Source organism: Sturnira hondurensis, unplaced genomic scaffold (genome assembly GCF_014824575.4).
Source record: "Sturnira hondurensis isolate 20B ecotype Veracruz unplaced genomic scaffold, ASM1482457v3 Scaffold0022215, whole genome shotgun sequence".
NCBI lineage: Eukaryota > Metazoa > Chordata > Mammalia > Chiroptera > Phyllostomidae > Sturnira > Sturnira hondurensis.
Window position 1 is genome coordinate 4,226,539 of NW_028094846.1, and position 72,089 is coordinate 4,298,627.

Consider the following 72,089-nt stretch of genomic DNA (forward strand, 5'->3'; position numbering starts at 1 on the left):
ATATAAAAAGCAGTAGAAATGTATTTGTGTTTTGATTTACCTGTCAGATTTAAAAGACAACTGTAGCCCTGGCTCAGCTGGTCAGAGCATCGTCCCATACACCAGAAGGTTGTGGGTTTGATCCCTGGTCAGAGCACACACCTAGAATGAAGGTTCAATCCCTAGTAGGAGCATGTATGAAAGGAAACTGATTGATACCTCTCCCTCTCTCTCTCCCCCTTCCTCTCTCCAGAATCAATAAACACATCCTTGGGTGAAGATTTTTTTAAATGGATGCATTTTATGGAATTGAATTATATCTTATAAAAACAACGCTCCAATGAACATCCTTACAATTTGTCTCCTAGAGCACAAGTTGTACAAATGTTTGTAAGTCTGTGGACCTACAATTGGAAATTCAAGGGGCTAGGTTTTCAATTTTGCTACAATTTGACAAATTGCTCTAAAAGTAGCTTTATCCACTTATACTTCTTCAGCGGTATAAGGAAGTTCCAGTTTCTTTCTAACTTTATTATATGAACTTTATAGATTTTTAAATTTTGTTATTATTTTACTTCTACTTATCTGTTGTGAAACTGTACATCGTTAGTTTGCATTCCCATACTCCAAGGGGCATTTGGTATTTATGTGACCATTCAGTTTTCTCCCTGTGTGAATTTCCTACTCACATCCCTTGCCCACCTTCTACTGGGCTATTGGTTTGCCGAGAATTACCTTTCAGTGCTGGTACCTTGTAAACCAGGAGCTTCCCTCCTCGGTGGTAACAGGTAAGCACAGCAGCCACCTCTGCATGTCAGTGCTTTCTAGGCAGGGACCACACCCATTCCACAATGGAATCTTTGAGGTATGTGGTTGCCATGACAAGGGACAACATCTCAAAGGAGTCCTTTGCTTGATTATTTTACTTTTGGACAAGAGGGAAGGATTCTCTTCACTACCCTGCCTTGCCAACAATTACAGAAAAATTACACACAAGTAAGTGATTTTTCTCCCATCAAAAGCCATCTCCTTTCTAGCCTTGACTATTTCATTTTTGTTCTGTTAAAAGGAAGTATGGATGTATTATAGTATCTCATCATGGGCTCTTTACTAAAGTTCTTACCAGATTTACTGCTTGGAAGAATTTATCTTTGTCAATTCATTTCCTAACTCCGCGTCTACTTTCCACCATCTGACTACACCCCTCCCACCTGGCAGCCACTCTGAGCACATATGTTAACTCACGAAAGTCTGAATGACCCATCAGCTGACATCCACCAGTGTTGGTCTTACCCCCAGCATGCAAGCTCTAAAAGCAAACTCCCCTCCAGAAAGCATTTCATTTTCCTCAGTGAAGCTGGATTTCAGGGAGTCAAGAAATAGAAAATTTCATTGGGTAGTGAAAAGCTCATGAGATAAATAGTTTAAATATCAATAAAAGTGTTGGTCACAATTTATTTATTAAAATAAACCATACATGTGTAGAAATATAGACTAGGAAAAATTATATCATAGGGAAAATTCTAGATCTGTCCTAAATTTTCTTCATGTATGTATTTAATCGTGTGAGGTTTTTAACTGAATTCTACCAACAACCTAAATGACCTTGGGAGAGGACCTGGAGTGTCTAATGAGAAGGCAATCCATGACATTCCAGCAGGTGAATTAATACTACATCCTAGACATTTAAAACCCTAAACAGAGCCTGACCTTCTGACCTACAGAAACTGTCAGATAATATATGGGTAGTGTTTAAGCTGTTAAGTTTGTGGTAATGTTTACTCAGCAGAAAANCGAGAAATAGAAAATTTCATTGGGTGGTGAAAAGCTCATGAGATAAATAGTTTAAATATCAATAAAAGTGTTGGTCACAATTTATTTATTAAACCATACATGTGTAGAAATATAGACTAGGAAAAATTATATCATAGGGAAAATTCTAGATCTGTCCTAAATTTTCTTCATATATGTATTTAATCGTGTGAGGTTTTTAACTGAATTCTACCAACAACCTAAATGACCTTGGGAGAGGACCTGGAGTGTCTAATGAGAAGGCAATCCATGACATTCCAGCAGGTGAATTAATACTACATCCTAGACATTTAAAACCCTAAACAGAGCCTGACCTTCTGACCTACAGAAACTGTCAGATAATATATGGGTAGTGTTTAAGCTGTTAAGTTTGTGGTAATGTTTACTCAGCAGAAAAAAAATTCAATTAATATGATCAACATAGTGGCATTAAAATTCATACATCAAAACAAAACTATAGGAAACTTACTTGTTTAATACAAAATACTCTTTTGCAGCATTAATATTAGAAGATTAATTCACCTATGTCAACATGACAACAAGGAATCAGAAAACAAGTAAGAATTCAAGAGGTAGTAAACACATAGGTAAGTGTGTCTATGTATGTGTTTGTGTGAGAGAGAGAGAGAAGCCCAAATATCAATCTCTGTCCATGAAAACAAAGAACATATCTTTTTTTCCTAATGCCCACAGAAAGATATATTCATAAAGGATAACCATATATGTTTGAATAAGAATTTCTGTATAACTCTCAAAATGTAGGAATAGCAGAAATATTCTCTGATTACAATGCAAGAAAATTTAGAAAGTAATAAGGGACTATGAAACAAACTCAAAAAGCCTGCCACTTGCCATCTAAACCATTCTATTTTAAAGAATTGTTCAGTCAAAGAGGAAAATTGAGGCAGAAATTACAGATTAGAATTGAAATCAATAAAATAGATTTAAACTTTACCAGAAAATTTTGCCTCAATAAAAATGATCATGTGAATTTTCTTTTTTTTTTTGAGCAATTAATGTTGAGAATTTTATTATAGGGTTTTTTTAATTGAACCATCCTTGCATGCTTGAAATAAATACCACTTAGTTATAGTTCAGTATTCTTTTATTGGGTTTCTGTATCTTATTTGCTAATCTGTGTGTTAAGTGTTGCTCAGAATCATTCATAATGAAGTTGAAATTTTAGTGTACGTGTGGGTGTGTGTTGGGCTTTGCCATCAAGGTCATACCAGCTTCAAATTTCAGAATACACCCCACTCAGTGGTAAGACCTTAAGTATAATAATCCATATTAGAACCTATAGCATACAGCCAAAATGGGATAAAGAAAAAAGCAATAATAAACCAGAAAGAAGGATGGAATACATGAATCAAATATCCAAAACAGGAAGGGAGAAAAAGAACAACAAAATCAATGTGAGAAAGGAAAAAGGAAAGAAAGCCTACACTAAAGATGAAGTTCAAGTTCAAATTCCTGAACTTGATAAGCAGAAAAGAGTAGGACTAATGAATTTATTCAGAATCTGTACTATCTCATGAGGAGGGCATTTTACTCCTGTGATATTTTTCCAAAATCCTGTATTTCCCATCTAACAATGAGAAAAACACCAGAAAAATGCAAACTGAGAAATATTCCACAGAATACATGACCAAGCCCTCCTCAAACTGTCAAGGTCACGAACAAGGGAAGTCTGTAGGACAGCGACAGACAGAAGGAAAGGAAATTAAGGAGACAAGATGACTACATGCAATAAGGGATTCCAAATCAGACTCTGGAACAGAGAAAGAATATAAGTGGAAAAACTAATGAAATCTGAATAAAGCCTATAGTTTTGTTAATAATACCAATTTCTTAGTTTTGACTAATGAGCCTCCACTAAGTAAGATGGTAATATTATAGGAAACTGTCAGTGAGAGATATATGAGAACTCTGTTCTATGTCTGCAACTGTTCTGTAAACATATAATTATTGTAAAACTTAAAAAAATATTTAAGCCCTGGCTGGTGTGGTTCAGTGGATTGAGCACAGGCCTGTGAAGCAAAGTGTCACTGGTTCGATTCCCAGTCAGGGCACATGCCTGGGTTGTAGGCCAGGTTCCCCAGTAGGGGATACATGGGAGGCAACCACACATTGATGTTTCTCTCCCACTTTCTCCTTCCCTTCCCCTCTCTCTAAAAATAAATAAATAAAATAGTAAAAAATAAATAAAATTTAAAAAAATATTTAAAAAATTGAAACACAGACCTAAAAAATCTAAGCAGAGTAATTAAAACAGAAGACATAAAAATAATCTTTAAAGGGCTCCCCCCTCAACCAAACAGAAACATAGCAGGTCCTAAAGGTTCTATATGGGATTTTGCCAAACACGTCAGTAATTGATGAATGCAATTGTAATTAAATAATTTTGATAACATAAAAAATTTAAAAGGCACTCATGAAGTACCTTTCCCATGAAGTATAAATTCCAAAATAATAAAGCCTTTTTCCTTTTCAATTTTAATACACTTTATTTTTTCTGCCTTCTAACAATGGTTGATGGAATGTCCAGAAATGGAAAATGATAGTGATAATGGTCATATTTGCCTTGTTCTTTAATGAGAGTATTTCTAGTTATTTCCTTATTACATCTGGTTATGGCTTTTGTGTCCATATACCACATTAAGAAATTAATTGCATACCTATTTTATTAAGAATTGAAATCAATAAAATAGATTTAAGCTTTACCAGAAATTTTTGCCTTAATAAAAATGATCATGTGAATTTTCTTTTTTTTTGAGCAATTAATGTTGAGAGTTGTACTATAGGGTTTTTTTTGAACCATCCTTGCATGCTTGAAATAAATACCACTTAGTTATAGTTCAGTATTCTTTTATTGGGTTTCTGTATCCTATTTGCTAATCTGTGTGTTAAGTGTTGCTCAGCATCATTCATAATGAATTTGAAGTTTTAGTGTACGTGTGGGTGTGTATTGGGCTTTGCCATCAAGGTCATACCAGCTTCAAATTTCAGAATACACCCCACTCAGTGGTAAGACCTTAAGTATATATCGAGAAATTGAGTGTATTTCCTTTTAACTGGTCTTCTTCTCCCTGATTAGTCACTGGCCTCCAGAGTCTGCAGTCCAGTGTGAAATGGCAACACCTGGTATGTTATATTCCACAAGGACATTAATGTAACCAGCATCTCTTGGGGGAAAACATAGTTCTGTCCATCATGCGGCTATCATAATCAATGCCTAAAATACGTGTGTGGGGGTGAAAGAAAAGAATGGCAATTTGTTTGGACACTGTTTTTAGCTTTTTCCCCTTACAAAGTCATGCTCTTGTACACCTTTGCATGACCTTGGAAATGACCTGCAACCCTAATTCAAAAGGGAGAAAGTCTGGCCCACCACACTGTCTGCCCTCTCCTTCCATCATCCCACTGGAAACCCTTCCCACCCAACTATGTCGCAAGTGATGGCCAACAATTCGCTCTCCCTCCCAGGAGGATGCCTGCACTTTCCCCTCCCCCCCTTCTTCCCCACAGAAACTCTTGTGCATCTCCGAAACTCTAAGGGACCCTATGAGATCTGCAACCAGGGGAGCAGTGGGCAGCAGCAGCTCGTCCCAGGCTCACCCCTTGAACCTGTCCCCAAGGCCCCCTTTTCTCTGACTCTCCAGTGAGCTACAGCAGCCCTGCCTAGTCTCCTGCTGCTTCTGTCCTAGGCCTGTCCTTGTTTCACTGTCCCCAACTTTAATAAATAAACTCTCAGACTAAAATTAATGAAATAAAGTCATGACCAACAGGAGGAGGACAAGAAGCCACAGTGTGAGCAAACAAAATACGAGTGTAGACATTTCCCGGTTCACAGCCACGACCCCAAAGATAAAGATGAGCTGTGAGAGAGGAAACCCCCTTTCCACTCCCACAGTGGCACAAATGGCTAACCCTTCCATAACATTTACACAGTGTGTGAGGCTCGCTCCGAGTGCTTTCAATGAGTGGCTCGTTTGATCCTCACAACTGCCCGACAGGGTAAGGACTACCATTATCCCGACGTGGCAAATGAGGAAACCGAGGCGGCAGTCACATAACTGCCAAGTGTCACAGACAGGAAACAAACTTGTGAAATCTGATTCTAGAGTCACTGAAATAAGCACCAGGGTATCTCAACCTGAAACCAAGAATCTTGCCTGCCTTGGGAATGGAGGGAAACTGTAAATAAATGATGAGGTTGGAGATTTTAAACACATGGGATTCAGTATTAATAATAATGGTGAAGCTGTTTTAATAACTAAAAGAACATTCATGGAATGAGTCAATAAGGGTGACAGTTACTTGGGAGGGACTCAAGGGCAGGAGGTCAGTAAGGAAGGGAGGACAGAGCATCAGAGCAGCACTTACAGAAAAAATCGAACCATTTTTCTAGTCTTCTCCACCAAAGAATGTAATTAACATCCCCATGAGTGCACATCCCGTCTCTGGAAGGATGCCCAGGAAACCAGCCACAACTGTACACACACTCTAGGGTGGAAGGACTTGAACACTCTGCCCACTGTTTACCCATTTATACATGCGTGTGCACTGCTTTTTAAATTGTTTACATAAACCGAGAGCACTGCTTTAAAAGCTTACTGAAAGAGACGCTTCTGCAGACAATCTCAGTTCCATCGCTGGGTCACACTGCGCATTTGTCATCTACATTTGCAATAGAAGAACAAGAAAAATCGAGGAGAACCACAACACAGAGCATGCACAGTGTAGTCACGCTGGCTCTGGCGGCTTCTGCAGGAGTGGACATAATTTCACTAGCTGTGGGAGTGGTGGGTGAGTTTATTCGGCTCCCTTAAAACCTGGCCTTGGCAAGGGCGCTGGAGACATGAGACCGTCAGCACCAGCTTCACTGTGTTCAGTAAAACCCCAGCGCAGACAGCAAGCCCAGCAGGTGAGGGCATGGGACGGGCACACCCCCAACTCAGGTACCCCATCTCCCCGCACTTTCCAGTTTTTTGCTGTTGTCTACACCCTAGTGATGTAGAAACGAAGGGAAAATGTGCAGACTCACATCATGTTCCAGGGACCAAGTCCATGGCTCCCTTGGAGCATCCTGGGAGTCACTAGAAAGGAATCTAGGTTTCCTCAGAGTCATGACCATTATGACAACCCCATTCTCCTGCAGGCTAAGGTAGCATCAGAAACACACCTCATATGCACGCGCTTGGAAACATCTGAGATTGAAAGAACTAGTTAAATTGGCATGACTCCAATTTTTCTGGCTAAGAGTGGCAACAGGTATAAGACAAAAATGTCAGTGATATGAGATATATATAAAAGCAGGTGGCCAGCTTAGAGAAGAAAGCCAAAATAATATATGTAGAAGCTCAGGGCCCACCAGACTGGTCCTAGCACCTAGTTCTGAAATACCTTACAAAGTACAGATTTCCAGGATTGTGCTGCTCATAGTTCACTGTGGTGTCCAGTGGAGGACCATGGTGATTACGGAGTAGCTGCAATGAGACCAGAGAGAACAGCAGCCACAGGATAGGAGTGAAAAGCAGGAATGTAACCACCCTCCCCCAGGGCAGGCACTGAGGAATCTCCGGGAGCACCGGTGAGCATGTCACACATTCCAAACAACATTCCTGGCTCTTTCCTGTACCTTCACAGAATGACACCCCTGGAGAAGCAGTTTCTCTAAGCTCACCCACTCTTATTATTTACCACTGTGTGCCTTGGCTTGGCGTTAAATAAACATTAGCAGTAATATGGCACCAGTGAATGCTTGCCAACAGGGAAAGTAAGCCAACAGTAAGGTAAATCACTGGTGCAACAGATGTGATATTCAACAAACGGGGCAGAGCAATAACGTGAGGGGTGGTAACACGGTGACAAATTTGGCTCCACGAAGAGAAGAGAAGAGAAGCTGGCTCACAGACTGGAAGCAGAGGGCCACGTTATTACAGAACACCTGAACGACAACTGTGACAGAGGTGTGTGGGAGAGCACCTGGGAGTGGGCAATCCTCACAAAACTGTGTCCGAAAATGCTAACTATGTGAGCGCATGCAGTAAGCCAAAAAAGGCCAGCCCTTGGTGTTGTGGGTTTAAACCGCAGTTCGCCTCGTCTCCACACATCTATGAACCTGTGGGCTTATCCCCCTGCCCCAAACAGTCCCATTAGTGCAGTCCAATTTGGTCCCATGACGCCATGAAGTCCCATGAGGCCATGGGTCACTCTCTTTTTCCTGATACAGGAACACAAGGTGGACAGCCTATGGAATGCATATACAACAATCATAAATGACCAAGCCCTAATCTTGTCCATAAACTCCAGGTATGATAAACTGCAATTCTCTCTTACTTCACTGAATGACTGTCTACAAAATATAACAGAGAAAAATCACAACTGTAAAAAAATTTTTTCCAAATTCCACCATCCTAACTCAGCAACTATTTCTTTCTTTCTATCCCAATCTTTCTGTATTGCATGGATAGACAGATAATTTAATTATTCCAGAATCATAAGTGGATTGCACACTCAATTTTTCTGTAGTACTTTTGATTTTGGCACTGTATCTTAAGTTTTCATTTTTCTTAATAATTGTGTTCGTTTTAATGGCAGGAGAGCATTCTGAAAATTTGAAATTTTCTAAGCCATGTTTTACTAAAATGATTTATGATAATAAACAATCCTCCTTGTACACACAAGACTGTATCTTCTCTGAAACACATCTTGGAAACACGCTTCCGTGAGTGGGGCTGTAGATGCAGACGATAGGCAACCGCAGAAACGCCTTGCTGCTGGGTCCCATTGGTCGGCAGCCCCACTAACCCAGCAGTGCAGACCCACCAGGACCACTGCTGAGACCTCCCTCCTGATGACGCCATGCAGTGGGACAAAGAGCTCCAGGGATGACCTGGCTGAAGGAGTCCCCCCCAGCCTGACCAGACCTCCCCTGGATCTTTGCAGTCCGTGATGCTTCCTGCCCAACCCTCCCACCTTTCCTTCTCCTCTGGGAAACCTCGTGCACCTCTCAATCTTGTTCTGGACGCTGCTTCCCCTGAACCCTACCTAACGCATGCGGATGGGATGAACCTCCTTAGAGCTTCCAATAAACGCTGTCAACTTGTGGTCCAGAAATCTCCACTAAGCATTTATTCAAAGGCTAGTTGCCTAAATTTAATACATACCTACTTTTTTCCTATTTAATGACATAACACGTTCAACATTTTGCCTTATTGTTATTTAATTTATATTACTTTCAATATAAGCAAGATACTATTTTCTATATGTTTTTGTATTTTTGAATTTTCTCATGTTCTTTGCCAGTTGATTAGAATTTTAGTGGTAGTATATATTTAGTAAGCATCTCCTGATGTTTTTATGGTCTTAAATATGTTCATTTTCATCTTGTTAGAATTGATTCCATAGCCATAGCATCCATATTTTTCTCCTACTTTTTTGTATATCTGATAAAAAATTAATTCTACATTGTACTTTAGTGTTATGTTCAGCATCTCTTAGTTTTTTGTTACTTGATTTTCATTACTCTTTAGTCTCTAAGTTACTTTTATTTATGAGCTAATTTAAACTATGCTTCCCAATGCCATTACACGGACTGCAAGTCAGCACACTACGGCCGTGTGCTAAGCCCTGCTGTTTTTACAGCCTCCTATTTTTGTACATTCTGAGAGATAAGAAGGGTTATTTTTACATTTTTAAATGATTGGAAGGAAAATAAAAGAAGATTATTTCATGATCTGTAGACCTTCTATGAAAGTCAAATTTCAGGGTCCAGGAATGCTGTGTTGCTGGGGAACGGCTGTGCCCACTCACTCACATACTCCCTCTGGGCTCTGGTGGCCGAGCCGGCGTAGCCAGAGGCATCTGGGCCTTACATGTCATCTGGATGCCACAGAAGGCGTTTGCTGACCCCTGATACAGATGACACTGAGTTCAGATACTTCTTTTCCAAAGGCATATTTAACTGTTTCAATGATTTTTTTGTATTTGTCTGTATGATGGAATAGTTATGGGTTTAAAGGGTTCTGAGCTGTTCGGTATCTTCACGGAAGTGATGAATATATGAGCCTCTGTGTGCAATAAAATCATATAGAACTAAACACACACACACAGGAGCATGTGCACAAGTAAAACTGGGGACATCCGACCAAGATCGGTGGACGGAATCAATACCAATACTATGATGGTGGCATTACACTAGTTTCTAGAGAATGTCACCACTAGGAGAAACTGGGTGAAGGGTACAGAGGTCTTTCTGTACCGTTTCTTACAACAGCATGTGAATCTACAACTGTCTCAATAGGGCTGTTCAAGTAGAAAAAAGCGGGGTGGTAACAGATTGCAATTTGACGGAGCATGAAATACTGTTACAATAAATTAATGCTGCATTTGGCCTGGAAAGGGAGATAGAGAATTTATCTATGTGTTTGCTAGTTCTATATTAGGGCATTTTCTATTCTGTCACATTATTTAGAGTTTATTTTATAAACACCACTACACTGTTTGGACTTAATGCTGTTTCGTAATAGATTCTCTTAGCTGATTGAGCTAGAGCTTCCTTATTTTCTTGATCTTTTTCACCAAAGTAGTCTATGATAGTCCTCCCAATTTATTTTTCCAAATGAAATGTAAGTGTACCTTATTAGCTTCTGATGAAAATGTTCTAAAATTTTAATTGCAGTTTCAGAGTTTGTAAAATAACTTGAGAATAACTGGCATTTATAAATAACCTATTTATGAATATATTTTTATTTATTCAAACTTTTTTTATGTCTTCCTTAAAAGTTTGAAGTGTTTTTAATGTAGATTTTGCACACTCCTAATTTATTAGCTACATTGTATTTTGGTTTCTGCTTCATTTTACCATGTGGGAAGCAATCGCTAATGTACTGAGATGTAGTCGGATTTGGGCAATGTCATGTTTATCCTGTATTTGATTGAGCTTACCAGACTTTTTTTTATTAGATTGTGTCTTATTTGAAATACAAGAAACTCTAACACAATATTTCAAAATAAGAAATTAAACACTTATGCTGTTCCTGTTTTTAATGAAAACACATTACTTTTCAATTAGCAATATATCATTCTTGATTTAAACAAAACCTTTAAAGAAATTTTTTTTCTCTTAGAAAATGGTGTTGAGATGTATTAAATACACTTTCAGGCTTGATTAAAGGACTATTATTTAATCTATTAAAAGATATGTATTGATTAATAGTTTTTAGAATATTGGGCCATTCTTACATTCCAATGATAAATCATGATTGGTAGTATTGTATTCTTTTATGATTTTTACAAATCATTGTTCTAAAATTTTAAACTTTATACTCTTAAATATTTATTTATATATTTTAGATGGTCTTTTATTATAACTCCATTTGAATAATCAGTTATAACCAGATCCCTGATTTCCATTAATTAGTGATTTGTCTAGGCTTACAAACTCATTTGTTTTGAGAGGGGGGGGTGGGGTGGGTGGGTGGGTGTGTGTGTGTGTGTGTGTTAGTTACCTGGTTGAATTACTGTATTTTTTGAACTATAAGACGCACTCCCCCCTCCACCCCCCTTGCCAAATTTGGGAGGAATAATGATTGTTAATGCTGCTGTTGAGTTCTGTTTACATTTACATTGGTGAAATATTATGTTATTGATGTTATTAAATATTTTATCACATTTTTGCTTCAAATTTTTTTCCTATTTTCCTCCTCTAAAACCTAGGTGTGTCTCCAGTCTGAAAAATACGGTAACTATAATTTACAAAATAGTACTACACAAAAAGAAATAGTGGATAAGTGTGAAGACTTTGAGGTCAGACAGACCAAGTTCTGACATCAACTCCACCACTGACAGATTTTGTGATTTTGAAGAAGATATTTAACTTCTTTAGGTCTCAGATTCCGTATCTGTGAGTTGGGGTAACAATGGTACTTACCTCCTGGGGTTGCTGTGAAGATGTGTTGAGATAATAATGCACTCAGAGCGATAAAATGTATAACACCTGGTGTTCAAGTCCCCAGTATCGATGTGTTTAACCTATTCTTTTGGAAATCTGATAAAACTTTTGGACTCTTTCCCCTCAAAATACACAGACACATAAAAACAAAATTTGCATCTTATTTTATAGGTTTCATGGATTGCAGACTCTGGATTAGAATCCCCATTCCATATTTTAACTTAACAATTTTTGTCTACCCACATAATAGTTTTCCTTGAATTTTTTATTTATTATAGACTGTGCTTTTCATATATCATCCAAGTATTATTTGGTCCATAAAGATTAACACATTATATTGTCATGTATGTCTGTATAGTTTACAAATATAAATCAATTTTGTTTCAAATAAACCCATATAACAGCTTATTTATTAATTAATGTAGTCCTTCTCAATTATTATTTAGTTGTGAGTCCTCTGATTTCTTTTTTACATCTTTATTTAAATTTGCCACTGAGGATCATTATACTTATGAGCTTCCCTTTTTCTCTTTTTTCCCACTTTTTCTCATTTTGTAAAGTACTCCTTTTGCTTATGTCCTTCATTTTTTTATAAAAAGACTAAACATTATGATGATAAGTAAGAATACTTTTCCTTTTGTATTTTTCATCCTTATTGTATTTTCTGTAGTACCATGTAATGCCCTTACACCCCTCCCCCCATAATCACCAGGCCCTTCACTTCTTTGATTATATTTTTAGTCCTTTTAAAATTTTAAGATATGTGCTTGGTTTCTTACTTTTTTCATTTTAAATGAGAAAAACTATTGATAGTATTTAAGTATGTTAATTGTTTTTGAATCCTCTAATTTTAAAAATAGATTTCTAACACCGATTTCTCATTGTAATTATAGAATGAAACATATATCCTTTCATATTGTAAAACTTTCTATGGCTAAGCATATGATAAATATTTGTCAGCATTTCATCACTGTCTCAAAAGATAATCCTTATCTCATTTAATACAATTTATTATATGTACATATAATAAGTATACTCCTTATTAATTATATTCATTATCTATTTTGAAGAATTATTTTTAATGTTTTATTTATTTATCTTTAGAGGGGAAGGGAAAGAGAGAAGGAGAGAAACATCAATGTATGGTTGCCTCCCATGATTACCCTGCTGGGAACTGGCCTATTTTGCAGAATTTTTAAAAAGATTTTTACTCATTTATTTTTAAAAAGAGGGGAGGGGAGAGAGAAAGAGAGTAAGAGAAACATCAATGTGCAGTTGCCTTTCACAAGCCCCCCACTGGGGATCTGGCCAGCAACCCAGGCATGTGCCATGACTGGGAATTGAAACAGCGACCTTTTGGTTCGCAGGCCAGCACTCAATTCACTGAGCCACACTAGCCAGGGCAGAATTTTATTTTTACCTACCATATACTAATATGTGAATGCTTCATCTTTCCTATAACAGTGTTCCTATTTCTTTTTATATCTTTAATGATTTTCTGTAATAATTTCCATTTCTCCTTATATCTTTAATAATGTAATGTATATTTTAATAATTATACTTAATAATTTATACATTCCATTTCTATGTGATTTTGGATATTTCACATTATTAACTGTGCCTTTTATTTTTTATAACAAGTATATCTAGCTCCTGCAATACTCTTGGNTGGAATGCTTCATCTTTCCTATAACAGTGTTCCTATTTCTTTTTGTATCTTTAATGATTTTCTGTAATAATTTCCATTTCTCCTTATATCTTTAATAATGTAATGTATATTTTAATAATTATACTTAATAATTTATACATTCCATTTCTATGTGATTTTGGATATTTCACATTATTAACTGTGCCTTTTATTTTTTATAACAAGTATATCTAGCTCCTGCAATACTCTTGGATTTGAATTAAACATTGTGTCATATTAATATGGCCCTCCTGATTTCTTTCTGATCCCATCTAATATAATTTCCCCATGCTTTTATTAGGAGGTACCTACTTTTTAAAATTCAATTCTGATTCTGGAAATTATGCTTGCAAATATGTACACTGCCCTTTGTGTATTGATGTTCCTATTGCTTCATTTAACAATTCTTAAATTCAAAAATCAATATTTGGTCTACTGGTCATTTCACTTTAATCTGTCAAACAAATATTTAGCTCAAAAATTTAACAGAAGCAAACTCATACAGCAATTTAGTAAGGGACACTTAGTCTTTCTCCCTACGTGCCTTTCCATACCACCTAGTCCTGCACCCTGGGACGTACATAAGAACACATTTATACTAAGATGTCACTTGTTATAGCACACATTAGTAATTTAATGACGGCTCTTTTGGAAAAGAGTGACATGCAGACCCCCCACCCACAAAAAGCCATACTTGCAGACAACTGCCCAAGCCATACAGTTGCATGTACTTTTCTTCTTCCCACAGTGTGGCCAGTGTCTGACTCTCAGCCTTCTTCCCACCTAACATTTGAAGATCATGGTGTCAGAGTATCGGGCTGCTTTCATTACCCTTGTCTGCAACCTGACCCATCTTAGCACTGTTTTAGGACTGATGTTATGATTTCAAAGTAAACTGAAAGACATTGTTTTCTACTTCATCAGTCTTACTTTTGCATTTTCTTAAAACAGTTCATATTTTCCTAGACATTCAATACCTTCCACTGAAAATTCAATTAGAAACTTTTGATAGACAGATGTTCAGAGCCTAATAATCCATTAGAGCTGAGGAATGACAAAGCAATCTTCCAGGATTTGAAAATTGGCTAATATATTCTAAGACACTCCATTCCAAACAAGGAACCTCAGAGAGAGAATCTTGACCAGTAGAGATTCTAAGTTCCCCACAAGATTTCACATTTTACCACTTGATATCACCGTCTTTTTATAAAGTAATCACTTTCACCTCAAAAAAAATCAGGAAGGACTGTTGGCCAGATCACACACACAAAAGCAATAACAACTGTATGACAACTTATCTTTCCAGCTGCCCTTCAGCAGCCAGAAAGATACCTAGAAGACATACCTTTTGTTTGCCATCAATTAGAAGATGCATTCCAATATCAGAAACACTAAAATATGAGAAACACGGTGTCATGGATCGAGAAAATGTGGCAGTGATTTATTTCAAGTGCCCAACGCTGGGCATGGCTGAGAATGTAAGCACTTTACCTGATTATGTCTATTGAGAAAAATAGTCTGATTTCCAAATAACTGATTACAGATGTCATCCCTTTATATTTAAAGCACCATCTTCAGTTTTGTGAGACAATTTAAAACCCACATGTCATATGAAGCCAAAAGACAGGCCTCCTTTTCTAGTCCATGCTCTCTTCTTATTTTTAAAAAAGTCACCAAAATTAGGTTATATGTGTTTTCTCCTCAACTTAATCACTACACCTTTCCTTGCCAGCTTTGTGGATCCCTTGCTGCAGTTTGAGACTCAGTTGAAGATAATAGAGTCATCCTTTAAAATAGTATTTGCCATCCCAAGTCTTGAGGAAGTGAAAGAAATGGGGAACGGTAACGATGACGAGGACCTGCAGGTGAGAGTCTGCCCCCTCTAACGGTGAAGACACATCGTCAAGCACGCAGCTGTCCTGCGCAGCCTCTCCTCCCAGGCTGCAACCTTCGTGGTTTTTCTCCTTCACTCTTTTTAGATACATCAGATCCACAACACTTCCCAGCTCTACCCCTGCGTTCATGAATTCTGCAACCCATGGGATTTAACAGATTGCGTGGGTTTTACAGGAACAAATGGGTGACTGGATTTTTGGTTAATTGGCTGAGTAAGGACAGGGAGTTTATTGGCAAGTTCTGCAAAGAAGGAAATGTCCGCAGGGAAAGGTGGAGCCAGGACGAGCCCCATAGTAAGATCAGTCGCGTGTATGGTCTCTATTTGCTCAGCACAGCTGCACAGTGCACTGGCCATACGGGTTCTAGAAGAAACACATGGCACGTGGCATTGGGTGAGCTCTCATCACCATAGCTACCGCTGTCCTATCTCACCTGCGGTGTATGGGAAGAACTCAGGACACCAGGATGCAAAACCTATAGACAATGGGGTAAAATTTTAGGTGAGTCAGGCTGGCTGTTTATAATGCATTTTTGTTTTTCAGGAATTATACCAAAGTATTTTAAACATATATGAGGACACTCTTCTAATCTTAGTGTCTAAAGACTTCTACAAACTGCAAATCTTAAAGGTAAAGGGAAAAGGAACAATTTTGTTCTTGTGTCATAAATCCAAGGACACTGCACTTCTTATTTCCCATTTTCCCTCAAATATCTGGCACCTAAAAAATTTTTTTTTCCTCCAAACATATGCAACTGACACCTAAATGAAAGCCTTTCCCTATATTTGAACTACAGAGATGCCCTTATAAGAATTTAATTTGGGGAGGATGGCACGAACAGACCTTTGAGAAGCCAAGCACTATGTGGCAGTGACATGGGGCATCGGGGACAGGATGGTCAACCCGGACTATGTCCAGATCCAGGGACCAGCGAAGCAGCTCTGGCAGGGTCCACATGTGTGTTCTTCGCAGCAGCTCTGCAGCTAGGGACTTCATGGTCATCCTATCATCATGGATACCATGCGATCCCCAGAAACCCTAACAACCATCCCAAACCCACGTGCACATCCAAGACCTCACTCTGTCCCTCATGTCCCAGCCAGAGACAGAAGACGTCTCTGGACACCTTATGGCCTTTAATTTTGCATTCTGTACCTGATGGCATCAGGACGTGGCTGTCTAGAAATACTGGAAAACCAGATGCGCCTACCCTACCCGGAGCATCCGTGGGTTGTCCAAATCATAAGCTGCACTCAGGTACAGAAGCCGAATCTGTATGCCTGAGACAAAGAAGACGGTGAAGGAAAGTGAACTACATTGAGCTAACTGGTGCTTATTTTGAGGCAAATGTTTTCTGCACGTTTTTAAAATGTTAATTGCGCAGCTTTTTACAGTGTCGTCCTCGCTCCATCATCACAACCCTCTCCCACGTGCGCCCTTTCACCCCCCCCCCCCCCCCGNCCCCGCCACGCTGCTCAGTGAGTAGTCACTGTGTGCCAGGCACTAAACTGAACACTTACTACACGGGTTGAATCTCAGCCGGCACTTAACCCCGTGAGGAAGTTGCCATTATTTCTCCCACGTTGCAGACAGGGAAATAAAAGCAGAGAAAAGAGCAATAGTATATGCAATGCTAATGAGCGAAGGAGCTGTTCTAACTTGGGAGCCCATTACTTAACCGCCTTAGTCTTACACCTTCCACGTCTAGAAACACTCTGATTCTCAAAACATGCTGAACCTCACTACTGGAAAAGGCACAGGCTGATGCCCACCCCCTGGAAATTTGGAGATGCTTTTGCCCTAAGAAATGGATTTCAGAACGGTTTATACAACGGGAGCACCTGTGACCAACCATTGGAATAAATACTATGGACTCAACAGACTGCCTTAATTAAACAGTCTGTTCATGGTGACCAGCCTGCTGGTCATAGGCAGGTGTTCGTCCCTCCCCAAGGTTGTTAACGTGCCACTGTACCTGGGGATTTAGGACAAACAGAACTCACAGTAAGATAGACTGGGATCAAAGAACTTTTTAACCGAGCCACCTCCAGAAATGTATTCTGTAACCATGAGTCAGGAAACACCTGGGTGGTGAATTTAGAAAGAACATTCTGGGATAAGAAGACATTTCAGGATCAGATAGCATTTCAATTTTTGACACTGAAAATCAGACCCTGTGATAAAAAATAATAAAAGAGAATGTGTATTTTGAAAGAAAAGAGGAAGAAGGGCCAATGATCCCCTGGTCGCCTTGAGTTAAAGGGGGCAATAGTAAGTACTCGTTTGGCAGAACTGAACAAAATAAAGCCCAGGGGTAGTTCCCACAGCAGACAAAGGAGTATACAAGTACAGCAGTCTACCGGCTAGTGGTCGTGTATTTTTTGAGTAAATGTAGGTGAGGTGTGAAATCGTCAGGGGCATGGGGACCCGGGATGTGGTGGGGTCTCCTCCGTTTAGGAAATGCAAACACTGTGGCTCGAGGGTGACGGCCGTGTTTTCAACAGGAGATGGCCGTGTGGATGGGCGGAGACAAGTCGTGCCTGCAGGAGAGAGTGCTGGTGATCATCAGCCGGGTGCTCATCTTCGCAGCCAAGAAGGTCAAGGAAAGCGTAAGTCACTGGGCGCTTCTGAAGACTGCGTTTCCGCAGCGCCCTTTTCTGAGACTCGGGTCTGGAGGGCATCAGCAGCCCGCGGGCACGACTGTGCTGGCAGGTTGAGATACTGGGAAAGGCATCCATGTCCCTGCCGACTCTCAATGAGCAGAACTCCTCCGACAACAGACTGAGATGTCTCATGCTTCACACCAGGGGACAGGTGTGTCAAACCAGCTTTCTGCTCACTGTGTCGATTCTCCTCTGCAGACCACAACCAACGTTATTGGTGACCTTATACAGTCTTCCTTCCTTACTTTCCTTCTTATTTCTCCTTTTCTATCATATTTTTAATAATTTTTTATCATTGTTCAAATACAGTTGTCTCCATTTTCCCGCCACCGCTTTCCCCCACCCAACCCACTCCCACCTCCCACCCTCCATCCTGCCCCACTTTGGCTTTGACCAGGGGTCTTTTATACATGCTCCTTGATGACCCTTCCCCTTCTTTCCCCCATTATCTCCCCCCATTTCCCCTCTGGTCAATGTCAGTTTGTTCTTCGTTTCAAAGTCTCTGTTTATATTTTGCTTGTTTGTTTGTTTTGCTGATTAGGTTCCACTTAAAGGTGAGATCACATGGTATTTGTCTTTCATTGCCTGGCATATTTTGCTTAGCATAATGATCTCCAGTTCCATCCATACTGTCTCCAAGGGTAGGAGTTCCTTCTTTCTTCTGTGTAGTATTCCATTGTGTAAATGTACCCCAGTGTTTCTTGTGTAAATATACCACAAGTGATTCTTGAAGACTTTCATTGAAACATACTAGAGATATAGCCGAAGTCTCCTTTACCCTCCTCTCCACCCCAGTTCCTTCGTCCCCTGCCAGATGCTGTGTGTGTTGCCCACAAGTAGCTTTCGGACGGATCCACACATGCACAGGTGGAGAGAACACAGCTTTGCTTCTCAGCATTCCTACACTAAAGTTACGGCATATTTACCCATGGTTCTGCAATTTGCTCTTTTCACACACAATATGTCCTACGGATACTTTCATAGCTATATCTCATTCTTTTAATCACAGCATACACTCCATAACTTAAATATATTAAAATCTACTGAACCATTCTTCAGCCGGTAAACTTTTCAACTGACTAGTCTGGTATAGTTTGTGTTTTCCCCTTCAGACAACACAACAATGGCATCTTTGTGCAAGTGTGTGCGTGGGCTGAGAAAGACAGTAGAGCAAACGTATGAGGAAAGCACAGCTGTCTCTCGGTTTGAGTCCCTGAGAGGCGAGAATGGCCTTCCCCACATGCCACCGCCGACCTGGGGCTGCCCTCAGACCTGTTCACCAGGCCTTTCAGGTGGCGGAGAACAGGTGTCTCCGAACTGCCAACACTGACTGGGGTTTTCTGTGTTTCAAGCGACACCCTTGCTGGCCTTTCATACCGTCTACGAACACACCTCCCCCTTGTGGATACTCAGCCTCTGTGGCTGGCGGTTGTAACGTTCACTGCCCCCGCCCACAGCCCGCCCCTCCACTGTGAAGGAGCAAGTGTGTAGGAACAAGTGTTCGCACACGCACTGCTGAGGGGTCCCAGCCAGGACAGATTTGTCTGAGAAGCCAAGTGGTGATAACCCACCGCTCCGCTCTGCAATGCCGGCCGAGTGCCACCAGGTGGCAGCAGGCCAGCATGTTCCGAACACAGACACTGGCTCCTAGTTGTGGCCACGTCAAACTTGACCAAGTGAACTTTCTTTTCAAATACTATCTTCTAAAGATGGCTACATCGATGATATTAATGGGGTGGGGAAATGAGTCTATGAAACAAAACAGTCAAAACTATTATCAATAAATTAAAATATTATCAATAAATTAAAATACGTGAATAAACTAAAAGCTGCGCTTGCCACAGAGCTTGAGTCGTGCCCAGAATCCCTGGGACACGGACAAACCGACAACGGTCTGTGCTGCCCTCCTCTAGTGCAATGCCATGGCCAACTCCGTTCTCGGGAGAACCACCTAATCCCTGAGCACTGCAGTCACTGGAAAGTACTTCTTTCTTTGTACACCACCCTAGCCTATGTCTTCCAGGGTCTCGGAGGCTCCTGTCCTACTGAACAACCCTATCATTCATACTCCATCAGACATAATTTTAAGTGTCCTTCCTCTCACGTGACCCATGTGCTCATCAGGATGAAAAAAACTCCCACAATCAAAGAATCTTCGTTCCTTCTGTTAAATTCTTCAAGAAATATGACCCAAACATGTCATCTTGTAGCATTAACAAAGTTTTTTCCCCTAGGTTTGTTCCTTTGGCACATGAGCATTTAAAAAATTGGAGGAAGCCCTGGCTGGTGTGGCTAGTTGGTTGGAGCATTGACTCATATAGCTAAGGTTGCAGGTTCAATCCCCAGTCAGGGCACCTACCTAGATTGAGGGTCCAATCCCTGGTAGAGGAGCCTACGAAAGGCAACCAATTAATGTTTCTCTCTCACATCAATGTTTCTCTCTCTCTCTTTCTCTCCCTCCCTCCCTCCTCCTTCCTCTATCTCTCTAAAAACCAATGAAAAAAATGTCCTCAGGTAAGGAAGATTTCCAGTCAAGGCTAACAAACAGACATGTCTTTATCTCCTCTGTCCCCTGAGTTCTCACAAAATGACAGTGATGACATTTGTTGAGGGTATAAACCCACAGCAACAAAGAGAAGGAGCGAAGGGCTGTTGGTGGGCTAGTGACACCCACCAACTTGCAGGAGAGAGGGGACGGAACATGGGAGCTGACAGAGCCTGGCTGGGGGTGCTGAGAGGCCAGAGCACAGGAACTTGGGCTGGGGGACAGCTGAAAAGGAAGGCAGTACAGCTGGTGGAACCCCAGAGAGGCTGGCCCTGTGGAAGCCCAAGTAACACTGACTAATGGGTGGGAGGCAAAGGCAGGCTGAAAACAGAAGCATTCACTGAAAGAATTCATCACAAGTTCCTGCAGAAGACTGCATGTTGCCTCCCCGCCTCCTCCTGGACACACACTCTACTCCATGGGACATAGGCCCACTGGTAGGCAAAATCTGAGACTTTTTTTCTCAAAACAGCTGTCAGTTCCCCAACAAAATTATCTTGATGTTGTTTAGATCTCCATGACCCCAGTCTTTCCACCTCATCATTTGAAAGCAAAGCCCACTGGCTGACAAGTCTTGCTCACACAGAAAACGTCACATTCTTAAATACGACCTGACAACTAAGATGTGTGAGAAAACTGTTCAAATACACGAGATCAATGTCAAGAGAAAATAAGATGATCAAAACCAGACATTTGAGTACAGACAAGAATTCAGTCTCAGCAAGAGCTGGTAAGACGTTTATAGGACCCCTAAAGTAGGGTGAGCCCCCAGCCCTGCCTCACAAAGAGGTCTATGCAGAAAGGATCCGAGAGCTTTCACAGGAGAAAACGTTGTCTTTCCTTCTTTTGCTGAAATCACTCTCAGCGTCCTAATTCAGTTACGCTCATGGTCCACGACCCAAGTCACTTCACATTCTTCTCCAGAATGATTCTGTGTGTGTGTGTGTTAGATCGACAGACGAACAGAAAGAAATAGGGACAGAGGGGGAGTAGGTGGGTGTGGCTGGGTCAAGCAGCAGGAGAGCCAGGGATAAGGGGACAGGAGAGAAGCAGAGAGGCAGCCAGACGAGCCTCGGGACCCCCTGGAGGGCTGCCTTGGCTCTAGTTTTACCACCACCATTCGCTCCAACCACCGCAGAATTTATCCAGGAAAAGTCATCGCTTGTCTTAGAGACAAGAAGATTCTGCAGGCCCAGGAGTTTATCAAACCTACATGTGGACGGAGCCCTTTGAAAACAGAACATAACGACAATGAAAGGAAAACAGTTACTGTACGGAAACCTTCACAAGGCAGAATGTCTCCTCCTCCTCTCTTGCGTCTCCACTCCCCTCTTTTCTGTGTTTGATCCGGCCAAATAAATCAGTCGAGATGAAAACCTACAGAATTTTTTGGACTGTTAGATGCACCAGACCACAGACGCACCTAGGTTTTAGAGGAGAAAAATAGGAAAAGAAATTTGAAGCAAAAAATGTGGTAAAATATTTAATAACATGAATAACATAGGCCACTACCCTCCCCAACCAAGCCAGATAAGTCGAACTATAAGACGCACCCCTCTTTTCCTCCCAAATTTGGGGGGAAAGGTATGCCTTACAGTCTGAAAAGTATGGTAAATATTTGAGCAGCCTACACTTTAAGGACATTGCAGGGAACAATACATAAGTGTGTGGTAGTAACTTTGATATCAGAATTCAGTGCTCTGAATTTTAAACAATGAGTTTCCCTGGGAAGAATCAGAGCAATTTCAGGAGGAAAAGTTACATTTCTCCAGGGACTGACAGAGTCCCCCGAATTCTTTCATGCAAAGAGAAGGAAGCCCGAGGGTGTTTGGATATCAACCCCCATGACCTCCCCGCAGGTATCCTGGGAATCCGCTACCTGCGAATTGCTACCTGATTTTTGAAACACAAACTAATACAGACTCAACAAGCCACTGTTACCTCTGAGCATTTGCTACAAACTTTCTTTTGTGTCATCCACGTTACTCCCTTAGTCTCCAGAGCAAGTGTTCCAGGCAGCAACTCACAGATGAGGAGCCTGAGGCGTCTCAGTAACAGCACCAAGGCGGGCATGCAGCTCCCATGCACTCACTCCAAGGCTCACCTCCTGGTTCCCAGCTGGTGTGAACGTTAGAGGTTCAGGTACGGACCCCCGGTGCTGACTCCACACAGCAACACATCCCCCTTTTGTCTCCCGCCAGGCCAGTGTGGACGCTCCCTGTCTGGGGGTCCTGGCAGCGGAGCTGTGTCTCTTGTGCTCGCACGCCAACCGGTCCATCACTCAGCAAGCGTCCTTGGCACTGTACCACCTCCTCTCCATCGCCCAGCATCAGAATGGTAAGGCCGAGTCATCCCCTTCTCCAAGGGTCACTGAGAATCTATTGCTAAGATCAGAACAAACCCCAGCAAAAAAATAGAAACAGAAAACCAGTAGGAGAGCAGCCATGAAGCCCAAAGCAGAAGGGAGAATCCAGAGAGAAGACACAAATGACCAACATCAGGAGTGAAAGAGAGGATGTCACTAGAAATTTGATGGGTGTTAAAAGAATAGTAAGGGAACAAACACCTTTATGCCAGTACATTTGACACATTAGACACGTTCATTGAAAATACAAATGACGAAACCTCCCTCAAGAAGAAATAAATAACCCAAATACCCCATATCTGTCAAAGAAAATGAATTTATAGTTAAAAGCCTTCTTACAAAGGAAACTCCAGCAAGCATGCAAAGAATTGTACCAATTCTATACAAATTCATGCAGAAATGTGAGGAGCAGGGAATACTTGCCAACTCATTCTTTGAGGCCAGCATCATCCTAACACCAAAACCACAGAAAGACATTACAAAACAATAAAGTAAAAAACTACAGACCAATATCTCTCAAGAACATAGATGCAAAAATTTTTAACAAGTTTAGCAGATCAAATACTGCAATACAAAAAAAGAATAATGCACCATGACCATATGGAATTTATCCCAGGAGTGAAATATCAATTTAACATTTGAAACTCAACCAATGTAACATACTACATTCACAGATAAATGAAGAAACTACATGATCATATTAGCAGACATAGAAAAAGCATTTGGCAAAATTGAACATCCATTTCTGATTTAAAAAAAATACTCTCAGAAAACTAGACATTAAAAGTGAGCTCCCTCTGCCTGCTAAAGTACATCTATGAAAACCAACAGCTAACATCACACTTGATAGTGAAATACCGAACGATTTTCCCAAAGATCAGGGACAAGACCAGGGTGTGCACGGTCAGCACTTCCGTTCAACCCTGAGCAGAGTCCAGAAATGGACCCACACACATGTGGTCAAGTGAATTTCAACCCAGTTTCAAAGGCAAGTCAGTGGAGAAAGGATACATTTTGATAAACAGTGTCTAAAAATTGGTTACTTCATATGCTGATGGAGGGAGACTCGACTTGGGGAGGCGAACACACAATACAGTATACAGATGGTGTACCATACAGCTGTGCAGTTGAAACTTACATAGTTATTAACCAATGACACCCCAATAAATTTAACTTTAAAAGTTGGTTATTTGTAGGAAAAAAACCCCACTTTAATCTATATCTCATACATACACAAACGCTAATTCAAAATGGATCATAGGACTAAACATAAAACCTGAAACCATGAAACTAGAAGAAAACTTTGTGCCTTGGATTAAGCAAAGATTTGTCAAATACAACACCAAAAGCATGACTCATAAATGAAAAAAATAATAAATTAATAATAAATTTCAGGTCTGTGAAAGACGCTCTAAGAGAATAGGTAAGCCACTGGCTGAGAGAAAACATCTGTTAGCTGCATATCTGATAAAAGACTTGTGCCCAGAATTTGCACCCAGAATGAGAAAGCAGAGACTCGAATTAAAAACAACAGTCGACTTGAAGACTTGCCTCACCAAGCGGCACAGACAGCACGGAAACACACCAAACCACGTTCAGTACAGAGTCATACCAGGGATGTCAATCAAAACCTCCGCAAGACACCACCGGACGCCCGTTAATGTGCCTGAAGCCGGAGAGAGTAGCCATACCACATGCGAGGAAAGACAAGAGGAACCAACCTCTCCCACACTGCCCAGGGGCACAAGAAATGACACAACCCTGGAAAATCATTTAGCAGTTTGCTGCAAAGTTACCCACACACCCACCATGTGACCCAGTCACTGAACAATTTAGTCTCCACTGAAGAAAGGGGAACACAAATATCAACACAAGTATCAAACAGGGACTCGCACACACATGTGGACAGCACCTTTATCTGTAATAGCCACACACTGGAAACAAGCCAGATGCCCCCCTCAGCAGGTGACAGGGCAAACGGGAGGGGACAAACGCAGAGCAAAAGAGCATCCGGTGGAGAAAGATGAACGACCAGCACATCCAACAGCAAGGATGGATTGCATTTTGCCGACCAAAAGATGCTGAACAACAAAAGAGTCAACTAGTTGACTCTACTTGCAAAAAACTGGGAAATACAAGCCTAGCAGGAAATGGACCAATAGATGCTTTTGGATCCAAGGGCAGGAGTTGGGGGTGGGGCGGTCAGAGCGGGGTCCAGGGAAGCAGGTAGGAGGGGCCACAAAAGGGCGTGAGGGAACTTTTACAGGTGATAACTACGTTTGGTTTTGTTTCCTGTGGTATTGTTTTCATGTATACATACATACATGAAAACTTACCAAATTATAGGCTTTAACTATGTTGTACATCAGTTGTATCTCTGTAAAACTGTTAGCAAATGAAATAACTTAAAAACCCCACCTTCCCCCCAAAGACACCTGCACCTGAAGCTCTGATCAAGCGCTCCCAGCTTTCCTGCAGTGCCGCCTCCCCCCAGCAGCCCTGGCAGATGGCCCGCAAGTCCACTCTTTCAACAACAGCCTCTCTGGTGGCTTTACAAGAGCCCCGAACAATGAACCTGATGCCTATGTGTATGGCTATCTGGTCCACCTGTTGAAATTCCCTGCGTTCTTCATTCCCATTTCACAGAGGCCTCTCCCACAACACTGGAACTCTGAGCCCATGCGGTCATCACAGTGTATGTGACCAATCAGTCACTGGGGTGTTAAATATTCAGGAACCTTCTGATCTCCAGAATTGGGCAGAAAGAGGAAACTGGAAATAGCAACATCCAATAGAAGGAACCAGTGATCACACACAAAAAGATTAAGCTCTTTTCTTTCTCACAGAGGACATTGTATGCAACACAACAGCCAACTACGAGCAGTCTGGCAGTCAGTGCCTCCTGTCTCACTGCTGCAACATAGAGTTCCTGCTTGACATCTTGAAAGAAGACAAAACCGAAGTTGCTCGGGTAACTCAGCCCCGTTTTATCTTACGGCTTTTGTTTCATGTGTAATACTATTTTTTTGTGATGACATATTTCAACATAGCTTATATTTTAATATTTTTTCATGTTATATATATGGAGTGTACACAAGAAATACACCAAGAGAAAATGTGGCTCACTCCTCTTTCTTAACTGAGAAATGCACATCGTGGAACTCTGTTCGCATTTTATGTTCCACGTCCGTGGATATTCTTCTCACTTTAAGAAGCGATTGCTTCAATTGCATTTTTGTACCACACTCATGGACTTACGGGCCCCTTTTCTCCCCTCCCTGCCTCCTTGTCCCTCTCTGGGAAAGAGGGAAGTCCAAGCCCTTCACACTCTACCCTCTTCTGTATCTTCTACTAATTATGCTTATTTTGATCTGGGCAAAATCATTTCCAAAGCTGAAGGAGTCTGCAATGATTTCTAATATGTGAGCAGCTGAGTTGGGGTAAAATCAATGTTTTACAGTTCCTTAGTTTGAATGCTATGGTTCTCCACTTCTCCCTGGCCTGTCCTCAGAGCTAACTTACCCAAATAAAAATGTTTTTATTGCTTTAAAAATCAAAAGAAAAAGATATGTATAATTAGCTTGAATTATAACCATCTTAATACCAACCCAGTCAATTACAGTTTTTAACATGTTTTAATAGACGATGAGGCCCACAACAGCAAAAGGGACGAGAGCCCACAAAACCATGCGGCGCTACCTCGCCCCGGGGCCCCGCGTGATGCCTGAGGCCCCGGAGACGCACCCGGGGCCTGAGGCGGCGGCTCTCTCTCGGGGTTGCAGAGCATCGGACACGTGTTGCGGCCGTCCTTGCTGACTGACTTCGTGTGGAGTCTGCTGATGAGACTGGCTACGCCTGACTGCGGGATGGCGAAGGAGGCGGCCGACATGCTGAGACTGACCCTGGAACACCACGCCCACAAGGTCACCACGGTGAGACCCTGGCCAAGGGCACGTGATTGATTACTCTGTCGTGTGCTCCTGTGGCCACTGGTACAGATCTACTTCTTTTCACACACAGGCCTTGCCACTGTGTCATCATGTCACTAACTAGGTGAGCCTTTGGGGGTGGAATATTCCAAGCATCCAGAAAAGTGTAGAAAAAAATGTAAGGGACATTTTACCCATGATTCATTCACATCATGACATCTTGCCGAATTTACTTCAAATTTCTAAAAGAAATAAGTGAGTAACAATGAACTAGCGCAGCTGTAATTTGAACCACCCTCGGAGCCACTGAGGGGAGTTTTGAAGGGCCCCCGGCTCCCCGTGGGTTGGCCGCCTAATGAGTGGGGCCCGGTGCAAAGTGAAACACAGGGCTTCTGGTGCAAGTGCAGGTGGGAGGTGCCCTGAAAGGTCCAAGCACACCAGTCCTTTCCTTCCCACCATCCGTCTCATTCCATCTCTCTGCCTCTCTCTCTCTCTGTTTGTTATGGTGTTTTAATTTAAAGTCTTTCTAAGTGAAAAACAACTAAAATTTTAAATTATAGTATGAATTTCACCATCTATCATTATACTGTGCAATTCCAATTACAGCTGTAAATATAAGAGCATTTGACTCAACAAATGAATGCAATTCATAGCTCTTACAGGTTTTTCATTCTTCCGGGAAGACTGGCAATGCTACAGAACCTCATTGTTTTTATTTCACATCTTGTTGGCTCCACATTCTGCGAACATTCTTTATCCTCAGCTTATTGAGGGGGAAGGAAGACAGAAAGGAAAAAGACGTATGGGGTCCCCATCCTTCTCATTCCTCCCAGGCCTAAGTGCTCATCTTGTACTCATTTCATTCCCCCTGAGCTCCTATGCATCCCGGGTCCACTGGAATTCTGTGCACAGACAGCGCGGCTGACTCATATCACACACACCTCCTCTGCTCACACGCATGCTCTACCGTCCCATGGGAGTCCACTCACAAAACACAAACTCAAAGATAAAATCACTGAAACTACTGAGCAGGTAATAGCTGAGCTTTGAACAAAGTGAGGGGCCTGCAGAGGTGGGACTCTGTGCAAACGCACAGGTCACATGCCCCTGAAACCAGCCCCAGTGGTGACAGGAGGGGGCAACTTCAGTTCCCACACCTGACCTTGCAGTGTGAAGCGACTGAAAATAAATGAGAGCTGGGACTCAGGTTCCGAGAGCAGGAAAAGGGGGGAAGGGTATGGCTCCTTGCAGACCTTCCGTGCCACCAATGACGGGGGCGTTCTGAGAGCAGGGCATGGGACCGGGGGAGAGAGGCTAGGTAAAGCCACACCAAGTCCCTGGAGAGGAAGGGAAGCCAAACCGGCTGATGCTAAAGTAAAATCACTAAACAGAGAGAGAAAACGCTAAGACAATGGCTGGTCAGCAGCCCAGCTCCCCCAGACCACTGAACTACTGGGGAAAGTGGGCTCTTCTCTTAAACAGGGTTCTAAGACCAGTTACAACGAAAGATCATGTGTGGTGAAATTTATCACTGCCCCCACCCCCACACCAGTGCCCTGGATGGCACACACAGTATGTGGCCTCACAATCTCCAAACATGGCTGACGCATGGAGTCTTTCCTGGAGGGTCACAGCAGGCCATCGTTTCTGTAACAGAGCAGACAGTACCGCGGCTGCCTCATCTGGGGGCTGCACTGCTTTCACAGGAGGAGGAGGGGAGGGGAGCGGTCTCGACCCAACAGCTAACAGGCCCACAGAGAAGAAGAGCAAAGGATTTCTCGTTGGCCCTGGTGGAGTGAAGGGGTTGAACACGTCTCACTGAACTGTATTTGAGGCAGTTACAACATAATACAAGTGCACTTCAACTTTCCAGTTACGACTTCTAGGGAGCCCTGGCAGAGGAGATCTGATGCTGAACATTCAAGCACTGATCCGAGACAAACCCCCGGGCCCAGCTAGCGCTCTCCCCATCCAAGGATGAGTCAAAGTGGGGACAACATACAACTCACACGGGGCCCACAAATAGAATTTCCGAGATTATGACTCAGTGTCCACTGTTCTGGGCCATCCCTCCAACACACAGCTCACACCTTCAGTATGTAGAGTTAAGTGATCTTTAATTGTTTAAAAAATTGAAGTATATGGTTCCATTGTTATTCTGTTCTGTTATTTGACTTTCTTCTTTAAAAGTATGAATTATAGCTCGGGTTTCTATATTGAGCTTATATAGCTCATATAATTATGTTGTGTATATTCCCCCAAATAAACTTTTTTTGTAAAATGGGTATTTTTCCCACTGTCAATAAATGCACAGATAGGTTTATTTCTCAACCAGGTAAGTATTTTGCATTGTGTGCTCACACACATAAATATGCTTTCCACCAGTATTTTATTTCTGGGCTAATTACTTGCTGCCTTGGTTATTCTGAGAAGGACTAAATTCTTCAGTCCAAGAAACGCCTCGCTGTGGCAGGGACTGTGGCCCAGGAGACTCCGCTGACCTGGGGAATTCCTTCTCCAGGTGTCTAAGATCGTGGATCTTATTTACATAAAATTGCGTGAGAACTCTAATCACGTCATGAAGCACGCCATGTTGCAGGTCATCACCTTACTGACACGTACGTCACCGAAAAAAGTCATCTTTCAGCTGATGGACTACCCAGTCCCCGCAGACAAGTAAGTCCCCCTCGCCCCTTCCTCAAGGGGTCGTACACAGTGCCCAGAGCCAGACAGACCCGGACATGCCAGTTTTGGCTTCCTTTTCTTCTGAAAGGAAGTATCTATTTTTGCATCCCATGGGATGACTGGAAGCCTGAAATAATATCACACAGGTCATTCATGCACTTGTATGATACCTGGCTCACAGCAGACCATCAAGAAATGACCACTGTATCACTTAGCTGAGTCTTTGCGCTCTGCATCTCCGATAAAAACACACCTCCCCTCAAAGTGATCGTGAGTTTTTCTCCACAGTCTTGGGATGAGATTCATAGTGTTCTTTTCTCCTTCATGAATGACAGATGTTCAGATATTTCCACCCACCAATAAAATAATGGAACAGTAAACATTCCCAGATGTAATTGGGAGTCCCCTACCCCTTAGCTGTTTATCTGAAATTCGGGATCCAGGATCATAAGAAATATTTAAGAGGAAAATAATGCTAATGTGAGCCTATGGGGCGGTGAACCTAATAAGCACATGGGAAGAGATTAGGAACTGCATCACCGTTTGTACAGTTTGTGCATTGGAGAGGAAGGTGTTACCTCTTGACTATGCATAGTACAAAAGGCAGAAGGTGATATTACATTTAGGGTAGGTCTGGGCTTTGGAAACAAAGGAATCTGAACCTATCCCAGCCATGCAAGTTTCATAAACTCCTGGATCCTCAACTTTCTGGCTGTGAGCTGAAAGCAGCTCATTTTGTGTGTAAAGCTGTTAGAGGGGCCAACAAGTTAACATCTGGGACAGGGCATCCAAACCAACAAAATGCTAAACCGATTCTATGACGGACTTTCTTTTTCCAACAGAAAGATTGTATTTATTTAGGAAGCTTAGCCCCACAAAGAAAATTGAGAAACTTCCCCAAAACTAAAATTCTCCATGAGACTCAAGTGTTTTTCCTTCAGGAACTGAACACCCACGGTGTGAAGAGTATCAGCAGCCCTCCAGCATCTTGTTGAGTGGAGGGAATGTCCTCACGTGGCTGTGAGGGCATAGTCTGCAGGGAATCCAACACAAACAGCATGTTTTGAGGGGGTACAGGGAGCAAGGAGATCAGAGTTGTGTGAATTTAATTAAAATAGTCCCTCGCAGGTCTAGTTCAAGTGTAGGTAAGGTAGAAAGGAGGAGAGGTAGGAGATAGGCTAACTCGGAAAAACAGAAGGAAGCCCTGGTCAGCCAGAGGCATGATCGAGAGAGGCGGGAATGAGACGGACATGTCTCACTCTGTGCCCACGTGGCGTCACGCACACTTCTAAGAGGCAGGGGCAACTAAGTAAAGGGTTTTCGAGAATTGGGCGTGTCCACGTGCTCAGGGACCAGGCCTCCATACAGGACCCCAAAGGCAGAGAGACCGAACAATAGGGCTGGGGAGCCAGCTTGGATTGCGGAGGTGGCAGGAACACTCCGGCAGGGAGGAACGCAGCAGCTTTCGAGGTGAGCCGCAGGAAGAATCATCGGAAGAGCAGCTGGGTAGGCGGAGAAAGGAGCCAGGGGCCTGGCGGCTGAGAAACCAGGGTTCTAGACACACCCGAGTCACTAATGAGACGCGTGACACTTGGCAGAGTGGCTCACTGCTCTGAGCCATTCATTTACTTTTAACCATTGAACTTCACTTTTAATTTTCTAACCCTTTCATTTATACAGTTAGTTTTTTACGTACTTTTTATTTTATGGTACATTTCTTGCTATTAATTTTATTGTTATATCAGTTCTTAAACATTCTATTATCCCTGAACAAACTGGGTCGCGGGGTGGGAGGAAAAGGCGTGGGGGGCAGAACACTGATCGGTTCGTGACCTGCAGCTGAACACACATTTAAAGAGGTGGGGAAATAAACACATGAAAGAAAGAGGTGGGAACACCCAGGACCCCCGCTGCGGGGGCTGTGTTGCAGCACCCTGACCCTGATGTGGCAGGCGGCGGGCTCTGAGACCAAGATGGCCCTCCCCGTGCTGACGACCATCCTGCTGATACTGCGAGGGAAGCCTGGGGAGATGCAGGAGAGCCCGGCAGACCGAAGGCGTTTCTCGTTCGATGCTACCAACATGATGCCCGTGGCGGTAAACCAGCCAACTCGGTTCTCCCTCCTGGGGGCGTTCCCTGACCGTGAACGTGCCTCTCTGCCCTCGGGCTCCCTCGCACTTCTTCCCACGGCCCAGCTCTCCTGCGTGCATTCACTCACTCCTTCCTTCATCCAGCACATATTTATTGAGGGCCAATCTGTGCCACTTCCCGTTCGCGAAGCCTACATTCTGGTGAGAGACACAGACAATGAACCTAAAAACTGTGTCAGGGGTCAGATGACAGCAAGCGTAGAAGAGATACAAAGTACTGGGACAAAGAGAAAAGGACCGGAGGGTCTGGGGAAGTCAGTCAGAGCGGGCCACTCGGCTGAGATGACATCCAATCGAGGCCTCAAAAGGGTGAGGGAGTGAAGCTCGCACGCGTCTGTGCAACAGGGTTCCTGACAGAGAAAAGGGCAAAAGCCCTGTGGTGACGGGCACTCACCTGGTATGTCACTGGACGTGAGGAGGGTCAGAACAGGACTGAGCAAGGGTGACCATGCAGGAGATGGTATCAGAGAGGCAGCCACCAGCTAAGCATACTTGTCCTTACAGGCAGGTAAAGGCCTAATCTCACACGTGTCCACCACTATCTGTCTCCCAAAGACCAACACTGCCGTTCCTGGGGTAAATTCGAATCTTACAGAGATGCAGAAAAAAATGGAGAGTGCCCTACAAACGTGAGATGGGGACGTGTGTCTCCCTGATGTGGACGGATGGTCAGTGGGCCCAACGATGTGTTAGGGACCCGGTCCACCTCCCTCCCTATCTCACTGCCCTGGATGTTGAAGCACAGAGAGGGCACATAGCATGATCTTCGTGGTGACAGATGAAGGGGGCCTTGGGATGCGTGCCCCACCTTGGGGAGGAGCTGCTGGCCTGGCAGCACCAGGAGTGGTGCGTGCACTGCGGATAGTGCTTTGGGAGTTCATGGCCATGTACTGCGGCCATGTTCCTGACTCAGACTTAGCAGCTGCTATTGGAGGAAGGAACGCACACACAGGCTTCAGGCTTCCCTGGAGGAGGCAGGAGTGGGGTACAGAGTCCCCCTCACCCCCTCCCTGGCGCTGAGAGGGCTCAGAGGGAGACAAGACAGCCTTGACTCTCTTCCCTTCCCTTGCAGGCATCCCAGGCCCTGTGCACACTGCTGCCTGTCCCTTCCTACAAGAAGGCAGTGGCCCAGTTCTTTCCTCAACTCTTGATGGCCCTCCTGTTCCAGATCTTCTACACCTGCGACATGAAACTGGTGATGGAGAACAAACTTTTGTGAGCTGGCTGCTTCTATGCCCTTGGGTTGAAGTGGAGCCTTGATAATCCCTTGGGCGGTGCATTCATTTATGACTGTGTCCCCTCCTCGGAAGGGTGGAACGCCTTCCACTAGTAACTACCCTGGGTACCTAGAAGTCAGCCAGGACTTGTGCTAAGGGTGGGGGCTATGTAGACAGGACCACCCCATAGAGCAGAGCTTAGACCCACCACAAGGAGGGGCCACCGCAGGGAACGTCTGCAGGGAGCGTGCGCAGGGAGCAGCAGGAGACCCGGTGCTCTCGCTGGGCCCCGTCCTCTCCCCCAGCTCTCTCTGTAAGATAAGAGAGCATGCCCCACAGTGCTCTGGGGCATGAGGGCCTGTGACACTAGGCATTCATTCTGCCCACACCGAGTGAGCTTCAGCTCTTCCCTTTCACCCAGGAGAGCACCGTTAGCTCTGCTGCTGTCTAGGAAAATCTGCACCCTTCTGTCTGTTTGCCCTCAGCCAGCTCCGAGGCCAGGTGGGACTCGAAAGCAGTCAGTCCCATTCAAGTATTTTATCAGCTCTCAGTCTTTCAGGCAGACATACCAAGTAAATGAGAATATGTGCTATTGATTTAAAGCATCCGAGGAAGCAGATCGGCACCTTGAGTAAGTTATCACATCATTTAACACTTTTTGCTAATGAGCTGTTAAGAAGTGAATAAACAGCGTCAACCCTAGGCTGTATATATTGCAGTCCCAGCTGTAGCCTGCACCCCAGGTACCACTACTCAGGAGAGAGGAAGAGCGTTTAACAGTCTCCCTCCTCTCCAATACCCACTTTCCCCAAACCAGCATCCTGCAGAGGATGGAAAGGAAGGGCAGGTCCCACATGCATAGTTACGTGAAGGCCATAGTCAGGCTGTGACTCTGCTCTCCTCTGGGCCCTAGCTTTGCCCGGGACGCCCTGAGAGTTCTGCTGAATTGCTCTGGGCTGCAAGAGGTGGACACTGCTCTGAACAGAAAGAATTTCTGGGACCAGATCTCCCAAGTGCTGTTTCACCACCACGGAGTCTACCTCATTGCCACGTAAGAATGGGATCTGTCTGCATGGGACCTGGGTCTCTGTCCCTACCTTCTCTGTCTTCAGTGAAGCCACGTGGGAGCACAGCCCACACCCACTCGGACTTCCCGCCCCCACCCCCATGACCTGTACTGCCATGTGACTCCTACTTCCTCACTGATTTTGAGGGGTGTGTGTGCTTTGGGACCGTCTTCCCTTTCCTGGCCCATGTGCCTGGTGGTACAGAGGCCTAGCCTCACTATACCTCTCCGTGGGACAGGTTCCTCCTCCCGATGTGGACAACTGGAGTGGAATCTGATTTTTCTTTCCTCCATGGTTCACTATAGTTCACATCAGAGGAATACATTCAGGAAAGGAAAATAAAAGAGGACTTTTGTTTTCTTGTCCTCCAACGATTTCTTTCCCCTGGCTAGTCTGTACATAGCTGCTTCTGATTCTGGGATCAAGATTTGCTGATCAAGAATCAAGATGCATGCTCTTGACCACATGACAGACCATGTGAAGTCGTGACTGGCCCAGAAAGCCCAGTCCAAACAGGCTTTGGGTTCCCAGTGCTTTGAAAACAGCATCTTATTTGCATGTAGATTTCAGGAACACATCTTGATTTATAAAAGTGTAGTGCACCTGCACCCTCCAATGGTCCCCAGTTAAGTACCTCTATATCCTTAGTAATTTTGGATCTTCATACTCAAAGTGGGGTCTACAGACCGGCAGCTACTGCAACACCCAAGAATTCAAAAAACAGAATCGCATGGCCCACACAGACCTACGAATCAGAATCTGCATCTCAGCAAAATCAGCACACACATTAACGCTCCAGAAACACTGGTTCAGAGCACCAACCTGGGGTCTTCAGATGGAATCCACGGCACGTGCTCCTTCCCAGTCTTGCCACTGCCGATCCGATCCAGGTGTGTCAGGACAGCTGTGAGCCTGGCCAGTGCCTGGGTGGGTTACGGAGAATGGCTTGGTGAATCAGGGTTCACCAGCTGTTCTCCAGAGTAACCCAGGACAGCACCAAACTCTCTCCTTTCGTATTTCACTTAAAGGGAGGACTTGGTCTACAACAGCAAAGGTGGCCTGTGCCATCTGGAATTGCCAAGATCCTTATTTTCTCTCCCTTTGGTTTGGCGCTGATGGGAGGTTGTGGAAATACAGGGCATTCTGTTCTGTGGCACAGGATGGGAGACAGGAAAGAGCAGTGACATTAGGAGATGTTGTCAGTGACCCCGGTATATACAAGGGGGATCCAAAAAAACCCAGAATTATCTTCTGCAGAGCAGGCCCCTTGTAGCACAGGCTTCCCCACTAGGCGAGTGTTCTAGGAACCCACCAGTGAACCAGTTGATGTTGTTGTGAGAGGCTGCGTTGGGCTTCAGTGAAATTTCTTTGAAGGCTCTTTCAACGCAGTTGTCCATTTCGTGATGGGTGATTTACAAGTGCACCTGACCACACCATGCTAAGTGTTCATCAGTTTTGACCAAAAACAGCATAACCCCCATGCCCCACTCTCCCTATTCACCCAATCTCTCCCCGAGTGACTTCTTGTTTCCTTGATGAGAAAGTCCTTAAAGGGAAACATTTTGTCCACGTGGAAGAGGTGAAACATGAAAAGTCATCAAAATTGACAAGTTCAAAACTGTTTTGAGCAGTGGGAAAATCATCTTAATAGGTGTACTGCATCAAATGGGCAGTACTTTGAAGGTGACTGAAGTTTAAATGTGTAAGAATACACAATTTTTATACATAAATTCCATTTGGGGGGTCACTTCCATACACTTCCACACAGCCTGTGTTGAATGTATACTGGGGCTGCCGTTTACCTTGGATTAAGGAATATTAGAGAATTTCTTTCTTGGTATCTGGGTGGAACAAAATATAAGGATAATAATTCCCTCTTTATTGCCATTAGAATTTGCCAACACTGAAAGCGTTCTCATCTCCTCTGCTAATTCGGCGCCTTCTCCTCCTTTCCAGAACCCTTGGTGAACACAACTTTCCACAGTTTCCAGAGACCCTGCATTACCTGTACAAGCTCTCAGTGGAAGGTCCTAGGAGGTCAGAGGACAGCGTGATCACAGTCATCTTCCTCACTGAAGTGAGTTCTATCAGGAGTCTGTGAACTGCTGAGCTTTTACTCCCTGTCCTTACGCAAACGTACCCGACACTCTGACCTTGTACCTCCCTCTCTGAATGTTTATTCCACCACAAGTTAAAACAACAATAGGTATCTGAGGTTCAAGGGTACAGTGGAAATAGAGCTGGGTTACGGACAGTTGAACGCTCAGCCTTTCGGAATTGGCTTTTACCACACCAGTTACTTTTGAAATGCCACTTCATGCATCTCTGCATGCTTGTTAAAGTATATTGAGGGATAATCAAGTTTACTAAAGACAGTAGGTAGCATCTGGAATCTAAATGATACTTCAGGCTGTCTGGGAGAAAAAAAGAAGGGATAGGCCAAATAACTGGGTGAAATCAAGGCTAGAATTCCATCACTTTGTATATGAATATGACATCATCTACTGAAATGCCATATTAGAGTCAAACAATTTGAGAAAATCCTTTTGGATCTAACTTTAGCTTTAATAATTAACTACCTAAGCAAGCATTGTTTAATTGATAAGCATAAGGTTCACTACTCACTGGTGATACTGCCTTTATTAATTTTATTATTAACTTCATATACATATCCACAGACTAGGGTCTGCCTCAGGTTAATTGTTAGGTTCCATTTAATTTTCATCCTTGTGGGAAGCATCACACTGTTGAAATATGGCCATTTGCAAGTAAATTTGAATATCTAGCAAAGCAACTTCTCAACTCTTTTCTTTTTAAAATATATTTTATTGATTGTGCTATTACAGCTGTCCCGTTTTCTCCCCTTTACTCCCCTCCACCCTGCACACCCCCTCCCACCCACATTTCCCCCCTTTAGTTCCTGTCCATGTGTCATACATATATTATCGGGCTTCTACATTTCTCATACTATTCTTACCCTCCCCCTGTCTATTTTCCACCTACCACCTATGCTACTTATTCTCTGTACCTTTCCCCCCTCTCTCCTCCTCCCACTCCCCTGTTGATAACCCTCCATGTAATCTCCATTTCTGTGATTCTGTTCCTGTTCTACTGTTTGCTTAGTTTGTTTTTATTGTTGTTTTGGTTGTGGTTGTTAATACCTGTGAGTTTGCTGTCATTTTACTGTACATGTTTTTCATCTTCTTTTTCTTAAATTCCTTTAACATTTCATATAATAAGGGCTTGGTGATGATGAACTCCTTGAACTTGACCTTATCTGGGAAGCACTTTATCTGCCCTCCCATTCTAAGTGAAAGCTTTGCTTGATAGAGCAATCTTGGATGTAGGTCTTTAGATTTCATGACTTGAAATACTTCTTTCCAGCCCCTTCTTGCCTGTAAGGTCTCTTTTGAGAAACCAGCTGACAGTCTGATGGGAACTCCTTTGTAGGTGACTGTCCCCTTATCTCTTGTTGTTTCTAGGATTCTCTCCTTCATTTTAATCTTGGCTAATGTAATTATGATGTGCCTTGGTGTGTGCTTCCTTGGGTCCAACTTCTTTGGCACTCTCTCAGTTTCCTGGACTTCCTGGAAGTCTATTTCCTTTGCCAGATTGGGGAGGTTCTCCTTTATTATTTGTTCAAATAACTTTTCCACTTGTTGCTCTTCCTCTTCTCCTTCTGGCACCCCTATAACTCAAATGTTGGAATGTTTAAAGATGTCCTGGAGGTTCCTAAGCCTCTCCTCACTTTTTTCAATACTTGTTTCTTCATTCGTTTCTTTTCTTTTTTAATTTTCATTTATTTTTAGAGAAGGGAAGGGAGGGAGAAAGAGAGGGAGAGAAACATTAATGTGTCGTTGCTTCTCACATGACCCCCACTGGGGACATGGCCTGCAACTCAGGCATGTGCCCTGACTGGCAATGAAACCTATGACCCTCTGGTTCACAGGCCTGCACTCAATCCACTTAGCTATACCAGCCAGGCTCTTCATTCTTTTCTATTTGGTTATTTCTTTCTTCCTTCTGGTCCACTCCATTGATTTGAGTCCCAGTTTCCTTCCCATCACTATTGGTTCCCTATACACTTTCCTTTATTTCACTTAGCATAGCCTTCATCTTTTCATCTAATTTGTGACCAAATTCAACCAATTCCATGAGCATCCTGATCACCAGTACTTTGAACTGTGCATCTGATAGGTTAGTTATCTCTTCATCACTTAGTTGTATTTGCTGTGGAGCTTTGATCTGTTCTTTTGTTTGGGCCATTTTTTGTCTTGATGCACCTATTACATAGTGAGGGGCGGAGCTTTAGGGGTTCACCAGGGTGGAGCAACCCAATTGCTGGGTTGTGATACTGTATATGGGGAAGGGGTCCAAGAGGGAACAACGGCATTTGCTTCACTCTCTGCCAGATTTCAGTTACTTCTCCCACTGCCCAGAAGAAAATCGAGCCCTTCTGGTGCTGATAACCGTGTGGGTGAGTTTGTGTATGTTCTAGGACCTTTCAGGTCTCTCCAACGAACTCTCCTGTGAGTCTGGGAGTTTCTCCCAGCACCTTAACCCCCACGGGTGTTTTCAGGCTTTATTTCCCCTTGCTGGGACCCTGGGTTGTGGGGTCTGTCTCACTCCCCGGTTTCACCTGGTTTATCTGCACACGAATGTGGGACTGCTGGGTTTTCCAGCCACCTTGCATGCTGTGCCCCACCCCACAATCTGCCGCCTCACTGGACCCACCAGCCGCCACCTTGCGCACCCAGGTCCGCCAGCCACCACTCTGCTGCAAGCCCTCTCCACACTGGCTGCCCCCTCCTCCTGGTCTGCTCTGGGCGAATGTGTCTTGTTTAACTCCTTGCTTGTCAGACTTCCATACAGTTCAATTTTCTGTCAGTTCTGGTTGTTTTTTGTTTTTAAATTGTTGCCGTCCTTCTTTTGGTTGTGCGAGGAGGTACAGTGTGTCTACCTACACCTCCATCTTGGCTGGAAGTAGTCAAGTCTTCTTTTCAAAATTTCTTTTGTTCTTCCTATAGATGTGTTCTCTAGTTACAGTTTAAAATAACTTTGCCAGGTGTGAAGGGAAAAAAAGCTTTTGCTGAAATTACTACTTTAATTACATTAATGTTCTGAGCTTCTTAGGAATATTTGATATGTTTATATTTTCATTTTACTCAATATTTTGTCATTTCCATATACATTTTACATATTAATTTTAAAATTACTAAGTAGCTGATATTTCAAATGGTTAGTGTGACTGTGGCCTTTACATCTAGATGTTCAGGTTTATGGTTTCTGAATGTTCAGGAAAATTAAGCTATTATCTTGAATTCAGCTAGCTTCCTGTGCTCTTGCATAAATTCTAACAATATTTTAGTTGATTCTCTTGAGTTTTCTAGCTGTATGACCCTAAAGTGTTAAAAATGAGAATAATACTGTTCCTCTCTCTAAGTCATTATGTTTATTTTCCTGAACCATGTGCCTTCGCCTTGTCCCTCACTGAAGTTGCATTTGGTGAGTACTTTGATCTCTCCTTCGCCCATTTAGTACTATTATAATCTTAGAGTTTTTCCCAATAAATTGTATTATTCTCTGTCTCTTTTTTCTCCTTCTCAATGCAGATTTTTGAAGTATGTCAAGTTCACTGAGGAACCCAGTGCTTTGACTATGCATCCTTAATGAGATACTTTTTAAAGACAAAAATCTTTTTTAAAATACTTTTACTCAGGAGTATTATTAATATTGTGTGTTGAGATCATAAGTTTAAAACTGAGGCACGCATTACAAAGCAGAAAGCCAATATGTACATATAGAAATGTTATTAGGCACCAGGGTTGTCCAGGTAAGAGAAAGATGAGGCAATATAAAATTACAAGAAGTTAATATAAACTGTGTTACATTATGTTTAAATTGAATATATCAACCGTTAAAAGTGAACTTACAACTAAAAAAAAAGTATCTCCTAGTTTAAGTAAGGGCCCAGAAGACATAACAATGAGTACATTCAAGCACCCACTTCTAATAGTTTCTCACTACCATTATTCACTACAAAGAAATATGTCCCCATAAAGAAATGAATAATTACAGGGGCAAGGGAAACGTAAGATGAGCCTGGGACATCTAACTTTTCACAAGCAAAGAAGTGCTCGAAGGCATACCGGCCACGTCAAAAGGACACACATGTGGGCTTGAGGGGGCTCCTACCAGCCAAATATGAGCATCAAAAGGACTAGTAACATCAAATAACTGTAATATGTTGAAAATTTAATGCATAAATCCTTGTTACTACTCAAAATTGGAAAGCTGGAAGAGACAGGGATGCCAGCCAGTAAATGTAGAAAGGCTAGAAGAAGAAGAAAAAAACCCCACCATTTTGCAAGTCCCAATGTAATAAATGAATGAAGAAAAAAGCATTAATAGTTTTAAAACCATTAGGTGGAAAGCTGCTGGAGAACACGATATTCACATGGTACCCAATTATCGCCCCGCAGATCAGCGACTAATCATAAAAGGAAAGTGTGCCTGTACCATTTTCTGCGTGCTGCCATCCACACAGGACACATAGGGGAACATGCTGAAGCGCTGGGAGATGTAGTGGGACCTGAGTTCCAGTCTCACTGACAATGTCTTCATGCTGATGCCTCTAGCAGAGACTGCGCACGGGCCTCTATTCTGAACACATATTAGCTGTTTTCTTTCAGCTTCTGAATAAATTCTTCAAGGACCCATTCCCAGAAGAATTTCTGGCTCTCTTCAGGAACTGGATCAACGACTCCAACCCTGCAGTGAGCAAACTGAGCCTGCAGAAGATCGCCAGCATGGCGCCGGTCATCAACCAGGTGCGTGGGCGTGTGGCCTGTGTCTGTCGTCACCTTCCACATCACAGTCCCGACTTGATGTTGCTCAATATCCTGCTGAGGTTTCATCAGCAGGGGTTGACATTGGGGTTGACCGGAAGAAATGCAGTAAGTCGGTTCTGTCACTTTATCACCTAATTTATATTTTTCCGAGAAAATCATTCGTGGCATGCACAATTCATCAGCATCACCCTACATGCACACCCTTCTTACAGTCCAGCCCCACACGTAAGTTGATTTCCCCTCCGACACACACATGCACGCATGTTAATGACCACCCCTGAGCACCCGGGCCAGCTTCTCCCTCCACTCACAACGCGTTCCTCCCTCGCCCATACACAGTCGCATTTCTCTCCTTGCTCAAAGATCAGTTCAAGTCAAATTGGATCTCTGGCAGCCTCACCCCTCGCAGAGCCACACCAGCTCTGGGCGCTCACTTACACGATAGTCCACAACAGTGCTGTTCCACACACAATTCCGAACCAGCTGCACCAGTATCTCCTGGAAACTGGTAAGAAATGCAAATTGTCAGGCTCTACTTCAGGCCTGTGGAGTCAGGAATCCCAGGGGTGGGGCTGTGTTTTCAAAAGTCCTCCCGGGGGTTCTAACACAGGTTAAACTCCAGAACCTCTGTCTTATGTTGGTCCCTGCCATGTCACATCCCTCCGTCTTACCTGCCAGGAGGGCTGAACCTAAGTGCACTTCTATGTTCCATAATTGCCTTGTACGTTTCAAAGTACTTGGTACAGCGCTGAGTTAGCTGTCCTACCCATCATTGTTGATTTAATAACATGTTAATAACAAATCCTTGTTTAACCATTAAGCATAATTTCTGATAACTGAAAGCCAGGCAGGGGCACCCATTTTGCATTTAGAAATAAATGAGCCATAGTCTATTTGCTTCAAATAAATCATGCAAGTCCATGTACATTCTTTTCAGAAATGGAAAGTTACTTATTGCCTTGTCTAGCACCCTAAGCACTGGAGGGACATTCTGAGTCAAGGTTATGTGGGACAGAAAGACAGAATGTACTGAGGTTGCACATACTGTCTGCGGGTAAAGACTCAACTTTCCTGCCAGATATGAGCGGCCTCTGGCTATTATTTTAGCAAATAGTATTTATTTCTTTTACTTTTCTGTTCAGTCCTTCTTTTCCTCCTTCAGTGTCTCCTATTCTTATTTTTTCTTGCCTTAAAATTCTGTTTGTCTCTGATCTGCAGCTGACTCCCATGACCCGGCTCAGTACCTGAGTGGTCCTCATGTCCACACAGGTGACCACCGTCCCCTAGTTCAGAGTGCGTGCTGCCAGCAGTGCCCTAGTGCACGTGCAATAGTCAGCTCACCAGAAATCAGACCAGTTTCCTGGGTGTGAACACTCCCACCACAGCTGACTTCAAGCTGTCGTAGGGACATCATTGAAGATGGAGGTGGGAATAAGTACACTTCAGCTCACCATGCAGACATAATGCACGTAAATAACCTCAAGGGAGTATAAGAGAAAATGTAGTAAGGTAAATAGAAGTGATACGTTTCAAGTATTTATAGCTATTTTTTAAATAAAAGATTTTATTTATTTATTTTTAGAGAGGGGAGGGGAAGAAGAAATAAAGGGAGAGAAACATCAATATGTCGGCACATTGTGTGAGCCTCTTGAGCACGCCCCACTGGGGACATGACCTGCAACACAGCCATGTGCCCTAGACAGGGAATCGAACCAGCAACCCTTTGGTTTGCAAGTTGGCACTCAGTCTGCTGAGCCACACCAGCCAGGGCATAGCTATGGTTTTCATTTACTTCTAAATTTACAAAATTTAACTTTTTAGTAACAACTTTTATCTAAAAATCAGCCTACCAAATCTTCGCCATCGCCCCCTGCGAGCCAGCTCCAGCACACCGCCACATGCTGCCCAAATCAGAGGGGGGTGCCAAACGCTCGTGCAAGTCTCCTACTCATCCTCAAATCCCACTGTCTCCCTCTTTTCATATCCAGGTGGGAAACGTCTGCGGCTTTTTGTTATCCATCCTGGATGCCTTTCTCTCCAAAGACCAGACCATTATAATCCGGGCCCTGCTCACCCTCCGGAGACTCTTAAACAAACTGGACAAGGTGACCTACTCCTCTCTGTGCACCCAAATTGCTTCCAGCTACTGTCCACTGATGGACCACGTGAGTGGCACAGCTGGGCATGTGGGGTCAGTAAGTGTGATGGGTGAGCTGAAGCTCCAGCTCTGGCAATGCTAGTACAGCCCAGAATAAGTGACCAGAAGTCAGTCATTTTGTGCAGGGCCACCATTTCTTTTCGAGGTAACATCAGTCAGGAAGTACTGTGAGAACCTGAAAAAGTCTCCCCATAAGAAAGCAGAATCAAAAACAGCTTCTGTCCTTGGATGAAAGAGAAATTGTAGCTCAGTGGTCATATACTGGTTAACCCTGAGTCCAGAATTCCTGAGTTCAAATCCTGTTCTGTCTCTTGTTAGCTATGAAGTCTTAAGCAGGTGTTTCAGTCTCTCACCTATAAAATACAGAGGGTAGCCGGTGTCTTGTGGGGACTAGAGATGATGTGTAACGCCCCACATGAGTTTGTTATCATCATATAAAACTTTTAATTAAAAAGTATCTCATCAGAAACTTGCATGTTTTAAAAATTCTCATTTTGTATAATAAATGTGTTCCAAGCAAGTTGGATGACAGTAATTTATTTTAATAAACAAGAATAGTTTTGTATGCCATGGGTAATCTATTTTTTAAAGATTTTTATAATTGTAATGAGTTATTTGTGAACCAGAGAATTATTTCAAAGAAGATTACCTTGCAAAAGTTTGTAAGTCCTTCATTACTCAGATTTCAGTGAAGAAGAGCACAATATTATTAAACTACAGAAATAAAAGATTTAGTGGCAAAAATTATTTTTACAAGGACAAAAATGATAATAATAGTGGCTAAAATGTATTGAGAATTTACTATGTACCAGGTATTATTCTAAGGAATTTGCATATATTACCGCATATAATTCTCTAAACAAACTCTGTTACTATTATCCGAGGAAACTGAGACAAAGAAAAGTGAACTTCTAGACAAGTTCACACAGCTAATAAGTAGTTAAAATAACTATGTAAAATATTATTTTCAAAGTGAAATCACTTGAAAGAAAAACTAAATAAATTATCAAGCCAAAAAGAAGGAGAATTAAAGAGAATGGAAAATTGTCAGGTATCAATTTACCCTAAGTCATTCCTTGAAGGCAGAGAATTTGAAAAGTATCAGGATATCAGTGAACCTATGGCACTATAGGCCTTACCATATTAAAAGTAAAAAAAAAAACAACAACAACAAAAACCACCATGACCAAGCTCACTCAACCTATGGGGGACAAAACTGGGATTTCAGTGGGTACCCGGGCTCCCCAGAGCTCTTCCCACTGGTCTGTACACACCACCTTTCCATGGTCAGCATGCCTTCCTGTAATCCAGGGACGCACACAGGTGACCCAGGGATGAATGCAACCGGCAGGTGTGTTAAATTTAGCCCTCAAACAGAGTGTGGTTTATACTTGTACACCATGGAACTGTCCACAAACATCTGACTTGTGAAGAAAATGGCAGAAGATCTGGGAACACTCAACCCTACAACTCACCTGGCAACAACAGCCTGCAGGACCTGGGTGTCCTCTCTGAGGGAGGCCCGGGCTCTCTCCTGTCTCCGTCTCTATCCTCTCCCTGTGCTCCTTCAAGGTCACCCACTGTGTTCTACTGCATCCCTGTCCAGCCCGTGTGACATATGATTCAATTATGGCTCTTGCAGGTTTAGACTTTGATACCCATTAGTGACCCCTCGGAAGGAACATATGAAACCACATTAGCCATTTGTCTTTCTTTGGGAACATATCCGATAAGTTCCTGAGAACAGAAAGGAAGAGATACAAAATGAAACCATACACGTTTCTTAAAAACCAGAAGGTAATGTTGTCTTTCTCATAAATTGGCCTCTTCCCCTGACTTGCAAGTTTTCTGTTCTGGAACCTTTGGAGTCTAATCACCTATCCACAGCCGGCCTGTGCAGGCCCCGGGAACCTGGCTCCGTGTCAAGGCCCCGCGTCCCCACTGGCGTTCACTGCAGCTTGGCAGGGCCTCCAGCATTTGCCACTCAGCTATTCTGAGTCCTTTACAGACATTGCCCCCAAGTTAAATAGATTTCTGATTTTAAGACATTATTAAAGACTGCCTTGCTAAATTTAAGAAACTTACTGTTCACAGGGGATTTTTTTTTATACAATCTGAATTTTAGTAAGCAAACCTTATTTAAAATCAAACCAAGAGCTGACTACTTAGACCCCAGGGGAAGGTTTTCTAAAAATAATATAATTTCTTATATATGTATGTATATGTAATAGATACTTATATAGTATGTATACACATATAAATATATATAAACATATGTATCACACTGTTTAAAGAAAAAAGCCCTTGCGCTGGCTGGTGTGGCTCAGTGGATTGAGTGCTGGCCTGCAAAGCAACGGGTCATTAGTTCAATTCCCAGTCAGGGCACATGCCTGGGTAGAGGGGCCAGGCCTCCAAAAGGGGGCACACAAGAGGTAACCACACATTGATGTTTCTCTCCCTGTCTTTCTCCTTTCCCTTCTCTCTAAAAATAAATAAATACATTTTTTAAATTTTTTATTTATTTATCTTTTAGAGGGGAAGGGAAGGAGAAAGGGAGAGAAATATCAATGTATGGTTGCCTCTTGTGTGTCCCCTGCTAGGAATTGGCCTGCAACCCAGGCATATGCCCTGACTGGGAATCGAACCGCAATCCTTTGGTTCGCAGGCCCGCGCTCAATCCACTGAGCTACACAAGCTAGGACTTAGTAAAGTCTTTTAAAATATATATTTAAAAAAAAAAAACAGAAGCCCTAGAATTATCCTCAACTGAGGCTTTTCTGTGCACAAATTCCAGAGCAACGGAGGTATTCGGAGCATGGCCATCCGACACTTTGGCGAACTGGTCAGGGACATGAGTCAGTACTGGTGGATGCTGAACAACGCTGTGTTCAGGGCCCTGGTGCCTCTGATCCTGTTTCTGGAGGATACAGAGACAAGAGTCACCACAGTAAGTCCTGCCATCTTGCTTTTCTCAGTTTGGCAGAGGCGCACCGTGTTTTACGTGACGCCAAAGAAACCCTCGCTGACTGTTTCCTGCTTCGTAGGCATGTAAACACACACTGGCGATCTGCGCCTCAGAGCTGCGTTGGTCAGTGTCGCACCTGCTCCTGGACCGCTGCTACAGTTTTGAGCTGGTTGTGCTCAGCATCTGCAACAACCTTGTAAGTGGCCCTTTAGGGTCTCCTACCAAACGCTGTCGAACAAACATCAAAGGAACTCCCCCGAACAATGGGAAGGGTGGTGGGAACAGGGATCATTTGACCTTTCTTGGAGAAGAAAGGAAAAAATAATAGTAATGAACAAACGGGTGAGAACAGCCAGGGCTTGAAACCAGAGAAAACGATCATTTTCCCCTTCCTGTTCCTCGACATGACCCTCTGGCTAACCTTCCTCCAACCCACCTCCATGGAGCTTTGGATGGGTAGGAGGGTGGAAACAGCATTTCACGAAAGAAATTCGTAATTATCTGGTCGCTGCCTACTGAACGGGCCCTCTGGACCCCGGCACGAACTGCAGCGACAGGTGGAAAAACACTAACCAGAGGCGGGAAGACAAGGCTGAGTTGGGAATCCTATCACAAACAGAGGAACACCGGCAAACAGAACAGTCAGGTTCATACAGAGACCTCAAGTTTTAAGCTGGACCTTATTTGGTGTAAGCAACCAAGTTCTTTTCTCTGGAAGCCTGGCTGAAAGGGGGCATACGTACTTTTTCAGCACCTGCGTGTTTTCCCCCGCTTTCTATCCCCAGTTTATTTCTCATGGCAGCTACATTGTGGAGCTGCTCTCTGATGCTCTGAGGTTCCTGCGGAACTCCGAAGTGTACCTGAGGAGAGCGTCAGTTATTCTCATAGGTAAATACAAGTCAAGTTGCACTGCCTGGCTTGTCTTAGGAGGTACAGCTAGAAGTCTTCCTTTAAAAAAAATGTAAATCGTTTTTGTTGATGACGGACAGCACCCATCCATGGTGATATCTATGATGAACAGAGGTCACGACGTGTGATCAGAATGAAGTTCTATTTGATACTATGCAGTGAGTACAGCTGTGTGATTAAATTATTATATGAAGTATATTTAACAAGGATGGTTTCAGAATCTAACACGATGGCATGCCACTGCTCATTATTCCCTTTCACTGCTTAAAAATCACTACCCAAGGAATAAGAACGAAGTAATATCTAAAAATCCAAACATCACCTTCAGCAAAATTGGGGTATCTGTAGCCACAGTAAAAAAAAAAAATTTAAACATAGGGCTCAGAGTAGTGAAGAAAAATTCTAAGAGAAGACAACTAAATCAGTTTTCAAACATGACCAGTTTTTTCCCACTAAATTCTCATCATGAAGATCGAAATTGATAATCCTTTATTTGGGATGACAGAAGTTCCCAAGTTGGTAATGGGGTTTTCACTTGACCTTGTTTATTAGCCCCTAGCAGGGACAACAAGCACTGAGGAGATGCACAGTCGCTTCTTGTAGAGAAGAGACAGCAGGCTGTCGGAACAGAAGGCAATCGAAATCACAATCAGTACTAGCGCTCATGCCCTATGCTGACAGGAGAAGATAAAGGGACACACACACACACACATACACACACACAGAGAACCCATGTCACAAGACCTGACTACAAACCAGAGTGTCCTGCTACTCTGAATTCTACCCTGGTACTTTCCACAGCCCATCCTCTGTATATATAAAACAATTGCAAGATCCAAAAATAAATACTGTTTTTTTAAACGACATTATCTTTCTAAAGAGGTATTTCTAGGGGGAGAGGAAAGAAGAAAAATAAATTTTATAGTGTTTCTACAGAGCAGATGAAAATCATGATAAAAATATCCTTGAATCAGAAACTTTTTGAAACAAAGATCTAAAGTATAGAGACAAGTGCACAGTCCATACATGATGGGTAGCGGGAGCACATGAAGAATAAACTTTCAGAGGATGGGGGCAGGTGTCAGAAAAGACATATAACCATCCCCACACACACACACACAAAATGCAATGCAACCAGCAGAAGAAAAATATACGCATATATTGTGGATAACCAGGAAGGGACAAAGGAGTGCAAGGTTGAGAAACGCTAGCAAAATGAAACGGTGAGCCAGAGAAAGTAGACACAAAAGAACACGCTCTGAAGGACAGAGGAGCCAACAGGAAGGGGCACGAGGAAGGGATGCTAGTCACCTCCCATTCGGTGACCTGGGCCATTATAGAAGTGTCCCCTCTGTGGCCACTCCTTGACTTGTGCCTTTTCCGTAGCTTCATTAAGCGCATAAGTACGTTAGAGCACTCAAAGAGGACACAAGGCTGATCTAGAGATGCTTTGCTTTGCAGAAGGCAATGAGGGTAGCAAGGTAACATCAGAGAACGTATTTTCCTAATGTGATGTGGGGTTTGATTTTGTGCACAGGATACTTGACAACACTGGGTGGCCACTTACTGCTCAGAGATGACATTGAGGTCATACTTGAGGGTAAGTATTGAAGGTAGGGTGAAATCACGCCAGGTCTAAGTATATTTACTATGTGTGGTTTTACTTGAATGAGTTTATGACAATACGGGTGCTGCGGGTGAGAGGAAGGTGGGGTTAGGGGAGAATCAGTGGGAGAACTAGGTTAAGGAGCACCCTTTTTTCCTTTTGATTCTTTCTCTCTCTCTCACGTCTCCTCCTACTTAATACCTTCCCTTAGGAACACCGCAGAGAGTTGAGAATTAACTCACTCATTCACCCAACAAATATTTTTTCCAGAGCCAGTCTAGTTGCTGGGGGTATAGCGGCAAACAAAACAAAGTCCCTGCCCTCAGAGAACTTGAGTTTTCAGAGACAGCAACGTCCACATGCACCAGAGGGACTTAAAGAAGAGCACAGGTTATTCCACCCAAATGTTTGGATCTCTGGCATCTCTCTCTCAGCCTCTAATTTCCCACCAGGATTGGAATTATAAACATGAAAGGTAGAACAGTTTTAGAGTTTCAGCAGAACGGAGTGGAATGTATAGAGATTTCTCACCTACTTCCTGCCCCACCCATGTGCAGCCCACCATTATCAACATCCCAACCACGAGGTGTTTGTTACAACTGATGCAACTACACTGACGCATCATTATCTTCCTTCCTTTCTCATTCCTGTATTCACTAGTTTATTCAATACATATTTATTGACTGCCCACTAAATTCTCTCTCTCAAACCCTTCTTTCTTTCTTCCTCCTGCTCCTTTTCCTCTTTTTTCTAAAAGTGCACCTCTTTTACTCTATTTCTTTTTTTTAAAGACTTTATTTTTAGAGTGAGGGGAAGAGAGGGAGAGAGAGAAGGAGCGAGACATCAGCGTGTGGTTGTTAAGGGCGCCCTGCCATTGCAGGTATTGACACGGTGCTGGACGACGAAGACATAGAGACCAGGGTGTTGGCAATTACTACCCGCAAACTTTTAAAGGATGTGGCCCATAAACTGACCTCCTCGGTTATCAAACAAACCTCCCGAAGACTGTTTAATTTTATCTACATCAAGAAACTAAAGCCTCTGTATAATTATAGCTCGCCCAACGATGTGCAAAAAAAGCCCCACGAAGATGAAAGAAACCAGGAATGGGAAGAAAGACCTTATGTGCATGAGAATGATGAAAAGTTTCATGAAAGAATGAGACATTCACCAAGCCACTCAGAAGAGCAATGATTTCCCTTTTCCTCTAAGGATGCTAGGGGCCATTTTACTGTTCCTCCTTAACTGTCTGCAAATACAGAAATCTGCTGCCTCGCTACATCTGACGGTGATCAGAAGCCTTAATTCATCAAACCCAATAATAACATAAAAAATCATACAAGCAAACTGTTTGATGAGTTCTTGGGACTTAATCGGTAAGCTAGACACTGTGCTAGGTAGGGGGACATGTGGGGAACAAGGACAATGTTGCTGGCCTCTGGAAGGTAACAGTCTAGGGATGCTGGATTTGGTTATTCCTGTCCGTCTCACTGGGATGAATGTTGCCACAAGGAAGTATTCACAAAGGACAACACAGAACTTGCAGGGGCATGGGGAGCAGGGCCCAGGGAAATGTATGCCGGGTAGAAACAATGAGGCAAGAAGAGTGGGGGGGGGGGCACTCACTGGAGAGCCTGTTGCAGATACCAGGGGGTGAGATGAGCACTAGATGTGTAAGGGTGATCATTCATACAGCACATAAATGTCTAGTCACTGGGTTGTACGCCTGAAACTAATACATCATCTATAACTTTAAAATAAAAAAAGTATTTTAAAAAAGAATGGGGACAGCCGAGACCCAAGGGGAACCCTGTGCTGCTGTTCCGATGGCTTTAAGCTTTTTGAAGTATAAACTGAATAGTCAATCCCAGCGGCTTCCCATTGCCATCAGGACCCAGGGTCACACGCTGCTCTGGTCTGTGAGAAAGCTGACACACGAATGCTGCTGACCAAAGGGTTTCACTCGCCCCCCACTCCTGCACACCACCCTGACCCTGCGCACATGCTGCTTCAGGCACAGGGCACCTCTCCCAGGGAGATGAGCGCCCCCTCTTTCCTCTGTTGACGCGGGCGCTGTGACTCTGTCATGGGTCAACTTGGAGTGCATACATGTTCTCACTGCCCTGCAGGCTCCTGCACTGGGGTGGGGCAGCAGTCCCCCAGCTTCCCTCGGGTCGCCCATCAGCTTCTCTGACTTCTGGGCCAGGTGGGTTTAGTTCTGCTGACAAAGACACCCGTCTCCTGGGTGATGTCCACATCACCAACATCACCAACACTGGAAGCAGGAAGAGACTGGCAATCCCAAACCTGTGGGTTCCACCTTGCCCTCGCTCTCCCCTCGACACCCAGCCTCCCTCCCAGTCCCGCTGCCTGCCTTGTGGACCCCAAGCTGCCTCACCAGATGAGGAGGCGGCAGCTCTTCGGAGACCACAGAACGCCCCCCCACCCCACCCCACCCCCGTTGCTGACAGTCAAACCCTGGTGCTGCTGCTCTCATCAAACTCGGGGGACAGACCCGAGAAGCCTTCCCAGGCCCCTTCCAGCAAGGAAGTGGATGTGGCTCCTGTGGGGTTTTTCCCCTTAAAAAAGGGGGGGAAAACTGTGTTCTTTTCGTTGCATTTATCGGATTCTAGTGTAATTACTCATTTGCCTCTCTGTCTGCCCCACGAGACTGAAGTTTCTGGAAAGTGCATGTTGTATCGCACACTGGGTTGCGTGCTCTGGAACTCACAGTACCCGGCACCTAACACCCGCTCAGTGAAGACTGCCAAATGAACAGAACACATTGCCCTCCCACTTTCATAAACACGCTCAGATATCGATGAGCACTACTGAGTATTAAAAATAATGAGAGAATGGATGATTTTAATTTACCCCTTAATTCCTATTATTTCACATCATCCTGATGTCCCAGAACTGACTTTCCAAAATCAGGGCAAATTTCCTTTCTTATCTTCTAAACTTAGCTGGATGCTGAACAGTAACCTCCTGGGAGATACCCAATTCCTGCCCCCGGAATCTGCGAATCTGTTACCTGACATGGGCAAAGCAAGCTCACAGATGTAATTCCACTGAGAACCTCGAGATGGGGAGATTGCCTGGATTACCTGGCTGGGACCAGTGTGACCACAGGGCCTTTCTACAAGGAGAGTGGGAGGTCAGAGAAAAAAAAGCCTTCTGGAGATGTCACCATGCTGGCTTTGAAGAGGGAGCCAGGGCTCAAGAGCCAAGAAAGGTGGCTCTGGGAGCTGAAACGGGGAGGAAAACGGATTCCCCGCTAGAGCTGCCGGAGGGAGCACGGTATTGCTGTCACAGGGTGCAGCCCAGAGGGGGATTTGTAATGGGGCCTGGAACTCAAGGCATCCAGGAAATACTAGAAAAATATATATAGGATGTCCTCATCTCCCAACAAGGCTGAGCTGGGGGATGGGACACATGGAGCAGGGCCATTGGGAGCTGTGTTGTATAGCAACAGCTTTGCAGCTAACCTCTGGCATGGTCATTTAACGTATCTGTAACCCCCAACTGGTTTCTTAGGTATATTAAATAGCTGTGGCCTTGCTTTGAGCCAGGGGGATGGGAGTAACTCCCACCCAAGACGAAACAAGAGGCAGCTCCCTCTGGTTACAGCGCCTGCATGAGAGCTTAGAGAAGATTGGCTCCACGCCATGGGGCCACACCTGCCCAGACTCACCATGGCAGCCCAGTGAAGCTGGAAGAATACGGGAATGCTGGCAGGTGTAACTGATTATAGGAGTCGGAAATGGGGCTGCAGAGGAAGACTGGCACGGGAACTGAAACCCAGGCGCAGCAGCCGTGCAAGGGGAGAGAACCACATGGCTCTCGCAGAGTAGGGACCCCTCGACTTTGGGGTGCTCCCTTTTGCCATGTGGCTTAGGAAAGAGGAGAGACTGCCTGGAAGAAAAGGGGTGAAAGGCCTCTCGCTGGTGGGCCATGAGAAGGGGCCACATGGCTTTGGATTAACTGGAGAGCGTGCCGGCGACACAGCTGCTGGTGCCAGGAGCCCGAATCATGGGCTCCTACTGCTTTTCCTGAGATACGGTACCCCAGACTGGGCAGGGGGAGAAGGAAGGGCTGTGCACGTGTGGGGGTATGCTAAAGGACTTAGGTATTTTAACGAAGACATTAAGTCACCGCTCTAAGTCTGTATAGCTTTTAAATAAATAATTCCTTTCCTTTTCACAAATCTCTGGCAAACTGAATTTTTGAGTGTCATTTCCACAGAGCATTTCTGGTACCAACTCCCCAGTTATTTTAACATGGAAAATTTATCGTTAAAAATTGTCGATGAGAAAGTAAAGACTCCAAAAAGGCAAAAAGAGAACACAGAATGTCAGAGGTGGTGACTGCAGAAGGAGCAACCACCACCAGACCTGAAGAGACCAAGGAAAGAAACGGGGACTGTTGAACCTGAGAAGCCTAGAGAGAACGTGCAGAGCTGGCACCTCGTCTCTGAGGAGGGCGCCAGCTGCCTGGGGCTGGTCTTTCCAAGGCAGCACGGAGCCATCGGTCCTCAGGGCCCGGAACCATTATCCACGGGAACCAGCAATGGTGCCAGCACGGCTGCCGGGGTGAAGACATTTGCTGCGCAATGCTGACAGGAACAAGAAGTGAACAGGGAAAGGAACACACCTTTCTGTTTTCCCAGGCTTCTGGCTGGCGAAGGAGAAGAGGTTTGCAGAGTCCCAGGGCCAGCCTCAGAAAGCAGAGCATAAAAGAACGGGTTTAAGGTGGAGAGAAAATAATGATCAGCACTCATTTTTTAAACTCATCAAAACAGCACTCCCTCCATAAAGGGAGTTCTACCCCAGTATAATCATGGACACTGTCTCCTTTGTCTCAGAGTTAACTTACATGTTGCCCTGGAGTTAGGCACTTGTCTTAATCTCTCCCCTGTCCACTGCCACCCTCCTCCATCACAGTCACACACCTCTCTCATCTCCTCATCTCCTGTGACTTCTCAATAATTCACTGTTGAATCCCCAAGGCCTACAGCTATAGCTGGCACATAGCAGGTACATATATATATATTCAGCAGGAGCTTAATATGCAAATATATATATATTATACATAAAATATATATAAATGAATGGCTAATTGAGTCAGTGAAGGACTTCAGCTGAATTGACTGTCGGTCTCGGGAAATCAGACTTGGATGACACCACGGACTTTTGCCTATGGGAATGCGTCAGTTAAACAACGTGCCACTTGAGGAAACAAAAGAAAATGTGTTCTTCATGGAGGGACTGACCTAATTTCAAACTCTGGAAACTTCTCCCTGCCTTCCCCCGCCTCCCCCTGACAACGTAAGAAGCAAGATGTGTGCCAAAATTCCATGGACTTCAGTGGATCCAAACCCTAAAGCTAGTTTCACATAACTCAGCAAGTGTGGAAAATGTTTTTCAACCTGGACTAGTACAAATAAAAAATGTGTTTGGCAGAGACTTGCCCGAAGAGACAAACATAGCATATCACAGTCAAAACAAAGGAAGAATGACCCCAAGCATTCCTGTGGAAACAGATGAAGTCACTCCAAAGTCCCAGGCAACCAGAGATCCTACAATTCCCAGGCAGATGAATTTAATCACTGTTCTGTGTTACTTAGAAGGAAATACTTGCAAAGAGGACATGGAGTTAAGTCAACATTTGCATATTAAGCTCCTGCTGAATACCCAACTCTCTACTGGTTGCCAAGGAGGATAAATTAAAAGTACACATGATGGTAGGAAATACGAACCCTGTCCACAGAGAAAAGAATCAGCAGTCATGAGACAACTAGCCAACCACCCTCCAAGTCTCCGATGTCGAGTGGTGTGGGACGGAGCACTCGATCTAAGGGGACTCGGCAGCAGTGCGTGCGGGCGTGAGGAGGGCTTCTTGAGGAGCGATGTGTGCTAAGGGTCCCGAGGCATGCAGAGGACTTGTACAGAAGTGACATGGGGACGAGACCCCCACCTCCAATTTCAGAGGGAGCAGGATCCCAGGCAGAGAGAAGAAGAACTACGGTGTGTGCGATGGGCATTAAGGGGCCAGACATGCTGTAGACCAGGCACACGCATAGCAATGGTGAGAGCAGTAAGATGGGGTAGAGCATGAATGCCAGTGGGAAGCCCAACATAGTGGGTGGTTTAGGAAGAGTAATTTCCTGAAGCATCTGTGGCCCCAGTTCCAGAAACACAGCCCCAGAAAAAGAAAAAAAGAAAGAAACTTACTGCTACATGCAGAAGAGTTCCCAGGAAAGAATCAAGTTGAGCCTGTTCACTTAACAGGGCAGGGCGGGGGTGGGGGAGGGAGTGGGTACCGAGAAGAGGAGGTGGTCACTGGAGTAAGGAAGGGGACCATTCTGCCCCTTCTGCCGCCTTGACCGAACCACCTGTCCTCCTCCTGGCTACTAGCAGAGGTCACTACATTGGTGATGTGCCATAATTTCGTATGACAGGAAAGGGAAGGCCAAGTCTTCTTCTTCACCTGCCTCCTCCTCGCCCTGGGATCCTTCTCTCTCCGGGGTAAGACACAAGCAGGCAGGCACGAGCCCAGGCCAGGGAGTGAGGGAGTATCTCTATGACGAGAGTGGGCCCGCAGAGGTGATGGTGTGGACCCTGGGGATCTAGAGATCACCATGAATCTATCAGATGTTTAAAACAAAGTGTGTCCCTACCCTATGTTATCAGTAACAATGCACTGCTACAGGCATTCACTAGAACTGTGAAAGAAATCAATTCTTAAGATAGGTGGGTTCAACAAGCAGAGATCAAATAAAAGATTGTCAATGTATTGCCCTTCTACCTTTTATTTTTTATTTTATAAAAGTAAATGACATATGCTTGAAGAAGACTACTGGGCCTCTCCCCAATAGTTTCCCTGACCCAGAAGAATGGGTCCTGTTGTGGCAGATGCTTCCCCAGCAGCCACTCCTCACATTGGGGGACCCTCATGCCCCAGGCAGCCCTATTGGACAGGACCTGACATGATCCCATGTTACCTACCTCGGGTGGTTCACCTTTGCCCTTCAGGAAACCCTTGCACATGCCTGGGCTCAACAGGCCAGACCCAACACAGAAGCAGCCCTCCTCACAGTTGGCCAGTCTGGAACTCACGGCCCAGGCTCCCCAGACAGCAGCCGGGCAGACAAAGGCCCAAGCCCCCTAATTTCTCTCCAAGTGGTCGGATCAGTGTACTGCCTTCCAATCACAGTTCTTTGACGGGAAAGGGACACACAGCACAGCAACAGCTCTTGCAGAAGAGGTCCACTTCCAAGACTCCCCAGCCCCCACTCCTCACTCGCCTATACCCTCAGCTGCATCAGCTAAAACTGCCACCTTAACAAAAGGCCCTCAGCAACCAAGTGAAACCAACTTTCTGACAGTGGGGGGCCCACAGAACCAGGAAGATTCTTCTAAGCAGTGTAAAGGTATTTGCGTTACCTTTGGCTTACATTTTCTATCTTTGAAAAGGTTTACTGAGGTTTACTCAGTAAAGTAAGAGATTCAGAAAATGCCGAAAGGACTTTAGTAATTACCTATTTCAATTTGTTTATTTTACAGAGCAGAGAGCTCATGTCTGGCGAAAGTTATCACAAAATATACGACCAATGAGATATCACCAATGGGATACGACCAATGGGATATGACCAATAATACTTACTGTATTACTATTGGAGGAGAGTATGAGTATGTTCAGGTGTCTGAGGATGCAAGTTTCCATTCAATGCCATGTGACCCAGTGCCCCAGACACTGCCTAGTGAGAGTCCTTCTGTGGACTCCCTCCTGCATCACAAGTACTAGAAGGCTAAGAACTAGTGGGTTGGCCAAAATGTTCACTTGTTTTTTTCTGTAAGATGACTCTAACAGTGCTCAGTTGTCTTTAACTTCATGCAAAGCAACTTTGTTAGAATGTATTATAACAGTTGTCGTATCGGCATACATTTTTTAAAAAAACTTACCAAAATTGGTGAATGTTGGACTGCCAGCCAAGATGGAGGCACAGGTAAGCATGCTTCACCTCCTCATGCAACCACAGAAAGAACTATACATAGACCTCAAAACAAATAACACCCAGAACCATCAGAAAACTGAGCTGTATAGAAGTCCGACAACCAAGGATTTAAAGAAGCCACATTCGTCCAGATGGCTAAGAGGGGTGGAGATGCGGAGACAGGCAGAGAGGTACAGAGACACAGTATGGCGCAGAGAGGCGGTGGTGGAGGAATAGGCAGTCCCACATTTATGTGCGGCGGATAAAAATCAGGAGGGGTATCTTGGGAGCGAGTAATCCCACCCCAGGCTAGACTGCACGGCACAGGGTTCCGCACCAGGAAGACCAATCCCCGTAACTTCTGGCTGTAAAAACCAGTGGGGATCAGGGCAGTGGAAGAAACTGCCTTATTTTCAGGAGACTCCCCTTAAAGGACCCACATGGACTTAAAAACATACACGGAGACACCCCCTCTGGAACTCAGCACCAGGGCAACAGCTAGAAGGATGCCAGTCACACAAGGCAAGCTCCGGGCAAGCCTCCAGAAGCTGGGCAGCGGCAGTGCCCTCTCTCCGAGCCCTCCCCCCACACAGAGCCACAAAGCAGTGGCGTGGGTTGCCCTGCTCCTACCTAAGTGGCAATTACCTGAGACTCCACCCCACACAATGTAAACAGGTGCCTATTCTACAATAGGCCATGCCACTAAGATAGGGAGTGAAAGCAAGTCTACCTAATACACAGAAACAAACACAGGGAAGCTGCCAAAATGAGAAGACAAAGACATATGTCCCAAATGAAAAAACAGAACAAAACTCCAGAAAAAGAACTAAATGAAATGGAGATAAGCAAGCTATCAGATACAAAGTTCAAAACACTGGTTATCGGGATGCTCAAAGAACTCAATGAGCATGGCAACAAAATAAAAAACACCTAGGAAGAAATGAAGGCTACACTAAGTGAAATAAAGGAAACTCTGCAGGAACCAACTGTGGAGGGTAGGAAGCCAGGATTTAAATCAATGATTTGGGACATAAGGAAGAAATAAGCACTCAACCAGAGCAGCAAGAAGAAAAAAGAATTAAAAAAAGAGAGAGAATCCTATAAGAAGCCTCTGGGACATCTCCAAACACATCAACATCCAAATCATAGGAATTCCAGAAGAAAAGGAAGAGCAAGAAATTGAAAACTTATTTGAAAAATAATGAAACTTCCCTAATTTGGTGAAGGAAATAGACATACAAGTCCAGGAAGCACAGACAACTCCAAACAAGTTGGACCCAAAGAGGACCGCACCAAGACGCATCATAATTACAATGCCAAAGGTTAAAGACAGAGCCGGAATCTTAAAAGAAGCAAGAGAAAAGCAAAGAGTTACCTACAAAGAAAATTTCTGTAAGACTGTCAGCTGATGTCTCAAAAGAAACTTTGCAGGCTAGAAGGGACTGACAAGAAGTATTCAAAATGATGAAAGGCAAGGAGCTACAACCTAGATGACTCTATCCAGCAAAGCTATCACTTGGGATGGAAGGGCAGATAAAGTGCTTCCCAGACAAGGTAAAGCTAAAGGAGTTCATCATCACCAAACCATTATTAGATGAAATGTTAAAGGGATTTATTTAAGAAAAAGAAGTTGTTCAAAACTATGAACAGTAAAATGGCAACAAATTCACAACTATCAACAGCTGAATCTAAAAAAACAAACTAAGCAAACAAGCAGAACAAGAACAGAATCACAGATATGGAGATCATTTGGAGGGTTATCAGCTGGGAGGAAAATGGGGAAAATGTACAGCGATTAAGAAATATAATTTGTAGGTACAAAAATAGACAGGGGAATATTAAGAATAGAAACAGTAAGTAAATGGAGAAGGCACAGAACTTAAGTGCACAATCCGTACACATGAACTAAGAGGCGACTGCTAGATGGACTGGGGGTACCAGGCAGAGGGGGTATCATTAGTCAGCAAGTTCCCAAACACCTACCATCAGTTCTGAAACACCTACCTCCTAAATACCCCATTGTGCCCAGTCTCCATCCTTCCTTCCCCCAACTGCTGTAACTTAAGCCCTGGGCATCTCTGGCTGAGACCACTGAAATAAGCTGCCAGGTTTGGGGATCCCTGATTCTAGTCACTGTTCACTTCCATCTGAATCTGATCTTTCTGACCTTGTCACTTTCTTGTTCAAAATTCCAGATCATCTCAACCCAGAGGATGGTGCCCAACCCCTGAGTTAACACTTCAAGGTCCTTCACCACCCAATGTCTGTGTGTTGAATTCTGCTACCTCCACCAGGAAAGGAGAGACCCCTCTGTGACGTGAGCACCACTGGACCCTCGAGCTAGACCCAGGCCAGAACAGAGGTTGCTTCCGGTAAACCCCCTCTGAGACTGTAAGATCAAAGTCAACAGCTTCCCCCTGACATACACCAGCTCCTCTACCCCCTGTCTCGCGGTGTGCTGGTTCCTAGACAGGCCTTCGTCCTGGGTGAGTCAAGCATTCCCCATACCTGGGTCTGGTCACACCCACCCTATCCACCCTGCTGTTTTATGTCATTCTTCGGAGCCTGCCCAGCAGTGCAGGGATATGCCCTTCATCTCGCAGCTGCCCAGCATGTGCCTCCCATGTCATTGTCCCTTAATAAACTCTGTTCATCGCAAGGCTGCAGTGGCACATTTTTGCTTTTGGCTCTCGTGTTTCCTTGTCCACTGTCCACCTGGCAAACATCTATTCCTTCAAGAGTCAGCTCTCTTCTCACTTCCTCTGGAAGCCTCTTATTCCTAGATGTTCCTTCTGTTGTGGCATTCGTCGTCTGCCCCTCCATGGGACTGCATGTTTCCAGATGGAAATCACTGTCTGCTTGTTGCTGAGCCTCTAGGAGCCTTCTATAATGCACGACCCACAGTAGATGAAGAGGGAAGTGGGAGAAAGAAAGGAGGGAGGGAGGGAGGAAGGGAGGGACGAGGGGATGAGGGAGGAGGGGAAGAGGGAAGAATACAGAAGTAGGCAGGGCAGATATAAAAGAGGGAGGGAGCCAGACAAGTGAATTCACAATTCTGCCCCTGAGTTCACTGGTTTCACAAACTCATCTCCAAGAATTAGCTCAGCTCCTCAAATCCAGTTCTCTTAAGTTTCCAGAAAATTGGGCTTTAAAAAAACCTGTTGGCACAAGAAAACTTTTCCTTGTAGTCCAGGTGCATAGCCTTTGTTTATATATATTCTATAGCCCCAAAGCAAAAATAAACAACAGAACCATTTTTCCTTTAATCCCCCAGGGATTCACCTTACAGCTCCAGTGACCATATCAGTGACTGCTTTCTTTTTTGTCCCCAGTATTGGGGACCTCATTCTTGCCCTCCTCCCCACCCCCATTTCCCATCACTACCATGCTGGGTCCTTTATCTTGCTGGTAATGTTTTACCAGGGCACTCCACCACAAGAAATACAAAGAAAAAGGAAATACCACTTTAAGAATAATAACTCCACCCCCTTTCCCAATTATCATCTCAAAAAACATTCTCTTCCGCTTTCAGAACACTGCTGGTTCTCTGGAGGAAGGCAGCAGGTAAAATAAGAGTGAGGTCCCTGTCCATGGGTTGCAGGCAGGAGTCCTGAGTTCTAGTTCTGACCCCTTTATTTGTTGGCTCTGAGACCTTGAAGAAGTAATTTCTAATCCCCCAGGAGTGACTATTGCTTCCTTTGTAATGAGAGCACGGAACTGATGACCCTCAGGGTCTTTCCTGTTCTTGCCTTCACTGACTCCACCACACTGGGCACGTTGAATAATCAGGAGAAGAAACCAGATTTAGAATCTTATTTGCAAACGTGGTGGAAAAAAAAATGAGCATCAACTGTTAATGTGTCTCTCTATGTTCTTCGGTTAAGGTGAGGATCCTGACTCTTAAACTTCGGCTGGTTATTTCTGCTGAAAAGTTGACGTGTCCAGGAACAGACTTCAGAAGAACAACTGTCCAGACCCTGCTACGGGAGGCCATGGGGAAGAGAGTGGCCATCATCGGAGCTGGTGTCAGTGGCCTGGCCTCCATACGGTGCTGCCTAGAGGAGGGGCTGGAGCCCACCTGCTTTGAGAGAAGTGATGACGTGGGAGGCCTATGGAAATTCTCGGTAAGTGGCCCACCGCTGGGACCCCAATAAGAGGGAGCTGGGTTCGACAGCAAATCCAATCTGACGGGTTCTACTTTGCATTTGGAGGTAGGTCACAAAAGCTCCAGATCTGGAAAGTAAAACGGCCTCACTCCCACCTCACTGATGTCCAGTCATTCAGAACTATTTCTCCCCAGCCAGGCTTCCCAAGGAGGACACCGCATTTATTAAATACTGTGATGGGCCTGATGGAGCCCAGACCTCTGGGTTGCTAGGAGAGCTAATGTCAGTAATCAGCTCAAACCACCCCACTGCCTCCCCATGCAACTGAGAGGGCTCAGTCCCTACTGCTTGCTCATAAACCCTAGGAACAGGAGGGAAAACAAAAACCTGCATGGGTCAGAAGTCCCCAGTTCTCTTCTCAACTCTTAGGTGTGTTCTGGGCAGGCGTTTCAGCCAAGTCGCTCTTCTTTCTAGATCCCAAACACTCATCTGTCAAATGCAGAGGTGGGGAATCACATCACTGCCAATGTGTCTTCCGACTCTAAAAGTTATAATTCTGTAATTATGTGTACTGGGCAAACATCATAAGCTTTTATGAATGATGACTATGTGTATTGGGTGTGTGGTTATTGACTGTCCTGTCAGATCCAAATCCAGAGGCAAAACGGATTGTCTCTGCCATTCAGACTTAGTGCAGAAGTGATAAAATCAGAAAACCGTCATTATAAACACAATTTTTAAATTTCAAAGCCAAGTTTGGGAAAACTTCTGGCCTTTCTGTCATGATTTTCCCAACTCTTGTTATTGGATGTAGACGATACACGTCCTGCTCGCAGACATTAATTACATCTCCATCATTCATCGTGTGACTATATTCTGTCCTGGTCTCAGTTGTAGCCCAGCCTGCGACAACAGAGTATACCAGTGGGTTAATCAGAACACATCTGGACCGATCTCAAAGCTTTTATTTTAAGAAGATTGGTGGTCTTATAATCCTGAAGGCATCTATCATAGAAGTTATAAGATCATTAATTTTTTAATTTCATTAGGGAATAAGCAAGAGGTTGCTGGTTGGTCTGTTTTTTAAGAATTCAGTTTTCTCTATTTCCATCTGCTCAGGGAGACATGGCCAACTCTACCTGAATCATGACATGGTTCCCTATTATCTAATTAGTGACAACCCAATGCTGCTTGAGCAGCTATTTGGGCAAAGTTGTGTGCAAGGTGCTAGGATGGCTAATATACACGAAGTGGTCACTCTGCATCAACGGTTTCTGCTCCAAACTAATCCCCAGATCTACATGTTTCCAAAATATATCTGACCTGAAGAGCGTCACCTAAGAGATTATGGAAACTTAGGCCACCTGGATTGTCAACTTGGGACTATCAACTTAATGAACACATGCCTTGAGGTTTGTGTTCAGACTACTAGAATCTCGCCAGGTCAGGGTCAGCCACCCCCCTGCAGGGGGGCTCTTGGCTGAGACATGAAGAACACCCTACTTGAAGGAAAGCAGAGGACCACCGTGTGACACAGTGCAGAGACTGCCATCCCCACGGTGTGTGAACAGCACCCCACAGACGTGCAGTCTCCAACAGGGTGGCCGTGCCAGGTGGGAGAGGTCTCCAGGCAGGGGTGACCAGCAGCCCATGACAGGCACAGAGAAGGCACTGGACACAGTCTATCCGGGGGTCTAGTTACCAGCGCAGCCCGATCTAGAGTTTATTCACAGAAGCCACAGAACACAGGCTGATAAGGTACAAAGTCAGACACTGGGTTTTCCACAAGAGGAGATGTCTCTTTTCCCTGAGGTTACTATGTATAAGCAGAAAGACAGCAAAGGCCCGGTGGAGCTGTAAACCCACACAAGTAACATAAACTTTAGCCTCCTCCTCACACTGCAGCCTGTCCTTCTTTTCAAAGCAGAGTGGTACAACACACAAGCAGAGAGTGGCTTTTGGCAAATGTATTACATAAGCTTTCCTCTTGCAAGCCCTGGTGGGCAGAGGTGCTCTGGAAGAGAGAAACCTGATCATTCTGAACTTTTCACCGTGTGCTTTTCCTGTAAAGTGAAAACCAAATTGGATTTATACACTAGCAGATTGAGTATGAGCATGTTTTAAGTTTCACGTGTTCTAACAGGGCCCCTGGCTTCAAATGACTTTAATCTGCTGTGGTAAGAGGTTGCTCAACAAGCCGTGCTCAATAGGTCAGGGCATTTCAACTGCAAAGTGGGGACACAGAACTCTCTGGGCTCGCGTTCAACTTATTCTTTCATGTGTTCATTCAGCAAATGCACGTGTGCGCACAGGCGCACAGGGCATGATGTGGGTGTGGCTGCCAAAGAGAGGCACCACGGGCAGCCTGCGTTTCAAACGCAGAGAGAAAGCAAATGTCAGGATAGGTCCACGACACGTGAACACGAGATGAGGGAGTGAAGAGCATCCCCGTGGTGCAGGCAGACGACTTCCAGTCGAGGAGGAGGAAGGCAACTCCTGAGCTGGACCTCGAGGGTATGTTTAGACTCACAGAAATGAGACTGAGAAGCCGAGATGGGAAATGAAAGGAGATAGAGTAAACTAGAAAAACATGCACACAGCCCTCCGGAAGTAGCCTCTGCTCTTGCCCTCAAGCCGGTTGTGCTCTAGTGTCAAAGAGGAGACACGAATGCAGTGATGACCCTGGACAGACTCGAGAAGCTGCCTGCAGCTGCTTGGCTCTCCGGGTCCAGGACAAGCTGCCCCAGCCAGAGGCAGAGTCAGAGCTTAATATCCTCCTCACTGGCTCAGACCACCTGACATATTGAAATAATGAAAATTCGAGCTCTTTGGAGCAGCAGCAATTGTCTGTTTTTATACAATACAGCTATTTTCTTTTGTACGGAGAACCACCTCTTAGGGGAAAAAAGAATCTAAGGAACTTGCAGGACACATATTCTCTCCGCATGTTTTGATTGGCTGGGGTCCAGGGGCCAAAGGGCAGAGACTCATTAACATGGAAACCATCCAAGAGCAAAGTCTCCCATTTCCTTAACCAATCCCCAGACTGCATCTCAGCCCTCCCAGCCTTCAAAGGGCAGCTAAGAAACCTCCCCCACCCCTCCTCTCAATCATTAAGGACAGGCACCATCTGTTGGGGAACAGGGCTGGAAGACCTGAGAACCTGCCTGTCACCAGCCTTTGCCCTCTTGCTGACCTTGGCGGCCGCTTCCAAGTGAGGCTTAGAAAGTCACCATCTCTGAGCTTAGCTCTTCTGAGAAAAACAGGACCACAAGCACAGGAAGTGTTGTTTCCAACTTTGGAGAGAACACTGAGGCCTCAGGAAGCACTGCCTACAATCCTCCCCATTCCTTCCCGAACTTTTTGTCTCCTTTTTGTCTCCATCTTCCAGGGGACAGCAGGGGGCGGGGGGGGGGGGTGATTGAAGGATAGGGGAACGACAGACATCCTGAGTCCAGCAGCCATTCCAAGCTTTTCGGTTCCCTCAGGATTTAGGGAAGCAGAGGCTGCGGGCTAATAAATGTGCTTGTTGGGCAGGCAACTGTGCAAGCTTCAGCCCTGTCCTGGCAGCAGAGAGAAAATGTTGCTTTTCAATTAAGCTTTCAACCACTTCTCAAAAGGGGCTGCTTTTGGGGGGAGCGGGGGAGGGTTGGGTGGGTGGGCTGGGTTGGGAGTAAAAGACAGAAAATTGTACTTGAACAACAATTAAAATTTTAAAAAGTTTTAAAAGCTGCTTTTCAATTACACAGTGACTTTAAAATGCAGTCCCAAGGTGGGACACAAGTTCTGGGACTTCTGGCTTCCTGGGTTTGCTGGAGAGGGGTGAGGCCTCTAAGTGGTGAGCTAGGGCACTCCTTGGGCGCAGCACTCACTTCCAACCAGCGGTGGTCCTCCAAGTGGGCCCCTGGGCCGGCCATGGCCATGTCAACAACTGCCTCCTGGCAGCAGATGCAAATCCTCAGGCCCCACCCCTGACGTGCTTTCCCCAAAGTGGGGGAACCACTTCAGCAGAGGGTTCCGCTGCTGTTGAAGAGCTCACTGGGCACCGCACAGCCAAACAAGCTAAAAACTGCCGCCCCTTCAAACCACTTAGCTGGATGTTTTTTAAACACCACAACCATGGCTGTGATTGAAAAAAAGAAAGAAAATTCAGTGGGACTAAAAACACAGCTAATACTGGGAGTAATTAGAACAAGGACTAAGGTGGACAGAGGCCAGCTCTGAGCCAGGAGCTATGGTTTTCCTTCCAGGTCTTACAGAGAGCTGTTCCTTTTTGCATGGGTCTTTGGGTTTTGTTTTTTGTTTGTTTTTGGTTTTTGTTTTTTTACATAGTAAAAAGCTGAGGGGCACTCCATTCGTGCTTTCTTTTTCAAGCTTTGCTATTCCTCCTAGGACCATGCAGAAGAAGGCAGGGCGAGCATTTACCCGGGCGTGTTCACCAACTCTTCCAAGGAGATGACGTGCTTCCCAGACTTCCCGTACCCGGAGGACTACCCCACCTTCATCCACCACAGCAAGCTCCAGGAGTACATAAAGGCATTTGCTCAAGAGAAGGGTCTTCTAAAGTATATACAGTTTGAGGTAAGAGCCTTGTAACTTGAGCTGCTGATTTCAGTGGGTAGGAGGAAAAGGACACAGCCACTCAGCTATAGAAATCAGAGCCAAACAGCTGGACAGCTCCCCCATCGGAGCTGAGCAGTAGAGCTTGTAAAGTATTCGTGCATTGGGTTTTTTGTCCCTAAACACATTCCCCATCAGTCTCTGAGAGCTTTTAAAAGGCCACAGAAAATGCTGAAGGCAGCTCGGCCATTGTGGTGTGCTTTCCACCCTCACGCTTTCATATTCTAGTGACAATCAGATTCTCCAGTTCACAGTCATACTTCATGTCCCTACGCTGTGGTTTCAGGAAGTGTGACACTGTTAGAAAACCTCCCAAGAGACATGAACGAGCAAGGCAGTCCTTCCCCTCATCTTCCACCCACCTGGTTCTTCAGACAAGGAGCCTCAGGAATCGGGGCCCAGAGGCACTGGCTGTTCATTCATTTAATTTTACTCTTAACCCCAGTGCATGACTGTTCCAGACAGAGCACACAGACCTAGAAAAATAATCAGCAAAATCATGAATTGGGATTACACATAATTTTATTTATTATTTTAATATAATAAAATATAAATTATATTTATATAATTTAAAATATACATCATTATACTATAAGTAATATATATTTAAATATATATTATGTATTTATATACATAGATTATGTATATAAATACATAGTGTATGTAATAAAATAAATATTTAAAATATCACAATTACGAGTATTTATAAGTTAAACATAAATGTGCCAAATTAAAGTAATTTAAGTTGAACAAATAATTGTAATTGAATTTAATGTAATCTAATTTGGTTTTTGTACGCACTTACCCAATAGTCATATTGTGAAAGTGGCTAATGTTTCCAAAGGAGAGTGGGCATCCCGAGCAAAGGAGAGGAGGAGTGAGGGCTGAGCCCTGAGACACGCTCACGTCACTGGAGTAGATGAGAGAGGGGATCCAAGAGGAAGAAGGCAGGGGGGTCCCTGGGGGGGGCCGTATGCAAATACGACAGCACTTTCACCAGAACGCTGTGTTACACACCCCAAATTTACTAACTCCTGTCAAAAGAGTAAACATACCCCCATAAGTACTTTCCCTGGTGAGTCTGAAGATTCACTGTGACTCCTGTTTTAACATCTTCCTACACGCTTCTCAATGACCAGGGGAGCTCATAACAGTTATTTCCTCCACAGAAATACTGCTGAATAGATAAATAAATACATGTAGAATTATGAGTAGAAGAAATTTCTTTCTGATTTTCTTTAAGACCCTGGTTTCCAGTGTCAAGAAATGCCCCAGCTTCTTAGTCACTGGCCAGTGGGAAGTGGTTTTGGAAAAGAATGGGAAGCAGAAATCTACTATTTTTGATGCTGTCATGGTTTGTTCAGGACATCATGTCTACCCCAATCTGCCACGTGATTCTTTCCCTGGTAAGTTTGGAAAATGTATAATAATAATAATCTCAGGATTTAGACATGAACATCAAGGTTGAAGCAGACCTTCCCACAAACTGTACATAACGATGATTCTTAAGCTTGCAAAAATTTTGGAGTAAAATTTTAAGCTTGAAGATGTGTGAAGTATAGTAATAATCGGCCTCCTGGACCCCTATACTAAAAGAATCAAGGGCCTGTAAGCCAGAGACAAGAGGAAGCCACAGGCTCCGAGCTGTGTGTTACCTTAGGCACAATGTGAACATAAGTCCTGACTGCGTATTACACCTTCACATTATTACACCTTCACAGTATTACACCTTCACAGTATTACACCTTCACAGAAGTGGAGCCCAACTGCCAAACTGTTCACAGAAAGTCACACTTTCTGTTATTTATAACTAACATATTGGTGACTTATAGAGGAAATCTGGGTTTCCTAAATTCATATATGTGCACATTTTGCAAACAAACTTCAGAAATCTCAGTGTGTGTATGTGCACACATGCAGGCACACTCTATTACTACACAAAAGTAGCAAGCATCAGATAAATACAACACACAAGGAGCCTTCCTTCTTTCTTTCCGACAGAAACACACATCCACTCAAAGATTCCCATCTACAGTTCCCATCTCAAGGCATGATATTCACAGGCTGAGATCACGAGAAGAGTAGAGATTCATGGAGAATTGAAGATCAAACCATTGACGTTAAGAGGCACTATATTTCCTGGAGGCTCACAATACAGCACAGGCTTAGAGTACCCGGGCTTAATACTCCACAGGTTCTTTACCACTTAACCTTGGTCAAGTCACTTATTTATCTCAATGTCCTTGTATTTTAAAATAGAGATAATACCAGTCTCTACCATTCGGAGATGTTATCAAGGTTAAATAGTTAGAATCCATAAAGCTTTTAGTGGAGGGTGTAGCCTACAGGAAGTATTCAATAAATATTAGCTATCATTATCAAAATAGAAGTTCTCATATCTTAAGGGTTTTTTTTTTAAGGCACCAAAAGTAATCATTTGAGGGTTTCTTGTCAAAAACCACCAAAGGGTAAGTGCTTTTCAACTAGGGAACTTTTTTTAAAGTTAAGAATGCCATTAGGAGATTTAAAAATAAAAATATCAACATACGTGACTCTATATCATTTCTTCTGAAAATCAACTCAACCTACCTCCCATGTTCCACTTAGGCCTAGACCAGTTTCAAGGCCACGTCCTCCACAGCCGGGACTATAAGGGCCCAGAAGCCTTCAAGGGGAAGAGGGTCCTCGTGGTTGGCCTAGGGAACTCGGGATGTGACATTGCTGTAGAGCTCAGTCGCTTGGCCACACAGGTAAAGCTTTGGGGAAACAAACCTGGGGGACAGCTGTGCTACCAAACCTACAGCCCAGGCACTGAGGATGCTGATGGCCATGTCCTACCACAAGGGTCCCCTGACCCCCCCCATCACATATGCCCAGGCAGGGAAGACTGCAGACATTTTCCCTGTGAAGCCAGGTGAAGGGGCCCACACTCATGGGGGGGGGGGGGGGTGCATGCTGCTGGAACCAGAAGCATGTGTGTCAGTGTGCATTTTTGTTTTAATGTTATGCCCTGATCACCCCCAGCAAACTGGTGGCTCTACTTTAATTTATTTAACAGCATTTCTTATCACATAAAATGCAAAAGGTACTTGTTTGCCACTCTGAATGTCTGGAAGAGACACAAGATTTAGCTCTTACTATTGTTTATCCACTCAATAGCCACAGCTCAAAAAACACGGGGCACTTTCTATGTATCAGAAATAAACACAGAAACCAGTCAGAGTACTTCCTGACTTCAAGGAGCAGGCGATGGGTGGAGGCGGGATGACAGGTATGCACATCTCTGCAAAAGGAGGTAATGAGACTTCAGTGAGTGGCACAACCAAGAAAGGAGAACCTAACCCAGCCTGGAGTCAAGGGAGGCTTCCCAGGGGACTCCAAGCAACATCCTACACGACCAGTAGGAACAGCATGTTTTAAAGGAAATGTGTGCTCAATAAATAAATTCTTAGATGCAAGTAAATAAAAGCTAAGGATTTTTTAAAAGTCAGACCCCCTTGGGTCATCACAAAAGTGGTAAAATAGGCAACTGAGTTTGACTCAGGGCTGAAGCCACTGCCTGGCATGGGGCTGCCCAGCAACATGCCACCTAGGTGTGGAGCAAGAACTGGCAAAGGAGACCAGGAACAGAGAAGAGAATTAAACCCTTCGCATCTGCTTAGCCTCATCTCAGCTAGAGATTTCACTACATTTCCTGCACCCAACCCAGCCACTCCCACCACTGAGTTTCGCTGGATTGGCTGGTTTCTATCGTACCTACCGTCTTAGCCTATGAGTGTATGCAGGCAAAACCTGCCACGGGTGAATACAAAGCCCTCCTGTTCCAACACATCACTTCTTTCAACAACTGTGCACTAGCCCTCTGGGGCACAGGGAGGGAGAAAGTCCACCTCTGCCTGGTTCAGTCACGTACCCCCATCTGAGATGTGGCCCTCCCCTGATGGTGAAGGAGGTAAATTCATGGAGATATCCAGAGAATCATGTTGTATCTGCTACTTCTTGCAGAATACTTCTGAAGTCAATGTGTCCTTCCCCACCAGGTCGTCATCAGCACCAGGAGTGGTTCCTGGGTCATGAGCCGGGTTTGGGATGACGGCTATCCTTGGGACATGGTGTCTGTCACCCGCTTTGCCTCCTTTCTCCAGAACATCCTTCCTTCATCCGTCTCTGACTGGCTATATGTCAAGAAGCTGAACGCACGGTTTAAGCATGAGAACTACGGCCTGATGCCTCTAAATGGGTACTACCAATAACACGTGTTTCTCATTCCAAGAGTGGCCCACTGGTTTAAGTGGGATTCTTTCTTTCCAGGTCTTTCTGTAGTTGTCTCACTGAGGCTGGTGGAGTTACATTGAGGACTGTGTAGGTGACATAGCATCCCCAGAGGCCATGGCTGGGATGAAAATCTTCTGGAAATTACTCTAGAGGGGAAAGGCATGTGGAAGAATCGGGGAACAGGAAAGGGACAGGCAGCTCAGTCACCCTGCCGTGCAGAATTCAGCTGTGGTAGCTACAACCTCGACAGACATTGGGAGGCTGAGCCAATTCAAAAATTACAGTGTTTTGAGGACTATCTTGTCCATACTTAAGGTTGAATGCGGATAGAAATAATAATTATTATAGAGTAATTATTATAATAATTATTATTTTTATATACCTCAAAACTGTTGTGGTATTCCATAAGATAAAAAATATACAAGACTTACTTTGTAAACTATAAAACTTCACAAAATATTGGTTCTTAATAGTCTCAAATTCTCTAATATGCTCCTAAGGACCAATTGCAAAGTCGGGTTACCCGACATGTCTCAGCAACTAGGAAGTCTCGACACAAAAGTAAGTGCACAGCTCCTCCATCACAGACAGGGTGGGTTTCTGCAGGACGGTCAGAAGTACTGGGGCGCCTCAGGCATTTGAGATCACAGAACTAATGCAGTCAATGAAATGAGCATGCTTCATCTATGTATTTTCTATGGAGACACAGCCCAATACCTGTTAATGAAAAAGGTGTTCTAGGTAGAGGAATCACTATCAATTTTTTTAAAAAGATTCAAATGAGTAAGAAAAGAAATGATTCACAAAGAAATTTATCTTTGGCCCATGCTAGCAAAAGTGTTCCACTGTGTTTAGAGGAACAGGCTAAGGAAAAATAAAAGAGAACTGGAAATTGAAATAGCAAACGCCAGGCTTGGGAGCCACACGCTCAGCCCTCCCTAGTCTGGCAGACAGCTAGATCCCCAAAAGAAAACAATGGTGATTTCACACATTTCCAAGTATGCTTAATGCAACAGAAGTTTCAGATCTTGAGCTGGTTACCTTTTTTTTTTTTGTCTTATAAAGGAAACTGCAAATTGCACGTTGGCTTTGTCCTTCAGATGATTAAAACATAGTTTCGGAAATCCACTCCCAAAAACTAAGCTCCCTCCCATAAAGGGCTCCAAATACCCTAAGGAACTGACATGGCCTCACCCCTGCCTTACACAGCAGAGGTGGAGGAGGGGACAGAAAAGGAGGTTTTACTGTGTGACCTACTTTCTGTCACCTTATGAGGTAAAGGAAGAAACTTCAGGGTTGTAGAGGTGGAGAGCAGTTTGGGAGTGCAGAAACAAATTCTAAGATCAATCAAGTTCCTTAAGGTCTGAGATAGAAGAAACGTCCAAATCTCTGAAGGAAACTTAACTCGAAATGAAGAATGTCTTCAAACACACACACACACACACACACGCGTACGTACGTTCCTAGATGCGTGGCACCCAAGTTGTTATGCTTTCTTCTGGGACCACAGCTGATGAAAGGGAACCAAACGTGGCAACATGACATCCGGCCACAGCAAATCTGATTTCCCCACGCACAATGAGAGACCTTGGTTACCATCACAGTTCACTTACAGTAATGATGCTCGCACATGCCAACCCCTCTCTTGAGTGCTTTACAGATAATCACTCGTTAACTCTCACAACACCTGTCTCAGGTAGATTCTAGATTATCCCCATTTTACTCTGATGGAAACAAATGCAGACAAGTGGCAGCTACTAAGACTGAGCTGGGACATGCATTTGCATCATCCAGAGTCGGCCTTCTCAACCCTTTTGTTATGTCGAGGAATTACTTTCATTCTAACGCATTTGGCAAGTCTCCAAATAGTGTAGGCACCCAGAAGAGAAGTTGCCAGGAGCCACCAGAAGCAGCTCAGACAGATGTCCTTAAGGTCTGCCCAGAGGAAGAGAGCAGGGTATCCTCGGGCCAACACTTAACAGCTCAAATTTGGTATCCATGCTATGGGCTGTTGCGGGGATCCCCTGGGAACGAGGCACTTCACAGCAAAGGCCTGTGACTCTTGTTTCTTCACAGCACCCTGAGGAAAGAGCCTGTGTTCAATGATGAGCTCCCATCGCGCATCCTGTGTGGCACCCTGTCCATCAGGCCTGGTGTGACGAAGTTCAAGGAGACCTCAGCCATGTTTGAGGACGGGACCATGTTTGAGGCCATTGACGCTGTCATCTTTGCCACAGGCTATGTTTATGACTACCCTTTCCTTGATGACTCCATCATCAAGAGCAGAAACGATGAGATCACCTTGTTTAAAGGCATCTTCCCCCCAATGATGGAGAAGCCAACCTTGGCTGTGATTGGCCTTGTCCAGTCCCTCGGGGCTGCCATCCCCACCACTGACCAGCAAGCCCGCTGGGCCACTAAAGTGCTCACAGGTAGGTGGGCCATTCTGTCTCTCGTCTGTTCCGTCAGTGGACGTTTATGAAGCATCTAGTAGATACCCAGCACTATGCTAGGTGCTAGAGACACCAAGGAAAACAGCATGCTTTTTGACCCCAGAGAGCTTCGAGTAGGGTGAGGGGAATGCCAGCCGCAGTGCGAGAAACTGTAGGCTGTTCTGGTGAGGGCAACTGGGCAGCAAGCTATTCCAGGAA

The 72,089-nt window shown here is 44.2% G+C and overlaps 2 protein-coding genes across 4 annotated transcripts in view; both read left to right on the top strand.

The window, feature by feature from the left end:
* The first annotated feature begins 7,951 nt into the window (after positions 1–7,951).
* On the top strand, positions 7,952–49,635 carry MROH9 (maestro heat like repeat family member 9). The gene is made up of 19 exons (XM_037035290.1): positions 7,952–8,106; positions 15,169–15,301; positions 15,875–15,961; positions 17,836–17,940; positions 22,741–22,944; positions 25,336–25,492; positions 26,661–26,836; positions 29,355–29,509; positions 31,449–31,614; positions 32,741–32,883; positions 33,799–33,936; positions 35,909–36,029; positions 40,645–40,782; positions 42,792–42,968; positions 45,756–45,908; positions 46,006–46,122; positions 46,712–46,814; positions 48,373–48,435; positions 49,322–49,635. The coding sequence occupies exons 1-19, from the start codon at positions 7,991–7,993 to the stop codon at positions 49,633–49,635; spliced, it is 2,766 nt and encodes a 921-aa protein (XP_036891185.1). The 5' UTR covers positions 7,952–7,990.
* Positions 49,636–59,942: 10,307 nt separating this feature from the next.
* LOC118979058 (putative dimethylaniline monooxygenase [N-oxide-forming] 6) overlaps positions 59,943–72,089 on the top strand; it is an 18,315-nt gene continuing 6,168 nt past the window's right edge. The window contains exons 1-7 of one of the 3 annotated variants that reach the window (XM_037034947.1): positions 59,943–60,001; positions 60,322–60,561; positions 64,936–65,124; positions 66,407–66,569; positions 67,771–67,913; positions 69,204–69,403; positions 71,515–71,870. In XM_037034947.1, the coding sequence (XP_036890842.1) occupies positions 60,430–60,561; positions 64,936–65,124; positions 66,407–66,569; positions 67,771–67,913; positions 69,204–69,403; positions 71,515–71,870 (1,183 nt within the window). In that variant the 5' untranslated portion in view covers positions 59,943–60,001; positions 60,322–60,429. Of the gene's footprint in view, positions 60,013–60,041; positions 60,562–64,917; positions 65,125–66,406; positions 66,570–67,770; positions 67,914–69,203; positions 69,404–71,514; positions 71,871–72,089 lie in introns of those variants that run through there. The other 2 variants (XM_037034948.1, XM_037034950.1) reach the window with 2 other exon arrangements.

Coding starts and splice junctions, on each gene's coding strand:
- MROH9 (XM_037035290.1), top strand. CDS start 7,991: ATGAGGCCATGGGTCACTCTCTTTTTCCTGATACAGGAACACAAGGTG. Junction 26,837..29,354: donor ACGCCCACAAGGTCACCACG/GTGAGACCCTGG, acceptor TTCCTTCTCCAG/GTGTCTAAGATCGTGGATCT. Junction 33,937..35,908: donor GGAGTCTACCTCATTGCCAC/GTAAGAATGGGA, acceptor CCTCCTTTCCAG/AACCCTTGGTGAACACAACT.